This window comes from Myripristis murdjan, chromosome 17, assembly GCF_902150065.1.
Source record: "Myripristis murdjan chromosome 17, fMyrMur1.1, whole genome shotgun sequence".
Taxonomy (NCBI): Eukaryota; Metazoa; Chordata; class Actinopteri; order Holocentriformes; family Holocentridae; genus Myripristis; species Myripristis murdjan.
The window spans coordinates 11,946,469-12,018,557 of NC_043996.1; the positions used below are offsets into that span (position 1 = coordinate 11,946,469).

General features: G+C 41.4%; 3 protein-coding genes across 6 annotated transcripts; 1 reads left to right on the top strand and 2 right to left on the bottom strand.

The window, feature by feature from the left end:
- Positions 1–731: 731 nt before the first annotated feature.
- On the bottom strand, positions 732–7,453 carry LOC115374837 (homeobox protein Mohawk-like). The gene is made up of 6 exons (XM_030073981.1): positions 7,263–7,453; positions 6,413–6,572; positions 6,078–6,231; positions 5,524–5,862; positions 1,384–1,417; positions 732–1,074 (listed from the first exon to the last, which is right to left on the bottom strand). Exons 1-6 carry the CDS (start codon positions 7,451–7,453, stop codon positions 732–734), a joined length of 1,221 nt encoding a protein of 406 aa, XP_029929841.1.
- Positions 7,454–9,994: 2,541 nt separating this feature from the next.
- On the bottom strand, positions 9,995–33,164 carry LOC115375166 (MAGUK p55 subfamily member 7-like). The gene is made up of 19 exons (XM_030074532.1): positions 33,093–33,164; positions 32,233–32,264; positions 31,669–31,787; positions 30,631–30,708; positions 28,452–28,532; positions 26,301–26,435; positions 24,231–24,312; positions 23,963–24,048; positions 23,731–23,808; positions 22,828–23,024; positions 22,592–22,650; positions 22,377–22,385; positions 21,833–21,877; positions 18,670–18,843; positions 16,613–16,693; positions 16,398–16,491; positions 15,777–15,885; positions 15,066–15,209; positions 9,995–11,666 (listed from the first exon to the last, which is right to left on the bottom strand). Exons 2-19 carry the CDS (start codon positions 32,255–32,257, stop codon positions 11,445–11,447), a joined length of 1,818 nt encoding a protein of 605 aa, XP_029930392.1. The 5' UTR covers positions 32,258–32,264; positions 33,093–33,164; the 3' UTR covers positions 9,995–11,444.
- A 1,311-nt stretch (positions 33,165–34,475) lies between these two features.
- LOC115375170 (WW domain-containing adapter protein with coiled-coil-like) lies at positions 34,476–46,743 on the top strand. 4 transcript variants are annotated; one of them, XM_030074538.1, is made up of 13 exons: positions 34,476–34,800; positions 35,281–35,314; positions 35,706–35,892; positions 37,056–37,147; positions 39,079–39,194; positions 39,918–40,015; positions 40,379–40,654; positions 42,182–42,304; positions 43,044–43,201; positions 43,346–43,440; positions 44,395–44,512; positions 45,281–45,408; positions 45,499–46,743. In XM_030074538.1, exons 1-13 carry the CDS (start codon positions 34,760–34,762, stop codon positions 45,566–45,568), a joined length of 1,536 nt encoding a protein of 511 aa, XP_029930398.1. In that variant the 5' UTR covers positions 34,476–34,759; the 3' UTR covers positions 45,569–46,743. The 4 variants fall into 4 exon arrangements, with proteins under 4 accessions (XP_029930398.1, XP_029930399.1, XP_029930396.1 ...); XM_030074536.1 differs by having other exon boundaries at positions 34,477–34,800; positions 44,323–44,512; XM_030074537.1 differs by having other exon boundaries at positions 34,477–34,800; positions 44,326–44,512.
- Positions 46,744–72,089: the final 25,346 nt, after the last annotated feature.

Consider the following 72,089-nt stretch of genomic DNA (forward strand, 5'->3'; position numbering starts at 1 on the left):
TGCTTATTTAAAAAAAAAAAAAAAAAAAAATCAAAGCCTTTTTGATGCCCAAATAAGAGGTTAGGGGTCAGGTTTAGCCACAGAACAGCAGCCCTGGAGCTGGTAAAGTGTCTTGCTCAAGGATACCTCAGCAGGATGGACACTCACTGTTGAATCCCCATCATCCAACATAAAGGACAGTTTCTCCCTCCTGCCCATGTTATAGTCTCCTTACTTTTGAATGTAAATATCAAGATGTTAATGAACCTGCCAGACCTGAAACTGCATAGTGTTTTTTTTTTTTTTTTTTTTAATTTAAACCCACTGGGTACTGTAACATGGAGAGAGCATAAAAAACATGTACAGTTCAGCCACTGTAAAGCAAGAATAAAAAGAGACAGAATGCTCCTAGGGTTTCACATTTAGTTTATTCAAATTGCTGCTGAGATAGTTTAGCATTGGATGATGATCCAGTCTCATGGAAGTTAATATAACTTACTGCAACAAAGAGCAATGGAAAGAAGTAACTGACATATCAACAGCAGAAAATATTCAACTGAGGAAGTTTTTTTTTTTTCCATTTTACAAAATACAAAAATGACTGAAGACATCAACGTTACAAACATTATAAAATAGCTGTCACAGAGGCTTTACAGATATTACAAGGCACTGGTTATTTTAGCAGCTGGTAAATAGCTTACCATGCCTATGTGGAATGACATGCTGTGAGAGCAGAGGCTCACACTAAATGCCTACACACTGTTTGCCAGTGCGACTTTGACAGTTTGGATCTCAGAGATGTGAGAAGACTTCTGGATGATGCGGCTGGTGAGAGCGGGTCCTGTGGTGCAGCTCTGCCGTGCGGCCATAGTGGGCCCTGTGGCGCAGGTCTTGCCTATAATAGTGGTCCTGGTGGTGGTGATGGTGGGTCCTCTGGTGCAGCTCCGCCCTGTGGCAGTGATGGGCACTGGTGCGCTGCTCTGCTCTGTGCTACAGCTCTGCCCCTGAGCTAAGTTGGTCAGAGCCATGGCTGCATGGATCTCCCTCCAGCTTTGGTCACCTCGTCTCTGCTGGCGCCTGTCCTGCTGCTGGTCACTGTGAATCAGACCAAATATCACCCAAGACGTAAGAGACACAAGTGTATATATAACATGGCACTGAAAACCATTGCAAATTTTACTCAAATGAACCTGAATACAATCAGTCTAGTAGAGCCCGAGCAGAAACAGTCTATTTGCTTGCTTTATAAGCCACTGTAACTATGGATTAACTATGGATGGTGTTTCAAATTCAAGGATGACTGCCAAGAGAGATTATTACAGTATTACTTTTCAAATTTATGGGAGTTGAAAAGTGCAAACAGCTGATTTGATTGCAGATGGAGTGATAAATAATTGCACATACTTGTCACATTTAGTTGAGGCACAGTCCATTGTGTCTGCAAGAGAGAAGAAAAAAATCGGATTTACATTAACCATGCAGAGAATAATATATCTGTTGACTTTTTTGTGCAGAAATCAAATTTACAGGCATGACGGAGGGACTCCAACATCACACAGTTCTAGAGATAGGTAGTATTAATAGATAGTATTAATGTATGAATGTTTTTCTTTTCAATATGTGGCAATAGTATGTGTGAGTGCTTACATGTAGGTGCATGTGTGTGCTGTTGTTTATGAATGTGCTTGTAGGTGGGTCCAGGGGGAATGTAGGGCATGTGTGCATGCACTGGTGTGGAATTAAGTGTGTGTGTGTGTGTGTGTGTGTGTGTGTGTGTGTGTGTGTGTGTGTGTGTGCTCCCAAGTGTGTCAGTGCATGCAAGTGTGTGAGTATGTTAGTATGTTTGTTCATGCATGCGTATACAGTTTGCTTGAGTATGTGTGCATGTGCGTGTGTGTCTGTTTATGCATGTGCTGGTTGGTGGGTCTGTGTGTCTGGAAATGTGAGGGCACATGTGCATGCATTAGTGCGGTTATAAGTGTGTGTGTGTGTGTGTGTGTGTGTGTGTGTGTGTGTGTGTGTGTGTGTGCATGCGTGTGTGTGTGTGCCTGGATGTATGGCTCTCTGGGTGTGTTTACAGTGCCAGAGAGGCTTAACTCAGTGAAGTGCTTCAGTCTGGCTGCGCTTAGCTATGCTAGCCAAAACAAATGCAATTATGTTTCTCTTGTGCCTTTGAGATGGAAAATATGATATCTGTGTCGTGTCATAAACGCAGACGCTGTGTTTTCAGGTCTCCAGAGCTCTGCTAGCATCCATTAAGTTAGTTCACTGTTTGTCGTTCCTCCCTAAAGCTCCAGTCTACCTCACCATTTTGACTGAGTCCCCGAGAGCCCTGTGAATCATCGCGATGGACAGGGGGAGTGTCCTGTGGATGGACACTGTAGTTAGAGAATCCCACTGGACCCAATGGAAAGAGGAGTGGTTGTCACTGGTTATTGCTAAGCAGCTAATATTATCAGTCATCCCTCAAAATACTGAAATTAAATTAAACTAGCTCTGAAAAACAGAAGCTGAGGCTGATTAGACAGAGGTTGGAAGTTATACATGCCAATAGCCACAATACGTTGCTTGCAGTCTTTTGCTGTATGTGATCTTGTTATTGCTAATGCTGCAGTGTGCATTGTGTCCAGAGCACATTTTCCATTTTGATTTTGGTGTATTACCGTTTTTTCGGCCGTGCAGACTGAGGCTTGTAAGAAGCTATTTTTCTTCGGGGGGCAATAGAGAGGGAAAATTAGAGGCCAACTCTGGATCACACAAAATACTGCCTTTCAGTGCTAACAGCCTGAAACATCCCCGTCTCTGATTTCTTTGACGAGGCTTGGGCCAAGAGCAGCTACAAGCTGATAGTAAATCATTTGGCCCATTTTGCTTTTTTGCTACTGAACATCCCTAAAGCATTCTTCTCTTTAATCCATAGCATGTTTTGCCAAGAAAAGGACTTCCTCTGCTGTATTTATTACCAGGAAAATATCCATTTGTTTTACCTCTGGCAAGGGAATGGGGCAACTAGAACAAAATCTTGGAAGTCTTAATCGAGCAGCTCACTGCTTCATTGATGATGTGTTGTAGCTAGTGAACGATCTAGCTCTAATCTTACCTACTGACATATAGAGAAGAATCTTACGCTTTACTTTCACATATCTTACATATGCGAAAGCCACACTTGAACTGAGACTATGGAACTGAGACTATTTCCTGGAAATTAAGTGATTTCAGCTTCTATCGCTATCATAAGTCTTGCCTCATGTCACCCGTCCGACCATTAGAATAGAGCCTATATGAGTTGATTAAAGCCGTGTGTGTCCAATTTCCCTCGTATCCCAGCGGTGATGAATTTAAGTCAACCTCGCGAGGGCGTGTCAGTGAGATCCACACTGAAAAACTACTGTATAGTGAGAAAAAAAATATCGAGCCGCCTCATTTTCTCTATGTAGACAAGCCTTACACATCGAGGGCATTTGGAAGCCAGAGACTCTCCTCTCAGCATGTATGTTTTCATTTGAAACATATGGGTGGAAAAGTTAGCAAGGTATGTGTCAAGACAACTTTTTCTCACTCTGCGTCCAATAAAACACAATTCCAGTCCATTTATGGGTCTCCAGTCTTTTTAAAGGAATCCTGAACTCGATGTGAGAGGACCACATCTGATGGTCCGCGCATTCTTCATTGTCGTGTTCGCATTTCTGTCAGGCATGTACTAACATGCAGTACAAGCGTGTACTACTGCAATGGACTTTTATTGCCCGTGGGATTTAGACCGACATGTTTGAGGTGTCCTTATGAGACACGCCGTAGTGGCACCGCTTATTAGTCTGTCACTTCAGGTTTAGAGACTGTTTTAGCCCTCTCCCGGGCAGAGTATAAACGTGTTAATGGTGTTAGTGCTAGTCATGGCTCTGGCAGCTTGACTTTCCACTGCACCTCCACACAGGAACCATACTGGGTTACAAACATCTATGATGGGACCAATAGGATACATTAAAGTGTTGAGAAATATTTCATCAGTGCTCCCCGCATAGGTGTGTGTTGACACCAAGAAACACTAAACGACCCAAAAGAAATATTTGAGGCAAAAGAGTAAAAGTCATATTTCCCAAACAGTGGAGAGGCTTAAGAAAGACTTGATTGATGATCAAAAAACTGGCATTTAAATCATATCTTATAAGGTTAAAAATTTCATTGGATCAGAATTCCTTTAAGTGGGTCAGCCCGTTGCTGTTATCACGTATCACCATTTGTTCAGTATGAAACTACCAGACATCTTTTTCTTTTAACTGAGGCATCAATAAAGTTGCTTAAGACTTAGCTTCAAACATGCCTTTTTCAGTTTCAAGGTCCAACTTCTGAGGGGTGTTAGACACTAGACTCCGTAAATCTCACAGCTTGAGTAATCTAATAAAGAAGATGATTTATTTTTAATGGGAAAGTGACACGTGGGAGCAGGACAGCTCCAAAGCACACAACACTCAATGAAACACACCTGCACGCTCAAGTGTTGAGGAGGGGAGGAGAGAGGGGGGGCAAAATGGATACAATCTCACTCTTCCTTGTCACAGTGGATCTCCCCGTATGAGAGAGCTCTTCAAGGCTTTACTGACAGGCTACTCCATTTCTGCATTTGGCAGGGGTGTCCACTTCTCACCCTGGGAAGAATAAAGTCTCAGACATTCTGTAATTGTCCTTGAGACAGGCTGGACATTTCCACTACGGCAAGAGGCTGAAGCGGAACAAATGGCACATTCTAGTATATGGAAATCATATTTGCGGTGCACAGCAGCAGCCAGCTCCGGCCCTCTCCAATTTTAAAATGAGGGATTTCAGTGTCTGCATGAGTCCTATTAGTAATGTTTGTAAAGGCTTTGGCTCCTGGACCTTAGCGGATTTGAGGCTTGTCAACGTAACTCAAGATGCTGTGTTCCCTAAAGGTCTGAAAGGGCACCCAGGTGTCAAAACCCAATTCCAACTTCGCCGTAGCTTTATAATTGAATCTTGGTAAGCTTCTGACTTTCGGTCGCATGCCAGAGATTTATTAATGTCAGGAGCCATGTGGAAGTTGCTGTGCGTTCTGCTCTTGTTTTACTGTACACAGTGGTATTTTAATATTGAACAAAGGGGGATACTGGGCAGTTAAAGTGTCATTTTCCCTCACGTTAAACATAAATATTAGTTAACAAGGAAGATGTTTTTAATCATTTCTGCTAACAGGGACTCCGTCTTCTTTCATTTCCCCTTGGTCTGCAGTCTTATATTTCAAGGCTTGACATTTCACGATATTATGCTTGATGTTTGTTTGAATACTATGATGTTACACATAATGCAGTGTTTAAAAACAAGGTGTACATATTCCTATACATTGTTAATAATCACTGTATTATATAATGTTTTTCCAATTTCTCTGTCTACTTACTATTCACTTCAATTATTTGGTTTGAATGACTAAAATTATACAGCTTTTCATTTTTTACAAATTTGTCTTTTTTTTTGTTCATTTGTTTAGCAAGTAAAATAGCCACAAACAATGGCCACTGAGTCGTCCCTCACCCATGTGGTAGACGAAGCTGGTCTCTGGTTCAGAGGAGGCTGCCGGGGAAACGACATCTTCATCACATTCGTTGGAGCTGAACGATTCGGAGTGGCTCCTCCTCTTGTGGGGTGTGGTGATGCCATCAGACGTGGCTGCCATCATGTGCCGCAAGGTGTCGTTCAGGTAGCGGTTCAGTAAGCTGCTCTTGTACTTGGACGGTGGCGAGACACTGTCGTCGCTGTTGGCAGAGTCAGCCATGGCGAGGACGTTGCCCTGTTTCTGATGTGCACTCTTGTGGGACGATGACCTGCCGAAGTCTGATTGGCTGATTGGAGTTTGTAAGGCACACTCTTCCTCTACAACAAAATACAAGAACAAAAAAAAAAAGAAAATGCAATGACTAATGAGGAACAAACAGGACTAATTACATAATGTAAAGTTCAATAATCAATACACATCAAAGGTGAAGGTGATGGGTTTGAATTTTCTGTCACCCTCGGTACTGTCTAATAAACTAGAAAAGGAATGACATAACACAAAATCCCCCATCATGGGAAAATGTGGCTCTCACCATCTGAGCTGGTGTCGTCACTGCACACACTCAGCCTCTCGGCATTGCCCTGGATGTATTTATTGTAGAGTTTGATTCTCAGCGCCCAGCTCAGGTCTGGCTGCCTCACTGTGTTCTTCAGCCTCCGCCGGGCATTAGCAAACCAGTTGGAAACCTGAACGGACATCATTTTAACTTTAATTCACTCTCAGCTTCCATTAACAAGAATCAGCCACCAACAATTCATGCTTCCAGCCACTGAGCAGTTGTGTGGTTCAGTCAGCAAAACATTTACTCCCTCCATCCCTCTACTCCTTCTTCACATTCTCTAACACTCCTACATGAGCTCACCTCACCTGCACAAGCGTCATATGGGAGCCCAGGGCAAGCAGGACCTTCTCAGTCTTGGTGGGGTAAGGGTTGTCCCGGTGTTTGTAAAGCCAGTGTTTCAGTGGTCGGGCCATGTCCTGCAGCACCTGCCTCTTGTGGCGAACTTTGACCCCGCCCAAACGAGACCTGCAGGAGGCACAAGTTATCTACTTTTCCACCATAATTTGGCACAAATGGCACTGACAAAAGCCATATCAAACATTGTATACTCAATCATTAATGCCTGCACTGCTTTCTGTAATATCAATCTTTTGGCGACCACACATCTTATTAATAAGATAAAGGCACCTTGCAAATGATTTGTTGTGGTAAGTGTTTTTTTTTTTTTTTTTTTTTTTTTCTATTTAAAGTCTATTTACAGCAATAAATCCACATGATTTATTGCCAAAACAACAATTATTACTGATATCCTATTACTGTTTTAATTAAAGGGGAGGTGATTCTTCTGACCTTTTCTGCACAATGACCATATCTCTTTTTTAAATTCCCCTATAGAATTTTTTGGTGAAAGAAAATAAATAAATAAATAAATGAATGAATAAAATAAATAAAATAAAATAAAAATCCAGAATTGAAACTATTCTGCGGTATAGATTATGTAAATGCAGAGCAAAAATCTTGCAAAAGCATGTCATAATGTCAGTTTAGATCATGTTTGATATTACTTTTACTAGTATCTTTACTTTTTTTCTTTAGATATAACTATAAAATTACACAATAATTCAACACACGACAACATCTTTCATTGGCGATCATGCCTTCAAAACAATTGCCACATATTTCCAATATTTCCAACATCAGACTAAAGGGGCGTACCCATATCTTCTGTATTTGATAGGTGAGCTGTTTTCATTCATCTCCTGGCATTGCAGCAAGTTTGTCTTCTGCCCATCTGTTACGCCGCTTTGAGTTATCTCTATGTAGCTCAATCTGCTCTGCTCCTCTGGTCTTCTGTTGTCCTCCAAGTGAAGGAGATTATCAGACTTCATCACAGCGACTTTGTTCATTCTCAGACATTGAGTTTTCCCAATCAACAGGTGTATCAGTAGACTTCCATATGTGAACGGGTGCAGTAGGTTCCCATCCTTTCTACGCGATTAAAAAAGAATTAAAAGGATCTTGGGGGGGAAAAGAAAAAGTTGTCCTCGCTTTAGATTAGAGGTCCCAGACTGAGGAGAAGCTTCAGTAACTGATCAAAAGAGATGATGCCAGCCTCACAGTTCCCTATGAGAGAATTATGTGTGCAAAATAAGGGAATGTTGTCTGGCTTAGCTGTGCTGTGCGAGGAGAGTTCAAATAACCTGCTTGTCTGCTGCCTATTGGCTCTCTCACTGTCCAATCACTTCTCGGGAGAGCTCTGTGAGGAAAAGCTTGCTGAGCGGCAGTGCCAGTAGCACACCATGTTTTGTATCACATGTACGAATATCAGCAGATGTGGTCGTCAAATTTACTAGTGAGATTTTGTCTGGTGCATGTGTGTGTGGGGAGAGAGTAGCCTGTATTGAGCAATCTGACATGCCTTCATATTTTCTTCATGAGGCATACGAAGCTTGTGGATTTCGTGGTTTTACCAAAAGTCGTGTCAGCAAATAATAATATATGTTTTACCAGGGGACTCTGGAAATTTATGGGTGTAATTACATGGTCCTTAATAACCAGCAAAACCACAGAACTGCGCTTTGTGTTAGGCAGTGAATCCTGCCGAGTTCAAAAATGGATTTAAGTACAAATTGGCCCGTAATGAAGTCAACACAAACAATGGAAAAAATGAAATTGATCTTTGTCTAGTTCATCCTTGGCTGATATTGCACTATGAAAAAAATGCATCCAGCAAACTGAATTCATTTTTGAGTGCATCTGTACGTGTGTTTGTGTGTGTGTATCAGATTATTGTGTCGTCCACAATGCCTGAATGAGCGAGTGCGGGTAATCCAAAGATAATGCACATATTTGTCAGTGTTTGTCTCCAGTTAAGAGGAGCATTCACTTACGAGGACTATGAACCGTGATGAAAAGTGGCTCTGACAGAAGCTTTAGCGCTGACATTAGTGGGCTATGACAACATGCAGGCAGCGGGCCCGGGACGAGACTTGATCGCCCAACTTTAGCTGTCAACCACATACATTCATCCTGTTGACATGCAAACATCCTATCAAAACAAAAAAAGAAATAACTATAATGAGTGCTGTGAATGTCAGAAATTATATATTTATGTTATATTTAGTATAATGTACATCTTATGCCATGGAACTGGCACTATTTATATGATATAAAAAAAACTTTCAGTGTTCGTGCACAAAGCATCCTGTGTTCAGGGCAGCTATAAAGGCAGGTTTAAAGGGCATAGAAGCACTTGTTCAAAATAGACCGGTACATATATTAAAGCGCTCTACAACTCTTATCCCTGTTCGTAATTCACCCGTATCAGCAGGGAGGTTCAGTTTCAGTGCTTTCAAAGCTGAAAAACACATGGACCGGCAGCATCCCCGTTAGGTGCAGTAAATTCCACGCTCGCATTCCTCAGCAGCGGTCAGTGAATGCAACGTGCTATCACAGACCATTTACTCCTGTCCCTCTGTGATACACTCACCGGCTCAACTGTTGATATTAGGTGGGAATGCACCCACATTCAGCAGCCTGGAGACCTTAAGAAAAAACACTGAAGGGACATATATTTTGCCTTGTTTGGATAGCTTGGCGCTGATGTGTGTGTGTGTGTGTGTGTGTGTGTGTTTGACTGTCTGTGCGTCACTAACTGCAGGCCTATATCCAAAGGGCCAAACAACTAGCGAAAGCCTGCTCAGTCTCTGCAGTATTAAGTATCCTGGCCATGTGTCGTAGACAATGCTTTTAATATGCTCAAATGCCCTTAAATGGCGTTGAACTTCTGAAAGATTGTAATCTTATGTAAATTCTAATTTAATTTGTTGGATTAAGGGTATTCAAGAGCAGGGTGGTTTGCTAATTTCTTTCTTGTTTGTATAGGGCTTTCCCTGCAATCACATGCCTCACCTAACAGGCTAGGAATACCTCATAGCACTCTGTAACAGATTAAATGCATTTTTTTTTAAAAAAAGGTGGAGCTTCCCTCCTGTTCTCTCAACAAGGATAATTAACTGCCATATAGTTTAAGCATGTGTTATACTGTTTTGGTAGTTTCTAATTTATGAATATCGCATGCAGACACGAAGATATTGTTTAACATCAGACGTATTTATTTTCACGTTCTTCAAACAGACAGTTACATGATTGAGCCAAATTATCCGAGACCAATTGACATCATACCTCTGTGTAATGTTTGAAGTGGGAGCTGCAATGAACATAAAACGGGGGGGTTTTCATTGGATCACTCCGGTGTCTTTTATGGCATCGTTATGATCTCAGAGGGTGCCTGCAGATTCTCAGTGGTGTGATGAAATTATAATGCCATGCTTGGCTTAGGCTGGGCTTCAAACCTGGCAGAGGCAGCGGGCAGAATAAGTTTGACTGGTGCCCTGGTTAATACATGCGGTGACCAGGATATATGTGCACACGCAAAGAACCGCTAATCCATTCGCACCTCAAGACAAAGCAGCACGCCACCGCCTCCCGGTGATTTTTGATTAAGTCTGACATTATGCTATCCCTGCCAAGGTAAATAAATACTACATTCACCTCAAGCCTCTAACTCCACTGATTTGCTCATCATCCCTGCCTAACCCATGATGACGAGGCTGACCATGCCTTTACAGTAGGATTTTATGTTGAGTCGTAACTCTCTCTCGGTATGCCGGCAAAGGCCCAAATCCCCAGAAACCCATTACCTTCCCTCCACATCACGCTGCTCTCCCTTCCTCCCAAACATGACATGATGGACACATTAACACTCCTTCACACCCAATTGACCACAGAGTCCAAAAGAGGAAGGAAACCCCCTGGTTGTAGAGAAATGCAGCTATTAAATAAAATTAGCTCGGATAGCTCATGCGGAGGAGACTGCTGAATCTGTGCTTGGGTGTCTGACGGCTTCTAAAAGCAGGCCGGCGGCTCCTATAGTCAAATATGAATGTTTGCTAATGGGGCGTCACTAATGGCGAGCTGCTGCTAATTATTCTCGCCCTCTCCAAAAGTAATAATTCATATTAGAGTTGATTTATTCTCAGGCTGCGGAGTAAGCCCACAACATCTATGATACTTAAAAATGCATTAATTGAAACTTTTAAAGAATCATGAGTGTTTGGTTTGAAGAAAAAAATCCTACTTGGTGCACAGTTGTAAATCATTCGGAGCGTAAATGACACACAGTCTTTATCTGTGATTTTACACAACTCAATCATACAGCACTGAGGCTTGAAAGTATTTGCTTTTTGGCCCTCGACGGCAAAAACAGGTTTACATGTCCCCGCCTCCGATGGCTTCAACTTGACTGATGATCTTGTTGTTGAATGTCCCTCTGACTGCTGCTAATAATATTCCTCTGGTGTGCATTACAGTTAATTGAAGTGCAGCAGCTGTCAGAATAATTACATGCTGATGTTTGCGACTTGGCAGGGAAGGACTGCACTCGGCCACAAGTTCTGGAGAGTTTTCTCTTCTTTTTTTTTTTTTCTTCTCCATCCTGCAAGCTGACATTATTTCAGCCAAATGCCAACAGAAAAACTGGCTCTGGGACAGAGGGAGGGAGACAGCATGTATGGCTAATTAGCTACAGACTATATTCAAGGGGACACTGGAATACACAGGCCTAGTTTAGCAACATAAATTCAAGGTTCAATTTGAAAGGGTATAAAACTATACTGGATATACTATTTCGATACCTTAAATATGATCATTTGCTGTGTTTGTTTGGTTGATGTTTTCAGGACCCAAACCCAGTTCTGTGTTCCATAAGAAGCAAGTTCATACCCATGACCTGCGATGTTTTTATTTAACTCAAAACTGAACTAAATGCCTTCTTTGACCAGGGGACAGTTTGCTGTTGAATAGCTGGTACAGTGTAGTCGTTTAAGAGATCGGAGTTCAGATCCAGCCTGTAAAGTCACTGTGGGACCTCGTTGGTGAGGAGCAGATCCACTCTGCAGGAATCCAGTGGACTTCTGCTTTTTCCAGCTCGTCTAGGTCCGCCCGCAGCTCTCTGAACGCTGTGGCGATATCGCCGTTGACGATCACCTTGTCAAACAGGTGGCCGTACCGGCTCTCCATGGATTCAGCCAAGCCAATCATATCCTCAAAATCCTCCTCCTGTGAATGAAAAACACCCGAGTGAATCAGAGACGCTAATAGGACACTATACACTCGATCTGTGTTAGCTTTGTTCAGCCGAGCTTCAGCTGACTTCAGATGACATTATGATACCATCTCCGCTGATTAGCTATCTGGCAGCAGAAAAGAAGAATTTGAAAGCAACGAGCACATCTTGAATTGCATTTAGTTTCAGTTTAAGGTTCATAGATATAAATTTAAAGGAACAGTTCACCCACAAAAACAAAAAAAGATATTTTCCCACTTACTCAAGTGCGATCTATCCATCAAAACCACTTCTGTGTGATTTGGCAGGATTTCAGTCTGCCGTGATCTTCCCTGTCTCTCGGCACCTCAAGACAATGTGGCTGGATGGGTATTCTTTCATGGAGCTCAAACCGTCAAAAAATTCAAACGTGAAAAACTCAACAGCGACAGGTCCTTCCAAAAACAATGACACAGATAACAACCATAATCCACAGCTCCCAGGAGACAAGAGTTTCATGAGGAACTATTTCCTGCCAGAGAGCACCGGCAGACTGTATCAATCTCAGTGCGTTCCTACTCCTTTGGGGAGGATGGATACACAAATCATACAGAAACTGTTTGGATGGATAGAGTGCACGAGGGGTAAGGGGGATTTTTTTTTGTGGTATTTTGTGTATTTTGGGTGAACTGTCTCTTTAACACTTCTGACTGATGCTGTGCAAAACATGTTCCCAATGTAAAGAAACGTCTTATGTAGAACTGATGAAAGCTAAGCCTTCAGTTCAGACTTTGGTCAGGTCTGGTGATGTTTCCAGGTTCTTAAGGGAATAACTCAAACATTTTGGGCAAAATACTCCTTTTCTGACTTACCCAGACAGAGAAAAGATGTTTTATACCATTTTCACATCTGCGCATCTAGTGGTTCGGTTCTTGTGGGTGGAATTCCAAGACGTGTATTTCAAATACACATTATCCACTGTGTGAAGAAGACAGCCTCGGAGTTGCTGTGAGGTTTATTTTTTTCACTTTGACTGAGCTAGGCTAATGACTCTCATAGACTTCAAGTCTTTATGCTAAGCTGACACAAAATGTTATCCATGGGAACTGAACCACTGGACTACACTGGGTTTCAGTGAAACCCACTGCGAGTAAAAAGGTGCAGTTCCTGTGTATAAATGTACTACTTTTTCAGACCCAGCAGGCCACAGCATGGCTAAAACCTGATCATGAGTCAAACCATTTGACAACCTTTGGGAAGTCGTTGTAGAATAATTAGAGTATAACGTGAAAGGACATGAAACAGACCCCCATAAGCATTCCACTATACTAACCAAGGCGTAACACTCTGGCCATCGTTACATGCTGAGAGTAAAGGATAACAGGCCCTTTCACACCAGCTGTAGTACAATGTGAAAGCACGGCCCTGTAAGGTTTGCCTGAACTCTGTTAAAGCTCTGGAGCTTGGCAGCGGGCAACTTGCAGCCATGCTGCCACACAGCTGTATGACCCTGTGCTTTTAATAAGGGCAACTCGGGTCAAACACCGAAAGAGAAGACAGATGGGTGGTATGAAATTGACCTGGATTCACTTATGTATTCTAACATAAGAAATAAAATGAGGACAAATTTAGAACGTTCTTAAGAAGGCTCTTAAATGCAGTTTCTCAATATTTTTTTTTTCTTATTTCTTACAAATTTCTTAATTTCCATATTTACAAACCTCTCAAATAGGGCCTAAATTCCACTCTGGTTAGACTTTAAGCTTGCCACCTTTGAGGATATGATAACAAATTAAATTTTTCATTAATGAACATAAAGCATGGTTTGCCAATATTAAAGCAATCTATCAGGCGGTGGAATAATTGATATATTACGTTACAATTTTGGGGTAACGCCAAATCAGGGTAGCAGCAAATGTTAATCTTAATGTAACCAATAAGAAATCCATGAAGACTTTGAACTATAAACTAATAGGCTAAACTTTTCCATTGAAGGAATTTTAAAACAGGGATAAGTTAAACTAAAAAATAAACAGAGGACTTGTACTTCAATAAAAAGTTTTTGCGTGTGTTTGTGATTCCATCCCCTGGTATCTTTTCGTCCTTTACATATGTACCATCCTACAATCCGCATAATACAACACGCACACATATATGTGGATGAGCAAAACCAAATATGCAGTGTACCACCAGAGGAAACAGATACTCCTTCTCCTTTCCTTGTTCACTCTTTCAGTCATTCAGTCACTCACTCACACACACACACACACACACACACACACACACACACACACACAAGATGTAACCCTTCACTCTTTTGGGCAAGATGTGATCAGATATATGTTCCTCTGCAGTCCAGTTACGGAACAAGCAGCCGCCCACCTGGCAGCCCTCCTCCTCCTCCAGAGACCCCCTGTCTCTTAAATGTCTGTGTAAGCCACAGGGTCAGCCATGTGTAAGGCAAGGGGTGTGTGCATGACTTAGTGGATGCGCATGAGTTTAGGTGTGTTTGTGTGTGTGGGGTGTGTGGGTGGGTTGGTGGGTGTGTTAAAGTCAAGGTGTTTGACCTCACACTGCTCTACCATGTGCATGTTACAAGACGTGGAACAACTACCTGACTTTGCACACCATACACCATGATGGAACATGTTTAAGTGTGTTGGTGTGTGGTGGTGGTTTCAGAAGGACAGCATATGTCTCAGACTGTCAGCATGTAGTGAACTGGATTTCGGGCTCTGGTTAGGCGACCATGTTGATGAGCACTGGAATGCTGCGTTCATGTCATGGAAAACAAGGTGGAGGCAGGAAAGATTCCCAAAGTTATGACTTGTCAGTGTTCACGTCAGCTGGAAAGTTGAATGGGAAAGTAAAGTCAGCTAATATTAAAATTCTTCAAGTCTATATCAAAGAGACTGCTACCTTAACTGCTACTAAACTGTTAATTGCACAAAAAAGAAGAGGTGAAGACGGTGCTCACGGTAAATATCACACGGTGTGAGCACAGCATAATGGTTGTGATAATGATGGTTAATGGTAAAGTTAGATATCATTACCATAACCAGTTGGTACTTTGCCATTCGTCAGCATTTCCTGACATATCCACAACGATATTAATCTAGGCTTAAGAAAATCTGGAGCTCGCTACTGTTGGAAATCAATGAATACAAATAAAAATAAATAAATAATCTCATTGTAAACAAAATTTGGTGGTGTTACTGGTGAAGTGACATGTTCTGTGTCTGTTCAATAAAAGATCTTGTCAGTGTTTTTCGAGGTGCATCATATGAATTTTACAGGGAGTTTGCTTTCCAGTGACCTTGCATAAATCTGATACCGGGACACCCTTGAAATTTCTGACTCACGGGACAGTTCAGTACCTGCTGAACTAGGGTACGATTTATAGCCTGCCTTACTGAAAATATCCTGACTGGTTTCTTCTCCTCCTCATCACAGATGAACTTGGCTCTCCTCCTGGTGAGTCGCAGTTCCTCAATGCGCGGAGGCTTCACAAACACCACGTATGGTTTGAATTCGAATGTGTACACATGCTTTATTTTCTGTAGAGCCAAAGACACAGAAAAAGCAGGATAAGTAGAGGCAGAGGGAGCTGTTTATAGTCGAGCATATAGTCTAAACAATATACATTTGTCTCCTATGGGCCAAATTAAAGGAATACACCAAGTTTTTAGAAGATTGGCTCTTTGATCAGCTGATCCATTAAGCGATGAGGACATAGACACCAAGATCAGACATTGACATCTCGTTCCAGTACTCCATGCAGTAAGTAAACTTCAATGATATGCAGCCAAGTATGGCAGCTTTGTATAGGAGAATGGTAAATTTTACATTGATTATGATATAAAAATAAAGGACTGCTTTGAACAAGTGAGGACTATTTCCCCTATTTTCACATGCGGTGAATATGGTGGGAGAGGGAACACTGTCTAGAATCACTATGCAAAGGATAAATACATGATTGCTCGCCTGAAATATTTCCAAAAAACAAGCCCGAACATCTGTTGAATTAATAAAATTTCATTTTTATCACTTAGAAACATGACGTTTTCCTCCAGCGGTGCTACTGATGGATTGCGATTAGCCGCCTCTGATGGCGTTTCACTCACATTGGGGTGCACGTCCAGAAGGCACACCTTGCCCTCCGCCATCATCTTGAGAACAGAGTCCAGGTTTGTTCCATAGTAGTGCCCTCTGTACCTCCCATATTCTATGAATCTAGGAAACATACACAGACAAGGACAGATAATGAATAATATTAATGATAAGAGCAACTGTACTATCTAAGGCAAATTTCCACATCTGTGGACAATAAAGAGATTATCTATCTAGCTTAACTAAGTCATAATTCTGAATTAGCCTGTGGTTATGACAGTTGAGCCTACATGGTTCTCATCGTCGGCTTAACTCACTGATAAATTACGTGCTTGTTTCCCCTTTTCCACATTTTATGTCATTTGGGTCTAAGTGGTCTTTCAATCAACCCTCAGCTTTGCATAGTGCACCTTCAACAAATAAGTAAATCAAACCCAATTCCCTTAACATGAATCAAAGAAGGCAACACAAGATAAAAAGAAAACAATGTATCACAATGGTAGCAGAAGAAAAGACAGCATATTGAAGCAAGGGTGTAAAAATATGTTTTAGGACGTGCTTTAAAAAAAGAGACTAATTCTAAAAGAAATGAACAAACAGATATAATGTGGCTGAATGTAAAGCATATACCATACCTATGATTGAGAATGTCTTCTTCAAACACAGGAAATGAGACAAAATGATAATCCACCCCATCTTTCTCTTGCCTCCTCTTCTCACGCGTGGTGTCTGCAAGAGGACAGCAGAGGAGGGATGGGAGACTGAATACTATTACATGAAAGAGATTAGAAGCCATTTAGCACACAGGACGTAAAGGTGCCAGCCAGTACAACAAACACTTTAATCTTACGTGGTACAGTTACGCTGTAGCGTTCAGGGTCAGAGATGAGGAGCCTCCTCTTCAGTTCATTAACGCCAACACTGCTGGGCCCTTGAGACAGAGATCAAAACACTATGCTCTGTGTGTGGGATTTACTCAGAATAACACTGTGTACTAATGTTTTCATGATGACAAGCCCAACATCAAGAGGGCCTTTATTCTGGTGAGCTGATGATGCATCTGTCTTTATCATCAGCGAGGTAGAAGGATGGAGAGAGAGGTAGACAGACAGGGCTCTGATTTCATATTGATTTCAGTCTCTCTATGACTCTCCAGCCTTCTCCTCTCTCCTAGCTTTCCACATCTCTCTCTCTCTCTCTCTCTCTCTCTCTCTCTCTCTCTCTCTCTCTCTCTCTCTCTCTCTCTCTCTCTCTCAAAGTTTTAATACTTTTATATGTTCTGGAAAATCCATAGGATCACATCTAAATAGGCATCTGCAAAGCCACACAATATCAGTGTCACTTCAAGCGTAGGATGCACAGATGAAGCATACACACACACACACACACACACACACACACACACACACAGTTACACACAAGCAGACAGACACCGCCACAGCATCTGGGATTTTCTTCCAGCGCAGGCTTCATCAGCCCCAGATTGCATCAGACTCAAATGGAGTGTTGTCTGAAAGTAGGATTCCTGACATACCTGCCTTTTCCATCACGACGTTGCATGACCTCGATACATTACAAAATATCAAGTTTATAGACTCTCCACTCTTACATTGCTAATGCCTTTTACAGCTGCCCAGAAGCACCAGAGAGGAGCATCATCAAGCACTACGGATACTTTCTTCTATCCCTTTTTCAAAAGTTATGTGATCTTTTAGGCTTAAAGTGGCGGCCACTGATTTTCAATACGTTTCCTAAGGCATTACAGTCTATTGTTTCGCTGAAAGTTGCTATACAATGAAAACAAAATAGGATAAACTTCCAGCCTAGTCAAACCTGATCCAGCTGGTTCTGTTTTAGCTATCTAAGGTTTGGTTTTCCCGTCTATAACTCTCATTGCCAATAAGCTATATATTCCTATTGATGACCTCCGGTCAATGAAGAGCCTTCAGAGCAGACAGTAAAACATAATCCAGAGTCGAGGTAAGCTCCAACTCAATTAAAGAGGTCTAAATCTAAATCCAAGCTGTCTTTACTGTTCCAGCTTGATGATGGAGCATTTGGCTGACATTATGAGGGATTTTATTCACAATCCACTCATCCCATTTTCTCCATCCATTTATCATTTATTTGTTCTGTATCTCTCTCTCTTTTTTTTTTTTTTTTTTTTTTTTACACCTTTTGGGTTCATTGTTCTCTCTCCCTCCCACTTTTCAATTATTTCTTTGCCTATTCTTCCAGTTCTCTTTGCATTCCTCCACTTCTCGGTCACAGATGACCTGCAGTCATATAATAATATGACATTAAAAAGACCTTCAGCAAGACTCAATGTAAGATTCTCCTGGGAGAGATATAGCTCAAAAATACATAGAGCAGGCCTGCAGGATTGGCAGGCATCTGAATCTGGGGTGGGCTTCTAGGTAACTTTAGAGAACACAATATATTCTGACTTGGAGTTTTCTGACAGTGTTTACTTTACTCTGATGGGAAAAGATTGCTCTTATACTCACGACTGGAATTATAAATCTTCATCAGTGCATCACTGATTATTTTTGACCAACAACAGCTTCGGTATTACTGTCCTTTTGTTGAACAGTCTCATGCTATCTTGAATTTATTATGTGAACTAAAAAAAAAACACAAGTGTCTCCAGTGGGTCATAGGATAATATAGAACAGAACACATTTCACCACAATGTTTACACCATTTCCATTTTCCAGCTTACTGTATATAGTATGTGTCAGTACTATATACATATAAAGCATGTACAGTTGCTCACTGACCCATTCACAGCATGGGAGCCTGTTTAACGAGGCAGTCACACTGGGCTTTAAATGAATGTAAAGAACTTGACGCAGGATGTGAACTTGCCTGTTCCTTTACATTTAGGTGTGTTTCAGTCACTCTTACCAACCAGGACGACTAGACGGTGCGGGTCCAGGGGATTTCTGTGGTATGGCACTACCTCCACGTAGGTAGGGGTCCGGACCAAGCTGTCCATCCCAGCACTCCTCCTCCTGGCCTGGGCTGCCATTCTGGCCCGACTTCCCCTTCTGCCAAGTCGGAAACTCCTTCTCATGCCAGCTGGGATGGAGAGACATGCATGTTAGACTTTTTGAGTGAGTTTGAAGCTGTGTGTGAGTGAGTATGCCAACCCACCTGACAGGTGTGTTACTCAAAACCTAGCAGGAGGGATATCTTCGCTATGACAGCCCCTCAAAACAGATGTTGACACTGAGTCAATCAAAGCAAGATGGACTGACAGGGCACAAAGCAGGACTGAGCACAGGAGGCCAAATTTCCATCACAAGTCGTTCTGATCTAAGTTCATGCAGTTTAGTTATATTTTAACAAAATCATTTAAAGGAACAGTTCACCCAAAAGACAACAAAGCTATTTTCCCACTTAGCCCTAGAGCAATCTTTCCATCCAATAGTGCCTGTGTGATTCGGTGAGCTTTCCAGTTTGCCACTGCCTTCCCTGTCTGCCTTCACTCCAATACAAAGGGGCTAGATGGGTATTTATATTTGGAGTTTGAAACATCAAAAACTTACATGTCAAAAACTCAGCAGCGATAGCTCTTTCTCTCTTTCGCTCTCTCTCAAAAACAGATATCTGACATAATGTGCAGCCCTTGGGGGCTTATGCAAATTTTAGGGACTATTTCCTCTAGAGAACAGTGTATCTAACCATATCTATCTGCCCTGAATTCATACTCACTGGTGGCAGATCGATACACTTTGCAATTGTTCTTAAGCAACACATAATGTTTTGGGATGGCAGAAGACAAAGAAGACCATGGCAGATGAGAAACCTTACCAAATCATACAGACCCGATCTGAATGGATAGATTTTATATTTTGAGTGAACTGTGTCTTTAAGAAGCATTGCTAAGCAGACATATTAACAAAGTCCACCATCCTAAGTCTTAGAAGCTAATGCATATTTGTGACGCTTTTAAAACAATCAATGATCAACGATAATTTTTGGTCCATGATATACTATCACTATGAAAACATGTACTACAACAACACTAAAAGAGGGGTCTACAGTCACCCAGGTGGCAGAATACCATGGCACCCAAGTGTATAAAGTCAGAGCCACAACAAAGGCCCAGTCAGTCTTTGCTGAACCCAGTCATCCCTTGTTCAGTGAGTTCAGGTTGCTTCCATGTGGTCGCAGATATACTCTGCCAAGATGCAGGACTAGGTTTAACTCATTTGCCTCTGCTGCAACAGGCCTTTTGAATAACATTATGTAATTCTATGTTTTTTGTGATTATGATTGTATTTTACTTCTGGCTGCGCAACAAATTGTCCCTCGGGGATAATAAAAGATTACCTTGACCTTGATACCACATTGAAAGTCTGTTCAAGACACCATCTACTGTTGTCACGCACGATCCTGATCCAACACTTTGAGCAGCTAAACTCTCAGTGGAGCGAGAGTCCAGAGACGACAAGTTGGCAACTGAGCATGCGAGAATCATCTGTCACGCGTGGCTTGTAGTCCGTCTGACAGCAAGTGTCTGCCATGCGACTGTGGTTTGGCCTAGTTTGGCAGGCTCCCCCTCGTGAATGATGTTAACTGCTGCTAACTGACGGTGCCAAGGATGCTTTGACGTCAGCTGTAATTTCACAATGTAAGCATATCCGTCCATTTCCCCTCTTTGCTTCGTTTCGAAGAACATGGCACAGTTTTTCAGGGATTTAAATTTTTTTGTTGATAATCTCTCGATGAGTGATTCACCGATTATTGCACCCAGTCTGCTGGGGGGTGGGGTGGACTTTAGAAACTTTATAAAAACCAGTGTCATAAAACAAAAAAGGAGAGCTCTTATTTCCTTGAGGGAAATAAGATCTAAGCTCCAGAGGAAAACAGCATCCTAAAGTAATTCTCCATCTAAAGTAATTCTGGAAATGAAATTCTCATTCAAAATAGAGAGCAATCCTCGTCTTTCACTGAAAAACAGTGCACCTCTTTGTATTAAATAATCATTAACTGTCAGTGTCTTTCTGGGAATGTTATTATGACATTTGCACACCATACATTTAGAGGAAGGAAACTGCCTGCAACATAGACTAGAACCCATAATGTCAATATTATACAATATGAGCCTTAGCATGCATTGCAAAGAAGCAGGACACAAACTCCCAGTAAAAAGCATCATAGTCCATCATAGGTAAAGTCAGGCCATTGGGTACCCGCATGACACAGCTACCAGTCTCACCAAAATTATTCAGTTTAAATGTTTTACAGTCTGTCAGTGGTCTAGACAGCCATATATTCAAAAGAGAACATGGCAAACACTATGACAGACTAAGAAATGTTTCACTGGATGATTAAATGAAAATGACTGAATGATTCTGTGCCTTAACGATCTAACAAATCAGTGACTGTAGAACAACTTAGTATGACCTGTTTGCGTGTTGGAGTTTTTCCTCTCTTCGCATTGCCTTTAGCTGTGTATCTGCAACACAATACTAAGCACCTTCTTCTTCACTAACTCTCCCCTCTGAGCAGCGTGCGTGCAGTCAGCTGTGTGGCATCAATTAAATGATCAATAACAGTTTAAATCCCAGACTCAGAGGGAATGCAGAGTCTGAACCACATCCTCAGGGGGAACCTGGACTGCTCTGATGTGAGATGAAATGCACATTATTAAATGCACATGACTCTAACAATTGATATCAAGCAACATCTGTAATTCACCTTCCTTTGCGTAGACACAAGGGCCTTTTCACAATCAGCTATCGGCTCATGCACCCACATGAATGCACGGATTCACACCACAGAGAGACGCACACACACGCACACTCCACATGCAAACACATCGCATCCAATCCACAAGATCAAGACAAATGGGATAAATGGAGAGGCTAAAACCTCATTTGCTGTTCTAGTCCATTCTCCAACTCAGAACCACAAAATTGCATCATCTTATGACCTGATTTGTAAATAAAACCAGGGTTTAGTTTCCTAGCTGGTTTTCCTTCCCTGCTTGGATAATACTGGTAAAAAGTCCCTTTTCTAGTGTCAGCGGGCTTTGAGGGGAGAAAGTCAAACATCTCACCAATGTGAATTCCAGTTATAGCTCCATAGTCTGCATCCTCCATGACTGGAAAAAAAGAGGAAGAGAGAGAAGGAAAAGTGGGGAAACTGTGGAAGCAAACCGCAAAAGGATGACATATTTGCTGTTCCGAAATTACAAGTTCTGACCTAACTGTCCAAATGATTTGTGTTGTAAACACAGAAAACTTTTTGTAAGAGTTTTATTTAGAAATGATATCCACAATATGAAAATGACTGATAAATAATCTACTCTTACAAAATGATTGCTGGCAAGGAAGCAAAGCACATTGTGGCATACCATCAAAGTTATTAGCTATCCTAAGCCCTGGCCTTGCAACACAAAAACACAATTTGGAATCGGAGTCGTCTGCATTTTGGAAATACAGACTGAAGAACATTATGTGATCAAGTATTATAATTGGAAAATGAAATTCTTTAACTGTTTGAACACCCAACGTGCAAACCCAGAGCACACATCATATCCTGTTAGTTATGTTGGAAGGCAACAGGGCAAGTCTTCAAAAGGCAACACGGGCAGACAGTACCTTCCTCATCTGCGCAGCATGTGGAGAAAACAAGAGCAGTGACCACAAGGTTCAGCTCAACCATGACCTTCACCTTGGCCATGACCTTCAGGCACGGCCTCTCACCTCTGAGCTCTGACCTGAAGGATCTCTCATATGTTTATTGGAAAGTGTTAAACGCGCTTCTTTATTCTTTGCAGGTGTGGTGGTTTTATGGAGAAATGTTTGCTGATCACCTGTTGGCTTGACTGGCCGAGGTCTGAACAGAGCTTTGGGTCGCTGTAGGGCAACTCTCCTGTAAGAAGAAAGGAAGGAAGGAAGGAAGGAAGGAAGGGAGGGAGGAAGGGAGGGAACGACAAAGAAAACAAGACCGAATCAGAGGCAAATTCATCAACATGTCTCTGTGGTGTTCTGCTGTTTGAGTGAGCGAGTGAGAGTAGTTGCTGTTAAATCAACAGCAGAAGAAGAGGACCTCTCCTGGAGCTGTTGGGAGGGGATGAGCCCTGCCCAGGTGTTGCCGTTGCCATGGCGACAGGCCTGCCACCAAGTGTCTTCCTCCTTGCTGACAATCTGGATGACGTCGCCCCTCTTGAAGGCGAGTGCTGCCTCCTTGCAGGGGATGGTGGGATCATCTTTGGGATCGTAGTCAAAAAGAGTCCGCACAAACAACTGGGGGAGAAAGCAGATGTAATATTTTAAGATTTCATAAAGGCAAACTTATGAGAAAGGAAAAAAAGGGAAGGCCGATAGCACAGAAAGGGAATCCTACTTTAAGCTAAATATTACATGTCATACTTGTTCTTTCTTTACACTGAAACTGTCCTGTATTACTGAGCTGTTCTTGTATTTTGACAAAAAACACAACACCTTTGTCTTTTGCTTCATCACATATTTTGGTGTTTTTTTTTTTTATGAGAAATAAATGCATGACCACTGAAGTTCATTTGTCACAACCCAATAAAATGCTCACTCCCTTTCTAAGCTGGGGTTCCAGTCCATTTATAATGTGGTGATGATTATAAGAGATTCTGAATATGAGAAGAGGCTTGTGGGAGGGAAAATTTGTCCATAATGTGTGAAGAGCAGTATTAGTTTGAAATTTTGACAATAATAGAACATATTTTTTTTCTTTAATTTAGTAGATACTGCTCAGTAAAGAAACTTATTATCTGAAATGTTGTAAACCATGATGCAGTATGAAGGTGCCAAGGCAGAGACTGAAGAAATGTTCACTATCTGACTGATTTTATTGGTAGAACTGGAGAAAAAACATGGGTATCTTTTTGTGCAACCACCTGCCAAGCAAATGTAAACACTAAAACGGACACATCAAGGGAAAAAACCCTATACAAAAAGTATTCTATATCCACTGTACCTTCTTCTTATCTGATGACACCTCGGTCCTGGCGAAAGCAGGAATGACTGTGAATGTAATTTCGCCCTGAGACCGAGCCTGACAAAAGAGCAGTAAGGAACTTGAACACGACACTCATTTAAAATGATAGAGAAAAAAGAAGGACAGAGAGGGAGGAGAGAAAGAGAGAAACAGAAACAGGCAGTCAAATGACACTGAAACAAAAAATTTGACCAGGAGAGGCGCGACTAACCAGGAGTGGAAGGATTTCCTTTGGCTTCTTGTACTCCAGTGAGACTCCATTGACCTCCTTCAGTTCGTCTCCTTCATGAATCAGGCCTACAAAACATTACATAAGAGGAAATGGGTAGAAAGTTCTCCGCAGTGTAACACCCAGATTTCATTATGCAACACCATAATGCTATTCCAACTTAAGACTACTATGGAATAACAGCATAATGTTGAGTACAGCAAGTGCAGACTTGAGACGGCTGCAAAAAATAAACCTTTTTTACGCTTACCGCTCTTGTCTGCTGCACCTCCTCTCATGATCCTCGCCACAACAATAGCCCCAGTGGATTCATCTCTCTTAATTGTGGCCCCCTGGGTACATAAGTGAAGGGGCGGTGATGAATGGATGGATGATGGACCAGTAAAAAAGCGGATGGGTGATAAACAGGTGGACAGAGAGAAGAAAATGATGGGCACAGAGATGGAAAGTGATGGAGAGGCAAAGAAAGCAAGAGCGAGAGCGAGAGTAACATGTTGATTTTATTACAGCCCAGACAAGCTACTCAAATAAAGTCACTTCATTCCAAAGAGGGTTATTTGTATCAAGACGGGACCATTTAAGCGGCTGCATTCATGTAACACACAAAGCGCTGGAAAAGGTTATCCAAATCAGCATTATTTTCACCAGATGTTATTGATGCGGACCAAATCGCAATGGAAAGAGTATCGTACATAGTTGCCTACAATCAGCTCACACTGGGGTGTAACCCTGTTGTCTGGAAAATGGGAACATACTGGATCAGTCACAAAGGCTGTGTCATAAAAGGTCAGTCCACTTCCAATCTAGTTTTGGGATCAATACAAAAGTATGTTCTCTATTATTGGGTCTGAGTACCTTCACTTTCCAAAGCTGAGCCACTAAAACAGGAACATATACGATACACATAGCATGATATGGTGCAAAAAACCAAAACAAACTCAGATTGGTCCAGTACAATAGGAACTGCATTTTGTGGTATCATTAAAAAAATAATAATTTGAAGTTACCCAAATTATCATAAGACCACTTTTTAATGACTACTCTGATTGGTCAGCAGGATGCATAGTTAATGAGGTGCCCCATAGCTACTTGGCAGAAATCTATACCTTCATTATTTCAATTTGTTTATTTGTTCTCCAAACACAGAAATGGCTCGATAACAGGAAATGTTAGGCTCTCACCTCTATACACTTTGTACCATCTAACCACCAAAAACAAACAAAATATTGTTCCTTGTGTTAGATTTCAATATCAAACTTTTATTGACCTCATTAAAATTATTGCACTTGATCATTGATCTAATGCATTGCATTCATGGATTTTCTTGAAGCAAACGGTAACATTCAAGACAAGATTCGACAAAGGTCTTAAAATGATTGGCATTGGAGACGGCAAAATTATCTCATGCCAAAGGCAAATCTTTTCATCGGATTTTAAGGCTCTTGGATACTTGGATAAAAGAATATGTACAGAGAGGGGATATTTTTTGCCGTGCATGGATAGACACGCACATGCTTAAATACACAGACACGCAAGCAAACACACACACACGCACACAAATACTCTGCTGTGTGTCACATCAGATATATGGCAGCAGGGATGTGGAAGAACTGAGTCTTTAAAATCACCGTTGAAGGAAGCAAGCTGCAGCCCAGAGACAAAGGTGATCCAGGCTGCAGCAGAAACCTCTTTCCTTATGTTTCCTCTCATTCCGAAAGGCTTTAGTCCTGGCTACACCTTTGCTTACGTGGCTGCAGTGGTCTCGCTATTTGACAACATGACATAAATCCAGTCCCTGTAGAAAACTTCGTCGCTCGGATTCTTTTATTGCTCCGAACCGCCTCTGTACGTCAGATATTGTTGCTGGACAAATTACAAATTTTCAAGCCCAGTTGCCCTGTTACATGGTTGTCTTAACTTTAATATCTGCATTTCTACATCGTGGACACAGCCTTATTTGTTTTGCATGCAATTACAAGGCCAGGTTGACCAAATTAGAAACAGGCTGACATACAGAGAGCCTGTGACAGTCAAGTTATAGTTTTGCTTGGCTTTTCTGAACTTTTTATAGGATTTTCTTGGATGGGAGCAAAAGAGTATTCAGCCATGTGGAGTTATGTTAAGAGTGAGGAGAATCTAGAGGCTTTTCTGGGCCATATGAGAAAACAGGGGGCAGAGAGGTAATACAGATTTTATCAGAGTTCACAGTGCAGTCTTGAATTTTTCCACTATCTACAGCTGGTGAGCCAAGCAAAAGTTCTTTTCAAGTTTTTTTCAAGTTAAAAAAAAAAAAAAAAAAGACATGGAGATTTTTACTGACCAGGGGCTCTTTGGTTTTGATCAGACTGACAATTTTGACCGAGTTGTCATCCTCCTCCAGCACATCGTCAGGTATCGGCGGCAGAGTGGGCTCAAAGTCTCTCTGGGCCACCGCGTCATGGACAGACAGGAGACTCTGTGGTGGAGACAGAAATACATTTAAGATGCACATCTGCATTCGGGGGCGTCACTTTGAAATCTACACCCCTGAAAACACGGGATATTGCCCTCCGCTCTCATCCCATTGTACGTGATTCATAATAGAAGGAGCTCAGCTGTCTGAAGAGCAGCTTTCCTAGGAGTGTGAAGCTGTTCAACTCGCTTTGCAGCTCACGAGTTGTCAGTTCAATTTAAGAATGATTTCTCTTTTCTGTAACAATTCAATATGATCCAAGTTTGCAAACCACATTTTGAGTCAGTGATTCAGTTCAGTACTTTTCAAACAAAATATTATGTTATTAATAAGCACGTGCAATAATGTAAGAATATTCTTTTTCCCATGAAATGTGTTACATAAAAAAAGTTTGTTGTTGACAGAAAGTTGCAATTTATAGTACTCTGTTAGATCCACAGAACATTGAGTTTTTCTTTTCTTTTCTTTTCTTTTTTTTTTTAGGAATCTGGAATGAATTGATTCAAAGTATTTCATGTTGATTTGTGTCGAAGTCAGGGTTATTTATTCTATTTAATTATTATTTTTTTTTATAGCAGGTTGATGCATTTGCATATGCACAATTTTTAACTGATGCATTGATGCAATGAATGAATCACTACACCTCGAATCTTTACCCCTCGGGAACATTATTGAAAGTATTTTCCTCTGACTAGCAGTGTTCCTGCCTGTATTGCATGTTAAAACAGCTCCACATTTCTCTGGACTAATATATGAAACTGCATCAGAGCCAGGAGAGTTCATTTAAGATCTTTTTTTTTTTTTTTTTTGGCTGGAAAAATGAGTTTGTTTGCAGAAAATAATATTATGGATACACCTTAATCTTTCATTATGAGGCTTGTAAAAAAAATAAAAAATTCCTACAAAGGAATGCACCATAATTAGAAAGAATGAAGATCGAGGAAACATCTGCTCATCAACTTAATTTGAACAATCAGCCAATCCATCTGTCAGTTAGTCCACTTGTTATCCCCGTGTCCATCAACAGTTACTCTGCGCATGAGCTGCCAACGCATGAGCAATGTGTCTCTGCTCACTTTCAGAGACAGGCTTTTAAAAACAAACATTCATTTACAGAATATTATAGCCAGTGTCTCTCGCAAGTATGTGTGAGCTCCCGAGTTCGGGCCAAGAACAAACAGGTCATTAGTGCTGTTTAAACAAACCTGTTGGTTCTCGGCTGGCTTCAGCTCCTCATTAAGAACAGCCTCGACTGCTGCAGCTCAATGGAAAACCATACACTCCGTGTGTGTGTGTGTGTGTGTGTGTGTGTGTGTGTGTGTGTGTGTGTGCGTGTGTGTGTGTGTGTGTGTGTGTGTGCCTGAAATATGATTGTCAGCGGTTCTGAAATGGGGAAACATGCACTTGAACATTCTGGTCTCCTACATGAGTGAGCACTAATAAACATAAGTCAGGAGTAGTTTAGCTTCAATGCCAGTGTGATTAATAGATGTCAACACCTTGCAATGGAGAAAACAGTGAGGTGAAGTGAATAAAAAAATACATTTTACAGTTGGGTTCACGTCTCCGTTTTTATGTCCTATATGAAAGGTAATTATAGGATGCACTGCTGCAGCACAAAACAACAAAACACTGTGTGTGTATACATAAGCACCACTGCCAGTATGGAGAGGTGTGTTTAGTTTAGTTAACTCAGATTGCAGTTTCCATGTTAGATACGTGTAGGAACTTGAGTGAATATGTGGAAACATCACTCATACTGTAAGTGGGTTACTTTCATTGTTTATGAGCCTTTCAGATTGGAGAGCTGAGGGGAAAAGCAGCAAAACAACATTTTACTACTGGATTCATTTCATGTTTCATAAATGACTCATGTGGGTCACAAATAAAGTTTATGCATCAGATACACACTAAATGAAGAAGTCAGTTAAATGTGCTCCCCCCAGAAAAGTGTTAAATTGTCACCTCTGTCTAGAAAAACATTATCTAACACTCAAGAAGGGAATACTCTCTCCTCACCTTAAAGTGGGGTTTGGACAAGAGGGCGACCAGTTCGTTGGCCTCAGCTCCCCTCCCTCCATGTGTCAGTTCCTCCACCAACTAGAGGAAACAAGAAAATTGATTTTAAAAACATCTCTATTTCAAATAATTCACCTTGTGAATTAAAAATCAATAAGTTCTTGACTCAAAGACAATATTAAAAACAAGATACATACACCATTTGTAATCCACACACATCTTGATTACAAAATTCTCACTCAAAAACCCTGCTAAAATATAACTCACCATCTGCTACAGAACAAATTACATCATCAGCGTTGGATGAAAACATCCAAACTCTGCCCTGCTTTGTAAAACCTAAAGTCAACTCAGACTCTGGTCCTCACCAGTGACATAAACAAAGGGATTAGATCCTGTCCTGCTCTTCCTTCTGATGACACATATGGACAATGTTGCTTCTTTTAGTTTGAAATTTAGCAACATGATGCAAATATAAAGTTTTTTTTTCTTACCACATTTCACCAAGCACCTAAATAAATTCTCTTTGACATCAAACAGGACTAACATCAAATAGGATAAAATAATGACCATTGTTCCTACTATCCCACAAAAACTATTTTTAGATGCCAAAGGGATGAATCACAGATATAAAAGCATGTATAGCAATAGCAATATGTAAAAGTCTCCACTGAGGGAAAGAGAGAAAGAGAGAGAAAGAAACAGAAAACATAATTAGGCATATACGATTACAGGATGGCCCATGTGAAGTTTGTTTTAGTTCCTCAGGTTAAGCATCCTCCCGCTCATCCTGAGACGTATATCGGATTCAGACTACAAAAACACATCATCTGTCCTGGGTACATCATCATTATTTACATAAGTTCTAACATATGGTCTGGTTCTTTGCTTTTCTTTGCCTAATTGTAACTATTTCTCTCTATTCCTGCTTTGGTTTTGCGTCCTGAGCCACTGTCAGGAAAAGCTTATGAATCTCCAAGGCTCCACGACAGCTGCGGTGACGGCTAAAACGGAGCAGCCTTGACCACCGGTTACAAGCGGAGAGGCAGAGAGTGACTGTGTGCAGTCGCTGTCTTGTCAAGCGTATTACTGTAATGACTTCGACTGCTTCAAGATGTCGAGGCACACTCCAGAAACACAATGTATGAAGGTCATTAGTTTCCACTGTGAGCAAACAGAAGCCTCTCTGAGGGGAAACAGATCCATGGTTTGGCCCCACCAGTAGGCCATGATGATTTAAGCCAGGCGGAGAGTGGCTGTCGAACCGAATCTGAGGCACAGGGAGTGAAAGGAAGGAGATGGAGCGGTGTGGGAGAGAGGATAGAGGAGGATAGAGAGTATGGAATCATGGCGGAAACTATGTAGGTATACTGAGAAGATAAAAGAAAGCAAATGCAGAGGAGGGAGAAAGGATAGAGGAGGACAGGAGGGATAGAGATAATGGAAGGAGCGCGGGATTTGGAAATAGAGTGGCAGAGAAAAAAATGACAAGTGGATGGAAGGACAGAGTAAGGGAAAAGGGTAAAACCGAAGGCCTTAAAGCAGCAATTTGTCCAGGTTACAGACTGGAACAAGAGGGAGAAACTGGGAAATGAAGGACAGAGATTATCCAAATGGCACAATGGAGGTAGTGAGATGAGTTGGAAAAAAAAACACAGAAAAATGAGTGGTAACAGAAATGAGGAAGACTGGTAAATGAAATACGATGCGCAGTGGAAGAGAATAGAGAGGCAGTTGTGCAGCTTTGGATCACAGCACCAGTGGGAGTGCTCTGTGTCACTTCATCTTAAACCTGAAATTAATTGTGCTCCTCCAACCCGAAACATTAGCCTACACACACAATGATTTCAGCAGCCTAATGCTCTGCACTGTCCTTGGTGACCTGACTTCATGGAATGCAGCTATAAAACGATATGCGCTTTAAAACACATCCTTTACGCGCAGAAACAACAGGGATTAGCGCCTGTCCCATCCAAGGGTTTGGAGATTCCGTTGCGAGGCTCAGCGCGTCAATGTGAACGTGCATTCCCCGCATGCTTCAGTGTGAAGGGGGGGGGGGCATCCGCACAACACAGGAAACAATTCAAACTGTGAAATATCAGCTTTCCCTCTCGTCAAAATGCATTTCATCTTTGGCAGCGTGTCTGTCTGCAAAAGACGTTTGGAGGGAGACACTTACATCCAAGGCCAGGCGCGCCGCATGCTCCTGGACGGGGATGGGGCCGCGCATCTCGAAACGCTTCAGCCTCTCGTGGATCTGTCAAGTGTGGAGAGACTTGAAATCACTATATTTGTGTGAATGTGTGTGCTTTTGGTGTGTTTTAGTCTGTCCAGCCATCTGATTGCATCTGTTGCTCTTTTCACTATTTCTCCTAATCCTAATAAGTTCAAGTTCCAGTTTATTACTACTCCTTCTGCTGTCACTACTACTGCTATTACTATTAGTATTACTGCAAAATAAAGGCCTACTACCTCTGTTGCTATTATTTCGACTACTTTTGTGACTACTACTACTACTACTACTGCTGCTGCTAAGATCACTACTATTACATCCACTGTTATTGCTAAACTGCTGCTACTTCTGCTACTACTACTACTACTACTGGGATTGCGACTACTACTACCCCACTACCACTATTTCAAGCACTAAAAGTAATATGAAGACGGTGATGATGAATAGAGGAATTCCTTGCATGTGCTTTTATGTCATGACTGTATAACTTTGATGTATTTATGTGGTGTATCAGTGTAAAATATGATATATAAGAGGTAGATGCATGTTACTGTAGCTCCTTTTCCTGCTTGTGATTTTATTGCAATATCCTGATGAAGGTTAGTACTGTATGCACTTTTGTTTATTGAGTTTTCAATTTATCAAATATAATAAATCAAAATCAATCAATCAAGAAGAGAAAGAAGATGAAGAAGAAGGTGATGATGAAGAGAGGAACACCTTGGATGTGCTTTTTGTAAGAAAAAAAAAAAAAACCCAGCAGGAACACAAAATTGTCTACTTCAGTCTGTCTCTAATCTCAACAGACCTTGTTTAAGGATTTCAGGCTCTCCTCTGGGTCTGAAACCCAACTGTCATATAATTAGAAATTCCAACATTTACAGGATCTGTTAGCTGCAGACTTACAAGTGACAGCTAAAAGCTAAATGCTGTGAGTTTCAATGACAGGTGAGTGTGTGATTATCTGCACTTATCCTTGCTCACCTTGAAGAGCAGGTGAAGCTTCCTCTCCATCAACATGCTGTGGAGGAACCTGTAATCCTCCTCTCTGTCTGTATGAGCCTCTGTGCCAGACATCACTGATGACAGAAGCTTGCATACACCTTGAGGAGTTGGGGCATGGCCCAAACACACACACACACACACACACACACACACACACACACACACACACACACACACACACACACACACACACACACACACGCCCCACACACATGGATGCACATCCCATGTCAATGACCACTACACCTGCATCTTCGCTGGATTTATGAGAGCGTCATTTTGAAGGTTATGAGGTGAGGTCATGACAGAGAGGTTAAAGGTTAAACAGAGGGAATGATGAAAAACCGTCCATAGGGAAAGCCCTATAAGACCGTGTGTATACAGCAAAACACCAAACCATTATAGTGATCAATGGTTTATTTTCCAGTTATACAGAAGTTTTATCCACGAGGACACCATGTGGGAAGTAAAAACAAAGGGAAAAATATATCCAGCTCACACTGCCTACCCAAACACCCACAGCCTGCTGCACATTGCACATACCTCTGTGTTCTGTTCGGCTCAGCATCCTCACACTGAGAAAGACAAAAAAAATGTTTTTCCGGCTTTTTCATATATGTGTGTCCTGTGCGTGTGTGTGTGTGTGTGTGTGTGTGTGTGTACATATACCACTGACCAGAGATAGGTAACTACTAGGAAGAGCAACTTAGATTTTCATATCATATGGAAAATATTCCTCCTCTGTGATATTACTGCCCCCTAATGCTGGTAGGAGCTATTTCAACCTCAGTGCCACTGTTGCACTTTTCTATGAGGCCAAATCAATAAACTGCGGTATTTGTTATTTAACCAATCGATGGTTTGTTGGTTATCTAATTTACTCTACCAATCACATGAACATCTGGATTCTATATCGATCGGTATGACTTACCACAACATCACAGTGTTAACAGACAAAAACACAACTCTTAATACTGAATACTATGGATGCTAGTAGAAAATGTGCATAGATTTTCTAGTCAAAATCTATTCAAATTTTGTCTAGAAAAAAAAATCTTTTTGTTTTCTTAATCTATCAGTTTTTGATCCTTGAGCCCTCTTCTGTAGACATGCAGTGAATATCCTACTGGAGAAGCACCTCAGGGTGTAAGTCATAAATGAGAACGAGTGTAAATAATACACTAGTGTGATGAAAATAATAGGATCTAACGCCACATCTCTGGGACAGAATGGATATGTTTCCTGTTAGCATAGCTGCAAGACAATTTACTGTCTGATCAAGCACACTCAGACAGCCTTGATGACAATTTAATAAGGAGACTATAGAAGACCTGGGGATAAACTTGGATTAAATACATTTATAATGAGATACAAACAAAATTCAAAACTGAGCTCTCACTCACCTGAGACTGTCTGTGTGTTTAGGCCCAGATCAGACATTATCCCTCAGTAAGAGTAGCTGAGTTGCATTTGAACATCCACTTGCAAAGACATGATGCACAGAGCTGAACTAGTCGGGCTGCAGCGAGGACTGTTTATGGTTCAGGCAGTATGTGTGTGGACTGACCTAGATTGAGTCAACAGCTAATCAATAAGGCAATCATAGGTTATGGGACATTGCTAGTGTTAATGAGTGCAGATCAACAGCCATATAGATATCACTGAATCTCAGCTGAATCCTGAGTAACAAATGCACCTCATTGCTCTTTTTTCTCTGCTTTCTAAGCTGTTCCTTCTTTTTTTCCTTCTTTCTTTACTTTTACAGGGTTTGGGACAGAGAGGGCAGTGCATGTGGAGCAGAGACAGTAAGAGGGGCTGCAGGGTGTAGGACATAATTTATAACCATGGTTCACACTACAGAATCTGGGTTCAAGCTACCCTGTCAAGAAGCATCCTCCCTGATGGAGTGTCCTTGTGCAAGGCACTTAAGTCCTGAAGTTATTTTTCTCCTGCCCTCCAGTGGATGAGGGCAGGAAAAATAACTCCCACTCCGAGATGAATAAAGTATCAGATTGTCACTTTATATGTGTTCTAGAATAAACTGAGACACAAAAGTGCCCTCCTCGGATGTTTCTACTCTGCAGACTGATCAGAGAATATAAAGAGTGGTTGTGTTTTGTCTGATTCTCCACGCCAGATACCACAGAGTCCAAAATGAGACCTGCATGGATGGGTAAAGTGTCCACAGATGCAGACAAGCTGAAACCGGCAGATCGTGGGTGTATCCCGGAAACTGGCCAGCCAACGAGATGTGAATTTGGAGGCGGAGTCCCCAGCACCATTTGCAGCTGCGTCGTTTCCAGCTGCGTCAAGACAGCCAGAGTCAGGCAGGGCGGCACCGGAAACAGTAATTGACTTCAAAATAAGAGTACAAACATCGCGACTCGATATCAGACAAATAAGCAAACAAATAAATAATGCAGCAAACACCCAGCAGAAAACAAATCCCTACGGAGACAAACTCTGGCTGTCAACCATTTGACATGTTAGTCTACATGAAATTTGCCGATGACAGAGTTTTTACTTAACACTCTCGTATAGAAAAAAAATATTTTAGTGAGTTTGGGAAGTGGTCCAACTATTCGGAATCTTTCTTTGAATTATGTTCTATGAAAAATACCACCAAAACAGACTTTCGTTTAAAATCTATATTTTACAATGTCATCATCGTTTGCCTTTACTATAAACACTTTCTTGAACGCTTTCGTTTATATGGGTTTTATTATGAAAGCTACAACCGGAAGCTTCGTTCTGTTTATTTCGCTAACTTTACGATGCTGCCGTTTTCTTGATTTCCTCCGGTCCGTGGTGCTTTTTGCTTAGCTTCCTCGGCCAAGCCAAGCACAGACCGTAACTACAAGCCAGACGATGCACTGAGGGTGGTTTTCAGTTCAGACCACCCGCTGTGCAATGCTTGTGCTTGATGCACGACTCGTAAGCATCCATTTGGTCGGATAGGCTGAGTCCAGATATCAGGTAGCCCAAGCAGAGAGAAGATCAAGATCTGAGAGCAGACAGACAGGAGGCCACAGTTCCCCCTCACACGCATACACACATCATCACGGCCTTGATGGTGATGCATGCAAGGAAACCAACAAGAGTCAGCGATGGGTAAATCAAGTGTAAACCCTTAACATGTTTAGCATATGTCCAGGGTATAGCCTATATTTAATTTTGTAGTTTGTTTATCCGTCACGATGGTTCTCTGGTTGTCGTTACCAATGCTAACCGCCTGCTAGCAAAGTTAGCTAGGGCTCGGGATATTACCCGTAACAAAATCATTCCAAACCCCAGCTAATGTTAAGCTAACTGTTTAAGTTAGCGGCACATCTAGCCGGACATATCTTTTTAAAAGTGCTAACTTTAGTTAACTCCTTACCAGACGTAAGATAAATAAGTTCTTACATATTGCGACACTTACGAATTTTGTTAGCTAAACTTAGCTAGCTAGCTAACTAGCAGCTAGCTAAGTGACGTTAACTAAGATAAGTTGCTGTTAGCAAGACACGTTAAATCAACAAGGAAAGAAAATTGGCCCATTTAGCCATTGTACAAAAATATTAATTGTTTGCCATTTGTTATTCTCCGTAGGTGCAACGACCGAAGGGATTCACAATCCTATCAGGTATGTTGTCTTCATTTTATGAACTACTACGTTACCTGTCACAGGTTACCACCAACAGTGACGATACCAATGAGGCTCTCAAGTCTGTTTCCTCCTAAGATTAATATTCCGGTGTTAAATTGCTACGCAGAAGTGGAGACCTACTGACAGTTGGGTTTGAAACACTATGGGAACTGGTGGAAACTAGGAGCTAGAAATACAGATCCTTAGAGGTCCAGTGATATTTGGACCATCCTTGTAATTATGTTTGAGCAAGGAAAACTTGTAATGAGAGATGCAAGATGGGGTGTTTCAACTTCACAAATTCCTGCATATAGAATTATGCAAGTTTGGCACTTGCTGAAAAATGTCTTCCATGTTGTATTGATCTGATGCGCATCATCCTTTCCAGACCCATAAATCTCAACCAAAGAGCCAATCCAGCAGCCTTCACCGTTATGACAAGGTGCGTGATGGCTCATCAGACCCCACGCCCCCTTACAAGATGCTGCGACGCTCAGACGACAGTCCTGTCAGCAGACATGCAGACAGTATGGGACACAAGGCAAAAACCTCCCAGACACTCAGAGGAAAAAATGGTAAGACTGACAGGCCAGTCAAAAGACAAAGACAGCGCCTTGGTCCTACCTCACAGCAAACCTTGTGCACTTGTCTGATTTATTTTAATTTTTTAAATGCTGTCCCTTGCTTTTTAGGTTATGGTTGCAAGTAACAGTTGCTCACATGTTTGTAGACTTAGATTGGTAAACCCCTAACCTCCAGGCTGTCTCAGTCAATGTAAAAATATTGCTCTTGTATGAACTATGAGATGTTAAAAGCCCATTATCTCGTAATCGACTGACCACAGGATCTGAAGGCCTACATGCACTTATTTGCCAACTTATAGATGTGTAATGCAGTGATGCAAAAGTTCAACACCCCCCTTCATCAGGCAAGCAATTGAGGAAAAGTTTTCTGATTGAATTGTAAATTTAATGCCTTAACCCAAGTAAACTGTAGTGGGCAATATGCCATATGGGGACAGAGAGTGTGAGCAACCAGTTGCAGTTTCAGGAACGTTGCTATTTTGTCGCCATTTTGACATTTTTAGTGTGATGGGGTTGTTTTCCAGGTGTTGGAGAGTGTGCTGCTTGTGGAAACGTTGGATTACACTGAGCACCTGGCACTGTCCACTTTTTCCACCAGCACACTGCACGACTGGGAGGCCCTCTTTATTGGTTTCAGTCGGCATTGTTTGCTTTGTAAATTACTCTGTTGTCAGAAATGACAGCTCTGTTTGTTTTGCCGGGCAAGCTGACCAAAGAAACCTCACACCAAACTCACTGTAACCTTGATCAAACAATTGCTCAGTTGTTAGAATTCATCACAGGTCCAAAACACAGATCAACACAGACCAGTTTATCTCTTTTTGGGGGGTCTTTGTCCTGTCCTTTGTTTTATTGCCCTTCAGACACACGCATGCATTTCTTCAGAGCCATCAGAGCACCTTTGGTGGTGCCCACCGAGAAGATAGGGATTCAGTGTTTTGATCAAAGGCTTGTCAACAGAAATACTGTCACAAATAAAAGAAAAAAAAAACCTTAACCTTTGTGTCATGCTGTGGGTTACCATGCTTTTAACTGCTGCTTGCACTCAAAACTAAAAAATAAAAAATGCAGTCTGAATCTTTCACTGAGCTTTCAAGGCTTTTCTCTTCTGCAGAGCCCTGTGTACTGTTCTTTAACTAAAGCTTCTCTTACAGGGACCAGCGGTTCTCCTCAAGAGAACTCACACAACAACAGCTCGTACCATGGCTCCGACTCACACGCAGCTCAGAGCAAGCCTGCAGACAGGGTAAGATGTTCTCATGTTATCTCATGATCTGCCCTCAGCATTTCCTGTGGTGTTTTCATGGCCTGCCAGTCTGCTACCATGGTGCTTGGTATGTGGCACTATATGTTGTTTGGGTGGCATCTGTGAATACAAGAAGATGTCTCCTTGTAGCACAGGGGAATAGATGATCTGATTTGATTTTTGGAGCAGTCTGCTGCATGCATTTACATATCGATAAGGAAAAATGGCAGGACATTGGGCAGCTCAAGTGCTTCTTGTTTGTACATGTTTGAGTTGGTTGCAATTTAGTTCTGAGACCCAGATTCTGTCCATGTCACTTCCTGTAGAGGTCACAGTTGAATGGCCCTTGGTTTTTAATCAAGCAACAAGGCCAGATGATGACTTATCACTATATTTACATTTTTCCCTCTTGTAAGGGGCACCATAGCTAAATGTAAATAATACACTGACCCTGGTTTATCAACATACAGTAGATACACACCAGCCATCCATGTATTTTCATGGTATAATAAACTGGTTAGTATTGCTATGAGTTTCTTCACTATGCCCTTTAGCTTTGTAAAATTAGTTGTCATTTTATTCTGAGTTAATTAGGGCTAATAGCCAATTCACTGGAGCTACAGTATTTTGATAAAGGGTAAAATGTGTCACAAAGCACTGTTGTAAATAAAACATTTTAGTGCTACAGAGACACCCTGGCCAACAAATTGTATTTTCCAGATGCAAGAAAGCATGTTTCTTTGGTACAGACCCTAGCAAAAATCACAGTATTGACATTTTAATAGATTTTTCTGTGAAAATTAAATTTGTGATATAAATCAATAATTCCTACTAAAATTGTGAATCATATCTCTGTCGCAGTACATCGCAATAGGATATTTTTGTTTGCCCTATCATTCAGCCCTAGTGTTAATTGTTTAGAAAGGATGCTAAAGTCAATATGGCCATCATCATGACAAGCTAACAATACTAAAAATGATGAAAAGGAAGAAGAAAAATAAGTGTTGCACAGCATGCCAGCGGAGTGGTTATGGCAATTGCAAGAAAAACATCACAGGAGTCAAAATGAACCAAAAAGCATTCTTTTGCAGTAAGTTTAATGTCCTACGTTTGGAGTGTGCAGCTAAAAACTAAATTGAAGGGGTGTCCTGATGGCTCAGTAGTCTTGGGTGCGAGCCATGTGAGTGCAGTGTCCTGGGATAGAATCCAGCCCAGGACCCCACTCTCTCTCCAGTCAAATTGCATGGTGTGGTTGGAAATCTTTGAGTAAGTGATAAATATGTAACCCACAGGCATGTTCTCCTGGCTTTGCCATGCTTTTCTTGTGAACACGGAGAGCACAGGAGGAGATATAGGGACTGTTTGGGGTTGAGAGAAGTAAAAGCAGAGATGATGTTTCGCTGAAAAGCTGTCAGACTAATGCCTATCCATTCTGCGCTGTCCTTCAGAGGTTCAGGAGCCCAGAAGAGTTTATTCGATCGCCCATTAGCTGCTGCAAAAGCAGCCATCTGTCTTCTGTGGGCATGGAGTTGTCAAACTGTTGGCTGTTGTGTTTCTTAAAATTATAGTGGTGTGTTTTTTTTTTTTTCCATTGTTCATCACAGTTGTCAGTCAAGATTTTGTTTATTGACTCAAAGACTTTTTAGATGTAAGAAGCTGCCTGACAGATGCCACAGTTTAGAGAAAAGCCCCTACCACCCACATCTGTGTCATGCAGGGTATAAAGACTCAGAGCAGCTGGTCAATATTTAATGTCTGAGAACTCTTCAGACTATTGGAAAAATTGATATCGTGCAATTTGGTTCCGCAATCTTGTCATTAGCCTATGCATTCAAATAATGCTCTGATATTGAAGGATGCCACAGCTTACATCTTCCTTTTTCCCCCTGCATTAACTGTTAACGCCTCTCAACTTGCCTTGTCCATGTCAGCGCCAAGACCCAGCAGACGACTGGACGGAGCACATCAGCTCCTCCGGGAAGAAGTACTACTACAACTGCAGAACTGAGGTCTCCCAGTGGGAGAAGCCCAAGGACCTGCTGGAGAGGTAAGGCTCATTTGTGCCTCTGGGTCAGAATGTTTCTCCAGCTATGTTGTAGCTTTAATGATGGTGAAAGCATTTGTGATTCTACATTGATGAGTGTGCATATAGTACAGAGACACTAGATGGAACATTTTTTGTGCTAATAAAGCACAGGCATAAACTGATGCAATTCTGTTTACTTTCTCTGAAACAGAGTCCGGTGTCATACACATTGGTGTTGAACCGATGTGTAACCAATTGAAACTGATGTTTTGAGATATTTCCTCCCATTGGTTTAGTGAGATAGAGCAGTCTTAAAAATTTAGGGATGAGGAGTAGCACAATTGAGCATTTGACAACTTTCTGAACAGCCAAGCAAACCAGTCACAGTTCCTGATGTCTTGTGGTGCCCTACTAGCAGTTACATTTTTGGAGAAATGTACACGAGCTATGGCAGCAGCCTTTGCAAGCTATGCAGGAACCACAGACACAGTGTACTTACAGTGGCACTTGGATGTAGACATAAAAAATTTCTTGAACATTTCCAACCCGTTTTACTGTAACTACGCCAGTGCAACTACCAGTGACTACCAACTACCACTGACAAAAGCAATTATGATGGTGTTCATTATATAAAGAGTGCCTCCAGTGCACGAGTCTCAGCAGGATCGTGTATGGAATCTCATTGCAGTTAGATGTACATATTATCATTGACTCTAATGTACCATATATTTAATCCTGCTCCAGAGAACAAAGACAGAAAGACTCAGCCAAGATGGCAGCGAACAGTTTCCCCAGGGACATGGACTACAGACAAGAGGCCTTGCAGGACAAAGCCACAGCAAGTGAGTTTTGTGTCGCTATAAATGAGTATTTAGCAATGTGTTTTTTCCATAGCCATCCTCTGGTGAAAGTTAGCATAAGCATTATGTGACCAACATTGTTTATTTCTTGTTCATCATTTTCTGGCTAAACATCCTATACAAACATTGTATGTGGCAGTGTTTGGCTACAATTGTTTAGTGCAAAGACGCAAAATTAGGCAGCAGATTTCAAGAACACTGCTTTGGATTAGTGTCATGTTCTCTGTTGACAAGCTTTGTACTGATAAGTATCATTTATTGATGTGCTCTTGATTTAAAATAAATAAATAAATAAATAATAACAATAAATAAATAAAAATAATTGCTTTTTGTTTCTCTCCACAGAGATCACATCTGACCAGTCCAGCGCATCCAACTCCGGCCATTCCTCCTCCTCTTCTTCCTCTTCCTCTCAGAGTTTGAACTCTGTTCCTGGTGCTTTAGGTCCCACACCCTCTGCAACTTCTTCTTCATCCTCTACAGTGCCAGCGCCCTCAGCTGTCCAGTCTCAGTCCCCTGCGCTGCTGCAGGACCCCGCCCTCCTGCATCAGCTCATCCCAGCCCTGCAGGCCACTCTACAGATGAATAATGGCAGCATGGACATGGCCAAGATCAACGAGGGTGAGGGGACACGAGACACTTGGTGCACGCTTATCCCACTCCCTAACCCCATTCTCATCTCAGATTGAGTTTGAAGCAAGACATCTCCCAAGAAAAATGTGTTTGGGCTTATTCAAGCGCGTATAAAGTTGGTTATTGTTGACTTGGGTAATCATAAGCTGTAAGACAGTAGTGGCCAGGGAACACAAGGCAGTTGCCTGACTAGAATGAACGCTTTAAAGTCCTATTTATGTGTCATTCTGTTAGTAAGATGCGTCAAACAGTGAAAATGGTGCTTCTCCAAATTTTTAAGTAATGAAAATATTCGACTATGTTTTTTTGCTAGAGCATGGTTATTGTGCACAAATTGTGCACACATGGCAAACAGTGCTTTCTTTGATGATATGAGAGGTAGGGCTATGGCATTAATAGCACAACCTTGAATGTGTTACACCATAGTTTGTTTTTTTATCAGCTGGTGGAAAAAGAGTTTGGGAAGAAAAATAGTGCCTTCATGATAGCTTCCTTCCTCTCCCTTTGTAGAGAATCCAGATCCTCATCAAACTAACAGCAGTCTAAGCTGCTGTTAGTTTGATGGGCAGTCAGACTCACGCCTTCAGCATGTATAAGCTGCTATAGGTCGATGAGTCAACATTACTCTGCATCAGGTCAGTTACAGGTGTCGAAGGGAAACGAGGACTGATACATATACAGGAGTGCAGTCAGGCTCCCAGTTCTGGTGACTTTGGTATAATCTAAAGCACACTGGATAATGGTCTCCACCAGCTGGCTTATTTTGGCACAGCTTTTTGATATAACCTTTGTCACACAGAAATATTCTTTTCCTTGCGTGTGTGTTTGTGTATGGATTCCGCCGCAAATAATATAAGAATACTTTATTGTTTACGTTTACTGGAATGGAAATTTATCTTTGGCATCCTGGCAAAAAAATTGCAGTCCTAGCAGCAATAGGGTTCATGGCCTGGGGGCTGGCGCTATTTTATTGTTTTTGCTGAGAATGGCCAGGGGGGTGGCAGCAATGATCTTTTTGTTTGCATTTTCCTTTGAGGGGGTGCTTGTGTGATACCGTTTCTCAGCTGTGTGTGCACCTCCGTTTTCTTACATCAAGGATTTCTGTGTGAACCTGTCTTCATGTTTTTGCGCTTGTCGTTTATTTTATGAACATGTGTTTGCTTACCGCACCAACGTGGGAAATAACCACCACCCAAAATGTTGTTAAATGTTGGCTGTGGCTGGCAGGTTAGTGTACTCAACTGTTTGCTCACCTGCCACTTTGGCCATGATTTGGTTCTCCGTTTTAAGTTTGCTGGTTTAATAAAGTGTCTGGTGAATTTGAATTAACTCGCGACTGTAGCCGGTGAAAAGAGAATTTAATTTCTTGCTCTGTCCTTTATCTGTGTTTTCTCACTTCACTGGTTGGACCCCCATGTGTCTTCACCTGTATGTGGTTGTGCGCTCACCTACTGTATGCGTCTGTGCTCACCTACCTGTGTGTGTGTGTGCATTTTTCCTCTTTCCTCCCTCCAGTCCTGGCAGCTGCTGTCACCCAAGCTTCCTTGCGGTCTATGCTTCATAAGCTCCTCACTGCTGGACCGTCTGCTTTCAACATCACTGCTCTGCTCTCCCAAGTCGCTCAGCACTCCAGTCAAGGTACGGCCTTCTCGCTGTCTCTCTCTCCGCCTGCTCTGTCTCCAACTGTCCACCTCCACTAAATTACCCCGCTGTCCCCAACTCCCTCAGAATTAGGGCTGTGCACCTGCACCCATCTCAGAATTTACAGTCAGACCATAATTTGGGGAATCAGTGTAATAGTCTTGAATCTTTGTTGTTATGTTATCATTTTTTCTTAAATTCAGTCTTTCTGGCAATCAGAAAGTCCCTCGACAGTTTGAATGTTGGAAGACAAGATCAGAGCAAATTATATTCAAATGCAGCAGGGCCAATTTTAACATATTTTGGCATTTACTGTAAAACCAATAAAATACAGTGTAAGAGTAAAATATAAATAAAAAAAATTGAAATCAGATTAATATGTGGCAAAAAAAGATAAATTGCATTATTTATCCTAAGCAATAATGGCTGTTTGCATAATGCACAGTTCATTGGTGGATATGACTTACTCTATGGACTTTGCCTTCCCAGCTAGTTGTCGCAGTGCTTGCCACCAGGTAATTGAATGTTGCTTGAGGTGTTGTTTTCGCTTGTTATTGATCTGTGTGATGTTTTCCACTCTTAACAAGGACATCACTGCAGGTTTATGGTCTCTTCAGGACCAATACTGCCAGTATTGATAATTTTCTTGCCTTCCAGCTTCCCTTGCCCGTTTCCGTGGAAATAAAAATAATTCTCTCTCTCTTGCTCTCTTTCATGATGCTCTGTCCCCCATCAGCCCAGCAGTCCAGTCAGTCACCAGTGTCTCTCACGTCGGACGCATCGTCACCTCGGCCATACGTCTCACCGCGGAACGGCACGCCACAGAGCAACCTGATGGGCCAGAAATCTTTGCTGGGCATGCCCCCTGGTGTCATCACCTCCTCCCAAATCAGGGTATGCACCAAAGTAACAAATTTGAAAAGTGCAACGTTTTCTTTTGCTCAAACATACTCTTTAGACCCTTACCTGTCACCCATTGATGTGCCTTTGTTTTTCATTCCTTCTTTTTCTCTGTCGCTGGCACCTCTTGCTCCCCAGGGCAACATTTCTTCAGTTAAATCAGGACAGCCGCCCCTGTCTCAGACCTCGATAGAGAAACGTCCAGAGGATCCCAGGACTCTCCAGCAGCGAAGGTAGTTTCCCATTAGAGGTCAAAACTTGAAATTGCATCTGCACACTGTAATGCTCTTGGTGACTGTCGAGGAGTAAAAAGAAAACAAGGGGCATTTGCCTTTACTTTGCTTTAAAAACACTTAGGCCACTATGTGTTATAAAATAGTAATGAACAAAGCTGTTGTGCTAATACAGGCCACACCTGCCGTATAAACTGAATATATATATTGTCACTAAAAGTCTTTTGCATGTGTGCAGAATGCTGTTTATCCAAATCCCAGAAGGTTATGTTAATCAAATGGATCTAGCAACCAGAATTAAAAGTTAAGCACGGACAGGTCTTTTAGTATCTGGTATCGTAAACTCACTGACCTGCAGTATCCACTGTAAACATAAAAGCCAAATGTCTTTTCAGTTATCTGCCCTACACTTGGATGCTTTTTCTTTTTTTATATTGGTACTAGTACAGGTGACCTTAAACTCTTAAGAGAACTTGCTATTGCAATGTAGGAATCCAGTACATTGGAGCTTGTTACATACAGATTCTTTAAAAAGGTTACCTGACAAAACAAGGCAACAAACAAGGACCCCGTTAATGATGCAGTTTCCCTCTGGGCCAGTCAGTTTCAAATACTTTTTCTTGTTTTATATGTAATTGTAATCATCGCAGTTTACAAAATGCAGTAATGCAGTGGTGAGATTCATTCTTTCCCTAATTTTCATCAAAGTCCAATCAGCAGTGTCTTGATATTGTGTGATGATGTGGTGGCCCAACAAAGGAAGACCAATCCATACTTGCCCTGATTTTGTCATGCAGGACAAAATCGATAACGGATAATAAGAAACGTAAGTTGTTTTTCAATAATGCCATCATCAAGCAGTTATCCTTTCTCTTGTTCCAGCAGCCAGGAAATTCTGTCCACGGGACAAAACCACTTATGTGGGACTGGTTTGCCTCATGTCCCCTCCTGCAGCACCAGTCAAGCCCAGGCTGGCACCCCTGTCTCCTTCACTCCCACTCTGGCTACCCACTTTGATGAGAACCTCATCAGACACGTCCAAGGATGGCCAGCAGAACACACTGAGAAGCAGGTAGAGTCATCCAGAGAGGGAACATCAAGCAGAAACACTTGCACTTCATGCAGCAAAACAGGAAGAGGTTTGGTCGCTAGAATGTGCTTCACTGAGAATGGACTGAAGAATTTCTTGTAATTAAACTTTAGGCTCATTGTGGATTCACAGGAACCATAAAATGACAGTAGTGAAATTAGTCATTTTGTTTGTAAAAGCGCTGCAGCCCGGGTGTACAGAGCAGCTTCTCTCTCGATATTTGTTAACCAAAGATGAAAAACAGCTTTGGCTTTGCATATGGATCTATCCAATTTGTGAGGTCAAATCAGCCAAAACTCACCTGGGACTGAACTACTTTTACATGATACAACTGCTTGAACACAGGAACTGATGGTAACACATTTAAATTGAACCCTGATGAAGACAGTTTGACTTTTTTTTTTTTTTTTTTTTAACTATTGTGTATTAGTAAAAACATGCCTTTGCACTGGAGCTACAAGTGTGCAGCCTTATTACCTTTCTCAAAACATCAAAATTTATTTGCTCAAGCTGTCACGTGTTAAGTTTGATTGTATTTTAGGGCTTTGGATTAAAGAGCCCTCAAAATTGGGCTTCCTCAGAAGGATTGCAATCTAATAAGCTTTTTTTTTTTTTTTTTTTTAAGTAAATCCAAATGGATAAGACCAGCAAGATTGTCTTTACCCTTGTATTCAGAGAAGGTTTGTGAATAACATACCTGAATTCTTTGTAACTGCCATGATCATAAAAGCCGTCATCCCTTTCTGTCAGGCGGCAAGGTTGCGTGAGGATATCCACAACATGGGCAGCTTGTACATGTCTGAGATCTGCACAGAGCTGAAAAACCTTCGCTCCCTGGTCAGAGTGTGTGAAATTCAGGCCACACTTAGGGAACAGAGGTGAGAGCAAAAACCACTCTTGCACAGAAATGCACACAGACAGTTGGAGAGACACATCTTCATTCACCTCTTTGTTGTTTTTTTTCCCAGGATCTTGTTTCTGAGGCAGCAGAGCAAAGAGCTGGACAAGCTAAAGAACCAGAACTCATACATGGTCTGAGAGCCAGGCTGGAGAGGAAAGGATTTTGAGGTCTGGAATGAAAAAGTGAAAAGAGGTTGAGAGATGAACGGCCCGCTCTGTGAGGCTGCAGGAGCAACCTGCTGTATTCTCTGAAAGAGCCGAAGCGGAAGGCCTGAGGGAACAAAGCCGAACCTGACAGAAGACAACTCAGACGGTGGCTCTCAAGGTTAAGCCCCATCATCCTGAACATGCCGATTTTTATTTTCCTCTGTTGTCCACCATGTGTATTGTCCTCGTTCACCAGGACAAGATGAAAGTGATTGTTCCCCAAGGTGGACACACTAATCAGTGGACACAGAGGACCATAGGACTGGGGCCTTAGCTTTTCTTGACCTGGGACTCTTCAAATGGCACCTTGTTGGACCATGAACCTTTGGATTGTGTTTATTGTACTGGCTTAACTTGTTTTCTCATGTGTTTTGATGTGTAGTGGTGAGGAAAAGAATGAACTTCATCCCTGGAAAAAATAAGAACCATCTCATATCGAGAACTAGTGAACTCATTCCCTCCAAACATTTGAAATGGACTTGTTCAGTAATGGTGAATCATACATTGAATTGGGTGGATTCAATGGTAGTGCTGTTAATAATTTTCCTTTTGCTCACTATTGTACTTTTCAATAGTTTTCCCATCCCAGTCTTTCTGGGTGCTGATTGGTTTTACATGCCATGCCATGAGATTAGCCAAGACCATCGGTCAGGTGTATTTGAAATACTTGATGTGCGCTTGATATATCTTGTCCAAAGTTGTGGGAACCAGTTTTAAGGTTCCAGTGGTGCAAACTCAGTGAGGAATGGCTAGCTATTTCAAACACACTCCAAATGTTTCAGAGTCACTTTCAAAAACTTGATATTATTGGACCTAGGTTGGCTCTTAAAACATATGACGTCACATTCATTTGGGGCCCTACTCACTGGTTTAATTTATCCCTCAGCTATTTGTCCTTTTTTGTATAGTTGTCAACATTTTGTTTCTGTCCCTAGTTGGCAAATATTTCATTCCTTTGTGCAGCTTAGCAAGAAATTGTGAAAAAGAATAGGATAACAGTATAAAGGTCTGGATTTTACAGTTATGTAAACGTAAATTAATGTTGCACATGATTGATTATGTTCTTGTAGTGATGAAAATGGAAAGACATTTTATTTTTTCAAAAAGCTCATCTTCTTGTCTTGGTTCAGTCATTGCCGCGGCTTAAGTTGCAACTGTCAAGCCAAATGTGGCAAGTCATTTTTTTATAGAGTTCATTCATCAAGAGATGATGTACTTTTTATATGAATGAGAGGTCACTGCAGTCTACAACAGTTCTACACCCATGTAGCTATAAGTCCTGTCTCTGTAGGCTATTCTTTATCCTGTCCATGAGAATAGTTTCCACCAACCAGTTTACTTAAGTTTGCAGATCTGGTCTGATGTGCACCCTTGTTTCGGGGGGTGGGGAGGGTGGGGTTTGTATAATATTCCATAAAATATATGAGAATAAAATATTCTACCACAGCTTTTGATTGTTGACTTTTATTTACCTTTGAGTTGATATCTTGTAGCCTTTGGGTTTTGTGTTCTGTATATGTTGCATGTGTTGAGTAAATTTACTCATGAATCATGTGAATTGCTGTAATGAACGTCGGACATGCCCTCAGGAAAGAGGAGGGTTTGTGTGATGAAACAAATAGGAGAGAAACAAAATCAGACCATGTATTAATTACTGTATCCCTTGTCCATTGCTCAAGGATTTATTTCCTAGAGAAGCAAAAATATCTGGAGGTGAAGTTTCCTCTCTGGACACAAGATGGTGACATTGGGCAGGCAATTAAGTTGAATTTCATCTAATCTTCCACATATTTGCTTAGATGTGCTGTATCCTCTGTTCAGTCAGGGGGTGACCTGTCTTATGAACCTTGGCGATCTCAGATTTTTTCCATGACTGAAAAGGAGGTCATACATTCATAAATTTGATTGTAGTAATCATCATAAACTGTTTGGCAGGAGCATGGTATAAAATCATTTGATGGTGAGTGGGAAATTGCCAAATATTTTAACACTATGTCTAGAATGACACTGAACATGGCCTTTCAGGTTAACATCTCAGAAGCTGTTCTTGCTGTATACTTATATACAGTGTGCATCTAGTGTCTTGTTTTTAACCCTTAGACACCAACAAACACAAGCTGCTGGTGACAAATTCCTTTTCAGGTCATTGCTAAAAAAGAGTCTACACTCATAACTGATGCCGAGGGCACCAGGAGTGCTTTTTTCAGGCTTTGGAAGAGGTAATCTTTCTCTAGAGATTCAAATAAATGCTGCATATGCTGCTACTGTTGCTGAAGATGAGCAATACCCTTAATTCAGTGTTTTTGCTGACAAACTGTAATGTTAGACACCTTGCAATTCAACTTTGTGTCATCTTACGCAGGCTTTTAGACATTACCGTCTGGAGCATGGGAGCATGATCCCCAAGTCTGTGTTACTTAATATCCTTGCTTTTACTGAATGGGACATAGTTTGTTTTCATCTAATATAACCACAGTGTCTATAGCAAAACTAAATAAATAGAGGAAAAAAATCGCAAATAAAACTGATGAAGATTTTAAGCTTTAATAGGTTTCTATAAATCTCATGTGCAAAGAATTTGAGTAAATTTGGAAGTTCTGTGTTTAACAAAGGTACTGCAGAAACAGGTCAGTCCCTATAAATTGGAAGCAGATTTTTAATACCTCCCAAAACTTATTACATTTCGAATGAACATTTCATCATAACAAAAGAGACCACAGCAGAGACTCAGTGAGACTTTGAGTAATTGACACATCAGCAACTGTGCCTGGAGATCACTGATTGGCTCTGGAGTTGAGCAAGATGTTCAGTTGCAGAGGTCACTGAGCATCCAGAGATAGCAATGTACTGCTCACACTGCAAACCAGTCTGTAACAATGGCAATCTGTCTTTCTGTTTCAGCTCCATCACTGGCATCGCAACATAAACACTGTGGATAAATCGCTCAGTTAAGGTGTATAAATTCATTGGCACCGCTGGCAATCTGTGGTTGAGATTGGGCCACTGGGAGTACTTATACTGTTTTAGGATTGCATGACGGACTTAAAATTATGAAGTTGTAACTCTGTGTATGACTGCCAAGCAGTTCCAACCTGAAATACACCCCAGACTTGGACAGTGTTGTTTGGCTTTGCAATTGCTAGCGCTGCCATAAAACTGCAATGTGCTGACATCGTACCTCATACTGGCAGGGCTTCCTCAAAGTATAGACTCAGCTGTGATAAATTGTATTTTCTTTCAGTGTTGTGGATGAAGATACCTTTGAGCATCTATTGCAAAGACAGCTGATCATGTATTTATTGGATCCCATTGCTCTGAAAGTATATTTTCACAGGGAGCAGCTATCCAGAGTACTATTCTCCAACTGTGACACATTGAAACCTACCCACTCCATTTCAGTATCGTGAGCAAGAACTGAGCCAAATGAGGTCTTCAGTTACAAATTACTGGATGCAAATACTTCACTTCTAATCCCATGTGCTGCATTTTGGTTATTGACAGACTGGTCCATCCACAAATTGAATTGCAATGGGTGCCAGGAAGCCATTCTGAGTCATCTTAGATTGCCACAGCTTTGCAAGATACTGCTACTCAACCCTAAGATAATTAGAAAAAGTGTTTAGGACAGGAGGCTAAAACTTGGGTCCTGTTTAAAAACACACCCTAGCACCTTCCCATGCACTTTTCCTCAAGGTGTATGGCAGATAAAGAAAGAAAAATGGGTCTCATGTGGACCTTTCTCACTCTATGCTTTGAGTGATGCAGTTCAAAAGCTCTGGAGTCCAGGCTGCTTGTTTGAACCAGTACCTTGAGCACCAAAGCTTGAGAAACTGTATTTGCAAATTAAACAGTAAAAATAGATTTTGTCATGTTTATGGACACAGTTTTAGAAATGGTAACACAATTGATCCACTCCATACAATATAAGGGTCTATATTCTAACATGATAATTGTTAGATAGGTGCAAATATAGGACAAAGCCCACCTTAGTGTCACAGAAAACTTGGCCTGTATGTCTCTCTTCCCATGGAGTGACACCTCCTCCCATCCTCTGCCGACTGTGTCTCCACTATCACCCCCATATCAGGGTACAAGAGGAAGTCAGAGAGGGTGGAATCACTAATGTTGTCACCATCCACTCCTGGACGCTCCTCCCGTTCAGACATCTGCAGTCAGACCTTGTCCCCAGACTCCAGACTATGAATCACTGACCTCGAGCCATAGTCCAAGTTACCTCAGTGGTACTGGTCACAGCTAATTTCCACAGCCTTGTCATTCTTAAACAGAGTGAGGTAGGCATCCTTGGGGTAGATGTAATGTCGTAAGTGAATTTGACTCTGCAGACGGAGCAGCAAAATTTGCTGGTAGCACCATCGTAGTGGTGATCCTCAATTTGCAGTGGTGCTTTTTGATACAGATCTGTCGGGCCCATACTAAAAGAAGTTCAAGAGGGCAGTCTCACCTCTTGAACCTTTAAAACTGTGGTGTCCTCAACAACCATGAGGTCCCAGTTGTCATCAAACCTTAGACCTTATTCCCCTTTTCCTCCTGACAAAGTACCAAAATTCCTACAGATAAATAATATGACTACAATCAGGCCATTTCATTTCAACCACCCCTAAAATATTATGATTTTTATTGTTTCCTTTACGGAAGACATAAACAAGCAGTACAGTTAGACCTCAAGTTTGAATGATCAATAGGTTCAATGAGGTACACTAATATATTCGAACAATATATTATGTATTATATATTTTAGCTGTAGGAAGAGCAACCTTTTGGCACTGGGTCTTCTTACTTCCTATTCCTTCTTTTTAAATAGTTCAGAGGATAAAACGGGTAAAGTCAACATTAGTACCCAGGCTGTCAAAAATCTTTTTCATGACCCTCTGCCAGTACATAGTTAAGTTAGACAACTGAAAAACATATGGATACTATCACCTGATCTGACTGACATTGCCAGCAATTGTTTGAATGACTAAGTCCTGCCCTGCTCATCCTCCAAGTCTGCTGAATATTTCAAACTGAATAAGTTTAGACCTGTCATTTCTCATTGGATGAAGCATATCCCCCACTAATTTATTCCACTCATCATATGCGAATGTTACCCCAAGTCCCTCTCCCACACAGTTTTAAGTCCTGTGGTGGTACTACCGACTCCATCAGAGAGATATCTGTAGATTAGGCTTGTCAAGCGAGGAAGGAACCATGAAAGGATTCTAATTTGGAGCCTACAGAAAATTGGGTAGGGACCCTAATACCCGTTGGACTTAGACAGTCTCTGAGCTGAACGAATCTCCACAAGTCTTTACTCTGCAAATTGTAAAAATCTTTCAGTTCACCAAAGCCAATACCAAAAGGTATTGTGATGATATAGGCACCCAGCATTACTGACTTCCCCAGCATGCCAGTCTCTCCAAAAGAACAGCTTCCTTCCTATTTTCACTTTTGGATTATTCCATATCGAAGCTAATTCTGTCAGGGAAGGGGATCATTTTTCCTTTGTATGTATAAGAGCCATATATTCCTAGTGAGAGATTATTGGGTTCTGGAGGACATTTGTTAAAAATTGCCTATTTTAGCCTGTAATTTGCTTGCTTTAATGTATTTCTGATCCCAGCCCACATGCTTCTAAAACATTTCAAAAATATCAAATTTATAAAATACCAAATTCATACCCATGTATAGAAATGTACTTTTTTTTTTATGTATACCTGCAACCTCTTGGGTGAAAATACACTTGACTATTGGCCTTGAAGTTTCTCTCCTAATGAATGGGGACAGAAACCTAAACTAAAACAGTAAATCAAGATGTTTTCTGAAGTGTTGCTCTTGACATTTGCCTGCACTGCTTGCATGGCAGCTTTTGCCCAAAGCAGAGGTTGCTTTGACACTATAATCCCATCACATGTCATCGCATACATGTTAACTCCCACCCAGTTGAGAGTCTTGTGTTACTCATGTCTCCATTCTCTCCTGGAGGAACGTCATGTCCATCTCCCTCTGCGTGCCCTCTGTGTCCTTGTGCCTGTGGAAACCCATCCATCCACATAGCATATCTTTAGGTGGGCTCAGCTGTTGGTTATGACAGGTAAGATAATTACCTTTTTAAGGACAAAAACAGCCCTAAGTTATGGCATGATTATGCCTATGTTTGAGCGAAGACTTTCACAAGGCATTTTTGAAACTAAAATACACAGTTTTCAGGTTTTTGGAGTGACACAGACTTTGTTAAATGCAATATACAGACATAGCAGTAGTTAATGTTTTTTTTATGATGGCATGAGGTACTATAAAGTGTCTTGTGTTGCAGTTGAAGTGGGAACTATAATTCACTCCCAGGGGCTTTCTGGTTCTGGCATTTCATCTTCTTCCGCTGGGGCCTCCTCTACAGTTGGAGCATTTTAAGTAGGCTTTTCAGCTGCTTGTCCCATCACTGTCTCCCGCTCCTGGGCTCCACTGGTACTCCAACAGCACTGGACCCCACAGTTTCCTCACCACGGTGCTTTAGAAACCCTTGTGAGCGATCATAAGCTTCACGTGTGAATCAAATTATTGTGGTTGCCTGTTTATGCGCATGCATGCATTCACCGATTGCTGAGATACTCAGAGGCAAGATTGTTCAATGTTCAATGTTGTTCAATGAGATGTTAACCTGAAAGGCCATGTTCAGTGTTCAATGTTTCTGCATGTGCTTGTGCACATAGCACAAGCACATAGCAACCTGGTTTCTACAGGTTGCTTCTCCCTTTACATCCACTACTTTTGTCTTGTGCATTGTGTCATTATTTTTCATTTGTCTTGGCAGACACTCTTTCACTTACAATTGACTAACTATCACGTTGGAATCACGTTGGAATACACAGGCATGGCCCGACATCATTATAAATCAATAGTTCAAATACATTCATCATGTCTTCCATTTAACTAAAAAACGTTTTTGGTCCTTTTAATCATACATGGGATGTTTATTTACCTTGACAGTTTCGGAGGTCAATTGTCACTCTTCTCTGACAATGTCACACTAACCTCGCGACAACTGCCACCTACAGTACATGCAGTAGGTTACTGTAGCGGGTGGCAGAGGTCAGACTGGGAATGGGCGGCTCGCCCCGGGGTACTATTATTGTTTTTAATAAATGCAGGTTAAATACGGGAAATTTACGGGAAAATACTAATACGGGAGGGGGCCGGGAAAGGAGGGTAAAATACGGAAAAATCCCGGCCAAAACGGGATACTTGACAGGTATGCTTTTTATCTTCACTTTTGTTAAACTGAAGAATGACAATTACAGAAATGTTTAATCAGTCTGTATCAAGTGGATCATTTTCCGAACATCAACAAGACTCTAAAACACTGTCAAAGGTGGCAGAAGCTACTGGGCAAGATATTGCTCTGTTTGCCCATGGGACAAAACACCACACTCTATATTATTCCCTTAACCCCAATAGGCTTGATCACTGTCACCTTATATAACAACCACTATTTCTCCACACTAGGTGATTGATAGACCCTATCTCCACTGCCCTAAATCCTGAAGTCTTGCTTCATACAGTAGGTCAAGGGTCATCTTCATCTTCTCTTACCTTTGCTATGTTGGGTTTGCTCTTCTCGTGAGATTTGGTGGCATCTTCTCATGCAGTGGACCTCAATCAGCCCCTCACCATCTGTCAGTGTGGATGTGAGACACAGGGCAATCCCAATGTTCTGTGGGCCCTTTTGCCAGCAGCGTCCTTGGGGAACATTGGGAACTGTGCTGATTACCTGTCATACTGTATTTATTGCTGTCACACTTTTATTTATAGGTCCCACTGCAAGTGAGCTAGGTTGTGGACTTTGGACCATTAGCCCCCCTTTTTCTATTCACTGTGCCTCCCCTTCTCTCTTGTATTAGCCTTGCTCCCTTTCCACTCTCCATATACTCTCTCCTTATCTTACCCCCTTTGCTTTTCTCTTCACCTCGTCCATCTCTCCCTTTTTTATCTCAGTCATGTCTCCTCTCTGTCTTCCTCACCTACATCACCCTTCCACGAACCATTAACGTCCCCTACAGCGTAGGCCCGCTCCTGCTTCAGTCCCACTGTCACAGCCAGAGGGGTTAGATTAAAGTGACCGATCTCTTCTCAAACTGAACTTAACATTGGGGGTTCTTTGCTTCTGTTAACCTTGAGAAACTTTTGATAAATGAGAGGGCTAATGGCCAGTGCTCACATCATTTAGACTGTCTGCGACATGCTGTGGCGGGAGGAAGGGTGTCCTGCAACACATTGTCCATTTTGATATTTTAATAGCATTTCTAGTGTGGTAAAAACAGAGGCTTGTGTGTTGAGATATGGCAGTTGTTGCAGATATGGGGATGAGCTGCACATCATATCACATCCAGGGCCACCAAAAAGCTAAAAAAAAAAAAAAAAAAAAAAAAAGGCAACCGTGGCTGTGCGAGCTTAAGTTGCAGAGGCATTTTGCAGTGGCCAATTTTATGGTAAGAAAATGTCTTGTGAAAATGTTTATTTATGTGTTCGCACAAGTCCCTTGATGCCATTGATCACTGTTGATGTATAATGTAAAATCTACTGTGAAGAAGGCTCCAGTGCTGGAGTTCAGGATGATTTAGTGTGTGGACAGACAGATAACAACTGCATGTGAAAGTGGTATATGAGCCTACACTCCACAACAAATGCTTAACTTGAGTCTATTCATATTGGCAAAATTGGTTTCAATGCATTAAGTGATTGTCTCTGCAGTATCATGAGATTTGTCACTTACCAATACCAAACATTGTCTCATACACTATTCATATCACAACTCCACCTCTCTGTGGCAACGAGGCACCTAAAATTACAATGAATATACTCACAATTGGAATTGCCTGGCTGCAAGTGCCTGTCTGCATCTTTTATTTGTTTTCATTTATTTCCCAGACTAATCTAGGTGTTGCAGCCTGGGGACTACTGAAATCTGTCTATCCAAACATTGATGGCTCATCTTTTAAATGACTCGTGATTAAGTAGCAAACTCTCACTCGTTTTTCCCAGCTGCCTGCACAGAAAACAGTGGGTGAATACATAAGTGCATCCAATTATTTCGAGAGATGATGACTTTTTGCCCAAAGCCAAAATTGCACAGAATGATTCCATTGCATAAACAAGCACATATACTTTCAAAAACAATTTGTGTTACAGGGGCAAGATATATGAGCAAAGACATTTCAAGATAATGCCTCAGATACGTTACAAAGGAGAGGCAGCATCCAATTCAAACCAACAGTCTGACCTAATATAAAATTGCTTATATGCAGTATTTACCTGTCTTAGTAATGTACAAGTTTCAGTATATATAAACACATTTTACAAGTACATATGGACATATAGAGTTAGGTAAAGGTTAAAGGAATTAAGTGTAGAAATGGCAGTTGGCAGGATATCTTTACCATCAGTCTCACGTCTTTTGGAAACTGTGACTACACAGAGTCACCACAGGGGAGAGCTCTTAGTCAGTGGTCTGTGACTCACTACTGAGGTTGCATAACAAATGAGCCCTTTCTGGAATGCTTTGATCCAGGTTTCAGTCCAATACATGACCATGAGAAAATTACTGACTGGCTTGCTTCCAGAGAGGGAATTGATGCTTACAGCACGTATTATACTTTTAATGAACATGGAACTATTTGGACAACTATTTGGACACGAGTGCCTTCATGTTGTTTGGCCTGAGGGGAGACTGAGAATGCTAAATGTCTTAAAAAGAGCTAAAACACACCTTGGAGATGAGAAATCTTGCTTATATTCTGATATTTCAAAGCAGTTAACAGCCTCCTTGGCCTCTTGTATCAGAGAGCATTAACTGGAGGATTCAAGAGGTGAATTCAAGACATCAGACTTGATGTCTTAAGTTTTCAGCTGTGAGGTTGGCAAGTCAGAGTATGCTCTCTGGAATTTGCAGTGAATAAGTAATCACATGCACTACCAGTTTACTGACCATTATGTATTAATGGCCAAGGTTTATGTCGGCTCAATAAAGCTAATGAATTAAGACTACTAGATAGCTTTTGAAACTGCTCAGAGTTGCCAGTGGCTCTGACCAAAAAGAACAGCATACAAGCTTGGATCCGAAGTGTGGTAACCCTCTGGACTAAAATAGGAGTGTGTATATCATATTGTGACATACAGTGTAGCTGTGTAGTGTAGCATGGCTAATGGGAGTTATCCTGTGGACAGGAGTAGTTTTGGGACACCAGAATTTGCTGTTGAGATGTAGCATAACCAGTCACAACATTCAGTGACACATGTTAAATGACAGGACTTTCACCAAATTTTCCTCCCTCTTTTGCCTTTTCAGCTAACATGCAGTGTGACCATGCAAGTAGTCACCCTGAATGGCATAAAAAATAGTTACATCAGAAACTGTGTTTAAGTAAATATAAGCAACCCGTCATCATTCATTCAGAAGCTGTAAAGATTTTCATTTCATTTTCACAGAAATGTATAGGCATCAAATTTATGGAGAAACCAGGTTGCTATGTTCTTCTCCCTTTACATCCACTACTTTTGTCTTGTGCATTGTGTCATTATTTTTCATTTGTCTTGGCAGACACTCTTTCACTTACAATTGACTAACTATCATGGCAATGCATAAATCTAATGGGGGAAGGAAGGAGTGTGGAAGTCATAAATTTGTATGGTCACCTCATGCCAACACATAGCAGCCATCACATTTCCACAGTCCCAGTGGAAAAAAAAAAAAAAACAACAAAAAAACATTTGCATATTTTTTAATCAGCAAAAAGGCCAGGATTAAAACATGAAGCTGATTGGAGCTACAGAAGACTGTACCCTGTCTGTATTAAATTATGTACATAGGTGTTGCTAAGTTTATATGGAAGAGCTATTTAAAAAAATCAAGATAGAAGTAATAATATGGTAACGCTATAAGAACAGTTGGAGCCTTCTACACTGGGCCCCCTTCCTGTTCAGGGGGTCTAGATTGGAAAAGTGAGAGGGCCATGGTGACTAACCTGTAGTTGGTCAGGACTCGGGGTTCATTCATCAGGGTCCACCCACTTTGCCCACAGAGTCCAGTAGACGGCGCAGATTTTGTGAGACAGAACAAAGGTTACAGCATTGTAACCCTGAAGACGGTTATGGACGCTGGTAGCTTGGTATGTGGTCTTACATACTGTCCAGACAATTTCTGTAATATTAAGTGACTTAGTCCATGCATGTGAGCTTTCCTATAGAGTATTACCTGTAGAGTCCAGTAGAGGGCAGAGCCTGTGTGAGATGGAGCAGGCATTTATTGGCTCAAGGAGTAGGGCAAATTTCTGTGTGGTCCTCCTAATGAAGGTCACTACTGAGCTCTCAACTGCAATATGTGCTGGTGTGATAAATTGTAGTTGAAACATGCTGCATTTCCTAACCTTTCACTGATTACCTTACCTTCAAGCAGTGAGAAGGGACTAATCAGTGAAATCACCTGGTGGAGTTTTTGGTTGCCTCTTGGCCTTCAATGGCACATGGCTCAACACCACTTAGTTTTAAGGTCATATAGCTCAGTTAGAATGAAAGGTAATTTACTGACAAGAACCAAAACATATTTGAACCATTAAGAGTTCACAGTGTGTTTTGTTTTTCATGATCCAGTATACCTGTCCCTCTCCTCCCCTCCCAGCTGATTTGGTTCCTGCACAGGATGCGATGGCAGGTGACCAGTGTATCCTGGTAGAAATGCCCGTCTCTCCATTTCCTTTGTTGTATTTTCGCATGTCATCCTTACCTCCTTTCTTGGTTATTAGAAAAGGCTCCAGTGTGCCTCTTCAAGTAAATTCCACATTACTCTGTTGTTTTAAGGGGTGGGGTGGGGGGGTGGGGGTGATCCTTTCATTATCAAATGCATAGCTAATTTGAACCCCCAGCTAAGTAATGGGATTAAAGTAGCAGACATGATATATCATCTGTTTTCACTAAACACTCGTATAAGACTGAGGACAAATTACTTCATCCTGCCCTGAGGCAAGAATCTGTGTTAAAGTCATTTTAAAAAGCCCTGCGCAGACAACATTCAACAGAGGTGCATTAATGGAACTGAAAATGCCATGACATTGCACCCCACAGTTAAGACTGTAAATGTTAATGGATAATAACAATAAATAGCAGCCAAATCCTCAGACAACTCACAGCACCAATATACTGGACCAAATTAGCCTTCTGAGAACAATACCCAATCAGCTGGGAGAGAGCTGCATGGCAAAACTTTTGTTCTGAACAGTTTCAGTTCTTCTAAGCTCATAAGGGTCTAAATTGCTTGCTGTGACTAAGGAAGGTCACTTTGGAGAAGTGTAATAATAGTGCTTCTAACACCATGGAGTATGCTGCTGCACCACAGGGTGTATGCTGCTGCACCTTCAGCTATATCAGCCCAGTGTTAATACCTTTATTAAAGACTCTAACTTTGTGAATCACTGGCACAAGGTGCAGCAAAAAGTGCACACCACGCACACAAAGGGCATGATGACTGAGGTGCGCAGTGCAACTGAGGCATAGTTGAAAACATGTTGCTCTGACAATCTGATGATAGAGATGAGAGTCCGGAGCGGATAAAAGCTTCTCCCAAGAGGAAACAGATGTGCTTGTGTGGGAGATACAGAATTACTATGAGCATAATAAGGCACCTTAAATAAGTCACTGCAGAGGGCAGATGGTGTTGAATTAGCTTGGGAGGAGATAACACATTTGGTTCACATGTCTTGTTCTGGTCCAAGGAAAACTGTTGCCCAATGTAGGAAATGCTTCAGTAATTTTAGGTGAGGAGCCAAACAGACGTTGGCGGCAGACAGGGAGCAGTTTGGATACAGGAAAGGGAAGGGATGGTGGGCATCGACAGGATGTGCCCATCTCCATGATCCTTACCCCATATGTTTTTGGCGTATGTAGACAGTTCTATGCTGGATGACAATCATTCACCTGCCACATGTGTATATAATTAGAATAAATGGAAAATGTTTCTCTATATTTTCTGTTTTCTTGCTAGAGGGATTTATATCAAAATCCAGTCAGCCAACAAAGTTTTTAAATAACATCTGTCAAGATCTTTGCCTGAAACATGACTGTGTAGTTTTGATGTGGTCTCAGCGTACAGGTAACGGAAGTGCACAGATCACCAGACTATATTTTGGTGACCGGTTTTGGTATACTAAGCAGATGCATGTTAGAAAAAGTGCTTTGTGTATCCACTAAACATGTCAGCTATGCTGAGGAGAGACCATGCAACATTTAAAATTGTAAGACTTTGTAAAAGGACTGGGCAAATTACACAAACTGACAGATTTTTATGGATTTTTTTTTATGATGATTTGAAAATTGGTGGTCAGATAGTGCTCCACTTGTCATTTGAACTAAGCTGAATACACCAAGCTCAAATGAAACCACACGCTCTCTCAGTAAGTTACAAGAGCTGTGAGGTTGATTCAAGGCTTCAGCAGTTGCAGCACAGCTTTTTTTTTTTTTTTTTTAGGATTTATTTTACACGGGTATTCATATTCCTGACATAATTCTTCTTCTATTTGTCTTCTATTTCTCCAGTATACCTGTAAACTGCTCCCTTCTGTATTGAGCATTTTTCTCTCCCTGTTTCCTGTATTCATTTATTTTTCTTCCCTGCTATCAGTTTTCATTGACAGGATCCATTTATACCTGTGAAAATTACAAATACACATGACTCAATTATATCCAGATTCCTCTGGTAAATTTCAGACATGTTTGGAATAATGATAGTGGCTAAAGGGAGATTAGATTGGAAAGGAAGAGATTAGAGTCTGAACCTTTTCTACACTTTTTGATTTTCTTTACAGCCCATTGACTAAACTGTCAACTATCCAAAAACCCCAGGCTAGAGACAGGTGGGATATATTCTTCTCTTGAGTAGCTGAGCAACTGCAACTGACCAAATCTCCCCTTGGGGATCAGTATAGTATTTCTGATTCTTATTCCTCACCATTATTGCTATTGATGTATTGTCTTAGTTCCTATGGCAAGTCCTGAGATCTGGCTGATCTGAATCACAGTGCCTATAAAATGTTAGCTGACTCTTCGCTGAAAAAGCCCATATGGCTTATATATATATTTTTTTTTTTTTGTGGCATTTGACAGTCACAGTGGAGAGAGACAGGGAAGCCAGGGGAGTGAGTGGAGAGAGATCGCCTGGACTTGGATTTGAACCCAGGCTGCTGCAGTAAGGACTCAGCCTTGACACATGGTACACATTGTACCAGGGGAGCTACCAGGGCATCTTGATGTGGGCAGGCTCCGGTGCATAGTAATAATGCTGCATTCTGCAAAACCCATAGTAGTTCCAAAATGTACTGTTGGGCTGACTGGGGAAGACACTGAGGTTTAAAAGATTATATTGTATGCTGTTGTAGATGGATTTGCACGTTTTCTTGTGGCTTAAAATGTTTTTTTTTTTTTTTTTTTTAATTCGCTGACTCTTTGTGTTCCTATTCACTTCTGTTCTAAGGGCCACTGTCTAGCAGCCAGATGTCAGATCAACAGGAATCGCAGCAGGACTTGCAGAGGGACTCGCCGCAGGACGTAAGGACTATGCATCAATAACACTACTTGGGGGGGACTCATACCACCTTGTGTCACAAAATTCAAACTATCCCTTTAAGCTGTGTAAAGTCCCACTGTTCATCATGCACCATCATGAAAATGAAACCAGTGAATTCACCAAGAATGGATTGTGACACAGCACACTTAAATTGCAACTACAACCGACGCTGTCTGAACATCTAATTCAATCAACAAAGCGCACAAATGAAGTAATCATGCAGACATGCCCACACAATCAGCGCAGATTGCAATGAACGATGAGACAAATGTATAAATAACATCTTTGGAAATGCACCTTAACAACAGTCTGCAAAACATCTAGCGCTGCCCTGCTGATAGATGGCTGTGATTCCCTGGAAGCAAAGGCAACAGGTGTCAGGAAAGACATATTCTTCAAAATAACACTTCTGGGAGGTTGGCAATGCCTTCCCCTGGCTGCAATCAGAGCTTCTGTAGTAATTAGGAAATGTGCACATCACGGGCCCTATCTTGCGCCAGACTCCCTAAACCCGCTATTTGCGGATTTAGGATTTAGGAAGAGGCGTTCCCCCGTAAAATTGCTATCTTGTGCACCTCCCGCTATCCGCAAAACACCTCCGCTACCCGCTATATTATGTATAGGCGTGTTTTGGGCGTTACGCCAGTTAAACCAATCAGTGTGCCAGGTGCCATTGCCTTTAAGGGCAGGATGCGCTATCCTAAATCCTAAATCCTAAACCCGCGATGGAGAGAGGGAGGTAGATTTTCTCAGGGCTTCTACTGAGGCTAAAGCAAGGTGGCTTTATATACATATTATATATTATATTATAGGCGAGTTAATTCGGGAGATGGAGCCACATGTGTCCAAGTGGACGTGTCACAAGGTTGTACTGATTGAGTAAAATCCCTGGGTCACACACCACACACAAGAGGCAGAGGGGGAACTATGTGTAAACTAATTTATTGACAAGGTAGATTGGGCAAATAAAATATTAAAATAATAATAAAAATATAGCACAGCTGCTGGCTTATGATAAAACAATAAAACGTGCTGGCGTAAGTGTCCAATTAAAACAGTCTTTCCTCTAAACAGTCTATATGAGTAATATACTCAGTCCATTCCGGCGGCGTCCCGGTATCAGTCCGACCGTGTGCGTGGTGAGGCTCCGTCGGGGCGCGCATTGAAGCCGCCTGGGCGCGCTCTCCTAACAGCCCAAACTTTAGGGATAGCGGATAGCGGGTGGTCAGGACCACCCGCTATCCGCTATCCCTAAAGTGTGTGCGCAAGATAGCAACTTTAGGGATAGCGCATGAAACACGCCCACGACGCACCTCCAGGCGCAAATGATGCAGTCGGCATAACGGATAGCGGGTAGCGGGTGGCGCAAGATACCGTTTAGGGATAGCGGAAGCTCCTAAATCCGCAATTTGCGGGTAGCGGGTAGTGGCAGCGGATAGCGGGTGGCACAAGATAGGGCCCCACATCTCTCTCAAAATTCAGTTACTGCCAGCTTTTGGATGATCTTCACATTTTCACCTCAGTTGCCAAGTAGCACGTAGCAACAATCTTTGTGAATTGGACACACCCTGTAATGAGTCTCATTTATATGGGAAGGAGTTGTTTTCGAGCTGAAATGTTGTGGATACCTCTAGCACTGGGCAGAGAAAGGAAAGAGAAAAATTGTCAGATAATGTAGAGTGGAACTAAACTGACTCAACATTATCGATTTAGTACCTAAAACATCAAAAATTTCCACATCTGCACATATATATGGAAGTAAGATCTTACTGTTAACTATCTCAGAGAACACTTTCATATCAGTTAACACCTCAACAAACATTTCCCAGTGTTTCCAATAGAGTGCCTGTATGTATGAATTATGTTTTCTCCTGATAATCTGATTTAACAGGACATCAAAAGGACATTTGACAGTTAAGTTTTTATTTCATCACATAGACAGTAATCACTGAGATTTGCAATGTGCTGTCTGTCCAGAAGATGTATATGTAAGGAATACTACACCTAATAATAGACTTTGCTGAAGTGTATTATTAGATATTGTGCATCCATGTTGTGTCTTAAAACCGTTTAATGCACACCTACGAGCCGATTATCCCGCTTATTCCATGGTCATTTGCCAACAATGTATAGGATAGTGAGGGAAACAATATAAAAAAATCTACTGGTGTGTTTTCCTTCCTGGTTATTGTTTCAAGTCGGTAATATATGGTTTTAAACAAACATGCCAGCCAATCAGAAAAGAGTATTCATCCAGACCATGATATAAGCTCCTATATCCCAGTGTATGGCAGCTGGATGGCCAACAAAACCTGGGATGATTGAAGCATCATGACCAGCCCTAAGTGGCTGAAGCTTTCACTGCAGCTCTGATATAAGGTATAATAAAAGCTGCATGATATAAGGAATCTTAGAAACAAAACGAGTGTTAAACATTGCTGATTTGTTCGAAGACTCACCTGCTAGAGCGTGTGCCATGTATCAAGGCTCAGTCCTTCCTGCAGCTGCACAGGATCAATTCTAGATGATGTCCTTTGCTGCATGTCATCCCCTCTGTCTCCACCGCCTTTCCTGACCCTCTTCTGTCACCATCGACTAAAATCTTTGTTTGATTTGTTGTAGGAGCTAATCGAAAGATCATTTGTTCAGGGCTCAGTCAAAAGTCTTAGCACCCTTCCTTCATGGTTCTTAACTTACACTTACTGACTCACACTTTTTCTACCTCCCCTACCTCCCTTCATTGTTACCTCTCAACAAAGTTTGGCTGATCTTTGAAAAAATAGCTCACCTTTCTGCTCTCCTTTTTCTTAACAATCTATATGTTTACATATATATATAGGAAGCCAGGAGGTCTAATCAAGTCACTTTATTTCTACAGCACAGTTTAAAAACAAGCAGTGGCCGACTAAAGTGCTACACACTGTAACAAAAGAACAGAAAAACAAAACACGGGGTATATTGTATACTGTGCAGGGTATATTGATGATACTCTGTACTGGCATTGCTGCAAACATGTCACTTCTGATTTGGATTACACTGCAATTTGTACCTGAATAAAGGCCAGGTGCTTTTTTTCATGCAGTTTCATTATTTTGGGGGGGAAAACAATGTAAAATGCTGATTCATTGTGATGTGTCTATGAGGTGCTACCGCCTTAAAACTTTTTTCTTTTTTTCCCAGAGTGAATTAGCATCTAAAAAGACATAAAATTACAGGCTTGCACCACTAAGGTTTGGTGAAACCCACTTTATTGCAAGAAATGCTTAGCAAAACAAATAACACTTATCACAGTGTGAAACGTATTCATGAGCATTTGTAGGACTTTTGACAGTCCGGCTCAAGGTGACCTGAAAAAAATGAAGCTTTGAGATTCCAAGTGAGCAGGAGGCGGGGTAAATGCAACACTAAATAGGAGGCTGAGGAGGTCTATTGTTTGAGAGCATCTGTGACTGAGTGTGTCATTAGCTTGCCAGCAGGTGAAGAGATGTTTTGCTCCTTCACCTGCTACTCTTGTCTTTGTAAGGAAGTTTTAATGATAAACTTTGAGTAACCTCCTGGTTTGATGCAATTTTGCATTGCAGAGCACAAGGCTTACTGAAAATCTATCATGCATGTGCAATACATACCCTCGAGAAGGAGTGCTTCTGACCCAAGATTACTTTTACTTTCAGATGGGATTGTTATATTGGCCTGGATTTATTGTCTTTACTTGCATGTCTGGTTCTACAACAATGTCAGGTTTTTCACACAGGTTGGTGGGGGATCACGAATGCTCTAAGCTATTGTGCTACTGTTCTTGCCACAAAATTACAACTGCTGGACACTTGCTGGTGTGTTGCATCATCTCCTTCCTCTGAAACATCTGACCACAGCCAGATATTTTGAGCAAAAAATTCTCTCTTGTTATTAGGTGCAAACAGAGAGACAAAAATAACCCAGAAATGGAGAAAGTAAGAAAGAAGGAACCACGAAAACTTCAAAAGGGTTACTGTGGCCTGCAATGTGTCCGGTGAAACCAGGATGAAGGGAGTTCCACCGTCACCGTAACGCACAGGTAAACAAATGAAATTTGTGCTCAAAAAGATGGCTAAATTAAGTATTGATCTCCTCCAAGTGAGACGGAGAATAAATGTTCACATGGGAGAATAAGGAAAGAGGAAAAGAATGAGAGAAGAGGGGTGAGCTCTCCCTAGTGTTTTGGTTCACGTTTCTCTTCCATTTCCCCACGGTCATCATCCGATACCTCTCTCTCTTGTCCACTTCATCACCTCGCCCCCGATGCAAGCTACACTTCAGCTATGGAGGTCATCTCTCTGGAAATAGCTGAATAGGAGTTTCCTTTCCAGTGTAATTTTCTTCTATAATCCATTTTGATGACACGAACGAAACATCAATGTTCCTCTCATCTCTTGAAAGGCAGTTAGTGTAAATAACATTGTAAATCTGGCCCTGAAACCACAGGCAGCCAGGTTTAATTTAGTATTCATCTTAAGTGAAAAAAAAGGATTGTGAGGTCAAGGTAAATCTACTGTATGAGCTCAGGGTATACACACAACATATAAGAATAATCTGTGTGCTCAGCAGCAGTACTTACTCAAGATCCCATCATCTCCTGACTGCAGATGTTGGGTCCTTTGACCTTCTGCTTTCACTCGACGGAAATACCAAGAACGACAAATGGGAACCATAGACCAAAATAGATGTATTGTGGATGCAGGCAGCAGTGTGTGAAAAAAAAGTATTGCTAATTACACTATTCGCTCACAATCTTCTCCTTCAGTGTGTGTAATACAGTGCCCACTACACTGAATAAAAAGAAGCGCAAGGATTTGTGCAACAGTGAGAAGAGCACATTCCTATCCCCTTCAGCAAAGTTCACTTCTTACCTGAAAAAGTTGAATTTACAGCTGAGAAGCCTGAATACAAATACACTATATCTCTCCATCTACACCACTGTCGAGCTGAATTAATAAAAGAGGAATCAAAGCAAGGAAGGAATTACTTTGTCCACAATTCTAACTTCCCCCTGTAGGCTCTCATTAAAGCTAATCCTGTCAGGGCCAGGCTGGAAGACAATTCCACTTGTGCTTACCTTAATTGCACCGGAGCCACTTCTTTGTCTTCCTGTCAAATATTCATTAGTATCTCTGAAAAAACAAAAAAAAAACAAAAACGCAGGTCCACGTCGAAGAGGCTTTTACTTGAGGGCAACACGGCGGCACATCGATTAGATCTCTAGAACACTTGTGTTTCCAAGAGGAGCCTTTCAGAACATGAAAACGTAGGAAGGCTCTCTTTGAAACTCCTCTTTCTTTCTCTCTGTGTCCCGCTCTCTTAGCCTCATTCTCAGCATAGAAAGCCTTTAAGAATCTCCCAGATTATTCAGGATAAAGGTGGGAAGCCAGCAGCACCTGCACACCGTCCTCTCAGTGGACTCTTGGGCTTCCACCTGAATGTGAACAGAAAAATACAGCTTTGTCACGGTCCTGCTGATTTTTACAAGTCTCTTAAACTGCTTTATTGAAGTTAAAGGCCAAAAATTCTCCCCTTCAGTAAAGCTGGACATCTAATGAAATAAGAGCGCTTCTCTTTTTCTCTCTCATCTTACTTGACAGCAGTTGCACTGCTGGCACATTGGGATATTGCCATGTTACGTATGTCTGTTTCAAACAGTAGCTGCCATTGTAGAGCAGGAGGCTTAGCATGACACTGGAGTGGTATGGAAGCTCCTTTGCCAAATGGCTGTGTAATGGTATAGTGAGTCTTCTGTTGGCAAGTGCTCTCTTTTCTTTTCCTCTCTTTTCCAGTCAGACCAGCTGATTCTGAACAGCTTGGCCTTCTTGCTTCTTACTACTATTAAAAAAAAAAAAAAAAAAAAAAAAAAAAAAAAAAAAACACTTGAATATAATTCTGTTATTATTGTAAAAAAAAAAATATCTCTTTTTCTTTGAAGGCTACCAGTAGTCCTTTTAAAAACACAATACAATTATGGTATTTTAGGATTGTTTGCGATATGATTTGCTCCAAAAGAAGAAATCTTTTGGGTGAATGAACTGAAATGAATCACTTCTTGGAACAACAAATCTTTCTAATGAACTGACTGTAATGATTCAGTACTGTGGAGAACTGCTTTGTGCATCACAAGTTTAGGAGGTAGTTGTGAGTTTGACAGTTTGAGAGTCTGCTGCATCACTGGCCCAATTTCTTCCTTACTTTTTGTTCTTTTAGGCTGAGACTAGAGTGCAGATCGGGCTGCATATTTTTGCTCAAACCCAGCAGGAGTTTTTGTGTCCAAACCCGACTCAAAGCCCAGACAACCCAACCCCGGGTCTCCATGGGCCCATCATGCTCAGGTCCCCATGGGTCCAACACGCTGTGCACACTCTAGCTAGGACCTCCAACTCTGTTCTTTTTGGCTTCAAATTTTGCTAATTTTGTAAATACATTATTTATTGTTGGATAATATTACAGTGGTGTCATCCTTTCTTGTTACAGCCTCAGGTCAGCCGCAGGTTATGTCCTCAGTTGTGGGATTGATTTAAACTGGCCAACCCAAGCACACACACTCTGTTGGACAATTATAATCACTGTGATCTGACTTTATTACTCACCAAAAGTTGTTGCACACACACACACACACACACACACACACACACACACACACACACACACACACACACACTCTGACATTTCTTGAAAAAGTTTTTCCACTAATAATGCGTTTTATCTGTCCTGAGACACACACACACACACACACACACACACACACACACACACACACACATATACACTCCTGATCAAAATCTTAAGACCAGTTGAGAAAGAATTTACATTTTGCACTGTTGGATCTTAAGAAGGTTCTAAGTAGAGCTTCAAAATGCAAAAAGAAGCAATGGGAGTGAGACAAAAAAAAAAATAAATAAATAAATTGAGAAAGCAGTTTATTGAAAACAACCATTAAACTGAAATAGGCTGTTCATCAGCTGATCAAAAGTTTAAGACCACTGCCTTTAAAAGCCCAAATTTTGGCAAAAATGTGGATTCAGTGTCATTTTCTGTCAGGTATCCACACTGTCATGACCTCCTGATGGCAAAGGCAAAAAAAGCTTTCTTGGTAATCGCCTCAAAAATTCGTTTCGGCATGCTTGATGCCAGTGTTTCCAGGAGGCTAGTGGGAATGTTGCTCCAAGTGGTGAAGATGGCTTCACGGAAGGTATCCATTGTCTGGAACTGGTGTCCATTTTTGTAAACTTCCCTTGCCATCCAGGAGTGTATATACATACACTCCTGATGCATACACTGGCTTTTTTTTTTTTTCCACAGAAATTGGCTGGATGATTTCCTACATGTACATGTTGCCTCCAGAAAACTGCATATATTTCAGCATACAACTTTGTATAGCAACACATAACTCAGATTATGGGATTTTTTCTGCTTTCCTGCTGTTCTGGTTTTCATAGCAGCACTGCTTTAATGTACATTCACCAGCTGTGTTTTTCATATCAGCTTGTGTGAAGATGTGACTATTCACACTCACAAAGTCACAAATGATATAGTGAGGGCCATCAAAATCCCATGTATCCCGCAGCATAAAAATGCTGCAGGATACATGGGATTTGCCTGGAATTCTTCCAGCTCAGCACTTATCAGTGTCAAAGGTATTCTAACCCAGCATAATTTTCTTGGGTTGGTTTTAATCAGCACAGTTACAGTTGGCAGAACTCATGTTTCCTATAACAGCGAAGGGCAGACAGGAAGATCCCGACACACCATCTCACACTCTGCCAATGAGTGCACACAAGCACCTTTTTCCAGCCAATTTACTGGAGATAATTTATTATGGGGGAGAGACAAGAAAAAAAGAATGGATAAAGAGCGAAAAAGAGGTGAATGAGGTTTTTTTCCCCCCCAACTTCCCGCTTCTAGGCAATTCTCGGATCAGTGCACCCAGAGCCAAGAAGAAAAAAAGTGCAGCTTCCACCTCATTTAATGATTGGTGTAATTACAAAAGGTAACCTTTGACCCCTCTTTATTCAAAGTGACTGTGAAAATGGAGTGTGCCACACATTTTTCTTGATATATTACCTCAAACAACAAACACTAATAAAAGCCATATATCTTCATTCTTCTACGCCTGCTTTCTCATGTTGACAGCAAAATAGATAGAAAAGCTCACTGGAAGCAAGATCTCATTTGCTTAGCTGGCCGAATGAGCTTACAAGCCAAAAAAACTCTTTGTGGCAAATAAACAAAGAAGGGGGGGATTGATTAATTGGCTCTGATTAAATCTAACCTGCTTTGTAACTAATTATGTCGGATTTTTAATTACGCATGAATATGGACACTCACTCAATAAACAATTGTTTCACCCTTGCATGAAGTTCTCGAAAGTAGTTTGATCACTGGTGTGGCTCCATTGTTTGAGAACAGCTTATTTCTTGATGAAGGCTTATGTACGCTATCCGTCGTCACAGGGTTGACCCTCCATGAGAGAAAGCGCCTCCTTTTGTTTACAGGCCTTGTGCCTCAAGTATAGCAATATGGCTTCTACTGTATACTGCGTACGCAGTTCTTAGCGTCGACTATTGGTGTGGAAGGACAAATGCTTCCAAACTAATGGCTTGTGACCTGCAGCCTGACAGTGATGAATGGTGTTGTAGGCGCTCACTGTGGTTTTAGGATTATCACAGTGTAGTTGTAGAAGAGGACATAGGAGGGCTGCACTGAGCCGAGGTCTACTCAAACATGTACTCACACACTGAGCTCTGTGCAGCCCTTAAGGTCCCGCTCAGCCCCGGTGCGCAGTGTGTGATGTGTTGGGTAAACACAACACATGGCAACCGGCCAGCTTGGCTTCACATGACTCAAGGCGAAATTGCTGCGATAGGGCAGAGTCTGTGTCTGTTGAGGGCACTTTCATATCATCAGGGCTAATGGCACGGGTAATGCCAGGTGTTGCTGAACCAAGACCTGTATTTTCCGAACATGGAGGTAACTGAGTGTGGTGAGACAAGAACACAATTTTACAGTTTAACACATTTACCCTGTCCTTGCCTGTCTTGGTAAACTTGGAAATGGCTGTAGAACAATGCATCACGACACGAGAGGGAAGAGCGTAGAGAGCAGTCGAGGTTAAAAGGTGATGTGTATCCGTGCCAAGATCATTTCCTGCCCGTGGCACAAGGCTTTTGTCCGCTGCCAAAGAGCCAAGATGTAAGTAACCTTGCTCTGTCTCTTCTTTATATTCGGGCTCATTATCCTGACCTGTCCATCACAGGATTTGTGACCTTAAGCAGCCCAATTAGAAACACAAAACTGTACTCTCATCAACTTCTATTCTGAGCACCTTCTTGTACCTTGCCCCTGAGCAAGGTAGAGGCAAGGTTTCAACGTAGGTGCTCTAGGTGCTCCAAATAACACAAATGACTTTTACAACTGGTGAAACACTACAGTCGCTATCTTTTGTAGTTTAATTTGGTTTCTTTTTACATACTGCAAATGACGTGTCCTTTTTGCTGTCAGCTTGAATTCTGAATATACTGGCGAGTGAGTGATATGCCATAACAAATGAACTGAAGTTTGGTGTCTTTGGTGGCTCTTAAGATTAGATATAGAAATAAATCATCAAAGGGGGCTCCACGGGAGAACTGGCTGTACACAAATAATGTCTAAATATACAACCACCAAAAAGAGAACAAGAAAGATGTCCAAAAATGTAAGATAGATTGACAGACAGACAGACTTCAGGTTTTGCCCCACCAAGAGGTAAGAACATTATAACATAATTTTGTTTTGCTCTGCTCCACCCACTCATGTTCCCCCACAGAGCAGGTAGGATGCAACACCATTTCTGGCACTGCTGCACCCAGCTGCTAAATTCTGATTTGAAACAAAAATATCTTCATCTGCATGAGGCTGACATCAGTTCAAACAAACTGTATCTGGCTGTGAATTAAAAAAAAAAAAAATTGAGTCTTTTTTACTCCAGGCTGTATCTGGCAAGAAAAGCAATTCTCCAACCAAGTCTGTGTGATGGACAGACCTACTGTACTGCTCCATATTTGCACAAGTCATTGCACAATATCAATGACAGGAACATGGTCAAAGTCACTGATGTAAAATAAAACATTATGCATTTATCAATACACTCTAGTGTTTAAGTCAACCATAAACTAAAGTTAATCAAATCCTCTCTTGAAGCTATGTGCTGATCATGTCAACACTGGCAACATTATAGTTCTTCATAATAAAGTATTGATTTGAAGTAAATCATTCATAAATATACATTTGAGGTGTTTGGGGCAAGGTAATAACCTTTCATGACATTCTTCTATTGCAGTGAATTCATAGGTAGCTAAATTCAATAGACTGCGCAATTGCTCTCTTAATTGATTTGTTTGTTGTGTAATTGTCAAGTCAAGTGATTGTTTTCTGTCCGTTTTTTCTGATTTTCCAATGACTAATGCCGGGCCAGTGAACCACAAAGTTGCCTTACACTGTACACAAAAATGATTTATAACCAGGTAAAGAGTGAGATTAAGTTGTGGACAAGGCTTCATTCTAATGGCATTTATCAGGACAGTGGTGTTACATCACCAGGGAGGACAAAACTGCATAAGCATTGCCTTATCTATGACAAATAACCAGACAAGAAATGATGTGGCTCACCAATTCTCATTTACCTGTACCTGTGCAAGCGGAATGAAACATCAGACTGATGGCTGATCATAACACTGAGAAAAAAATGAGGTCAGATATGTCAGGGTAAAATTGGAGAAAGAAAGATGAGGCAGATTCTAGAGGCCTGATATGAAGATGAAGACATAATGCTTCCTCTTTTCTCCTCCACCTTTGGTCCACCGCTGAAAGGTACCGACAGCATAGCGCTACACACAGCAGGACCTCAAACCAGTCAACACTGTTCATGAAACAACGGAAAACTTTCTCTTTTTTCTGGCTTGTTGTCCAGCTGTCTGATGGTGGCGATCCGGTTCAGCAACCCAAACTGAAGCAAGTCAGCCATTGTGCTGAGAACCCCAGGGTTCCCCTGACATGTTGTGTAAGTAGCCAAGCCTTTGATGGATGACTCTTATTTTCTTGTCAAGCTCAGACTACTTTAATGTTTATCTTGATATCTCCTTGATGGGCTTTCATTTATCCAGTACAGACTAGACAGGAACAAAGAGAGAGAGAGAGAGAGAGAGAGAGAGAGAGGAGCAGAGGGAGAACCATGTTGAAAGGGAATCAGAAAGACAAGATGGATGGACTAAACGTGTTTCCATCAACCCTTTTTTTCATGTGCATTTTGCTGCACTGAATAAAAAAAAAAGCTTGATACAAACACCAGATGTCAAATAAAATCCCAAAAACTGGACCAAAAGTTTTTGCAATCTTCCATTTTCACCTCTGCTTGGCTCTTATGGGTAGCATGTTGTGCTCGCTTAGCATAAAGACTTGAAGTCTATGGGGGAGTCATTAGCCCAGCTCCGTCGACATGAAAAATAAACCTTAAAGCAACTCTGAAGCTGTCTAAAGCAAAGTGTATAATGCATTTGAAATACATGTCTTGGTATAAAAATAAAACAACAACAACAACAACAACAACAACAACAAAAAACAACAACAAAACAAATGAGAGTTGTTTTAGGAGAAGTTAGATGGTGGAACTGTAACCACTGACTACATTTATCCTGCCTTTCACACTGATCCACACACCACTGAAGGTAGACGTAGATTCAGTACAAATTAAGTTCTTAAAAATCAACCCTTATCTTTTTTTTTTTTTTTTTTTTATTTCATTTTGAATTTTTTATTTCCAAGACATGTTGTATTGCAGGATAAGAGAAG

Excerpts from the sequence above, each read along its gene's own strand:
- LOC115375166 (XM_030074532.1), bottom strand. The coding sequence starts at position 32,257 with ATGCTGAGCCGAACAGAACACAGAG. Across the intron at positions 15,886-16,397 it reads GAAGACATTCTCAATCATAG|ATTCATAGAATATGGGAGGT; the intron begins GTATGGTATATG and ends TATGTTTCCTAG. Across the intron at positions 11,667-15,065 it reads AACCAGTCAGGATATTTTCA|GAGGAGGATTTTGAGGATAT; the intron begins GTAAGGCAGGCT and ends TTTCATTCACAG.
- LOC115375170 (XM_030074536.1), top strand. The coding sequence starts at position 34,760 with ATGGTGATGCATGCAAGGAAACCAACAAGAGTCAGCGATGG. Across the intron at positions 37,148-39,078 it reads AGAGCAAGCCTGCAGACAGG|CGCCAAGACCCAGCAGACGA; the intron begins GTAAGATGTTCT and ends TGTCCATGTCAG. Across the intron at positions 44,513-45,280 it reads CAGAACACACTGAGAAGCAG|GCGGCAAGGTTGCGTGAGGA; the intron begins GTAGAGTCATCC and ends CCTTTCTGTCAG.
- LOC115374837 (XM_030073981.1), bottom strand. The coding sequence starts at position 7,453 with ATGAACAAAGTCGCTGTGATGAAGTCTGATAATCTCCTTCACTTGGAG. Across the intron at positions 6,573-7,262 it reads ATCAAATACAGAAGATATGG|GTCTCGTTTGGGCGGGGTCA; the intron begins GTACGCCCCTTT and ends TGCCTCCTGCAG. Across the intron at positions 1,418-5,523 it reads CAGCTTCGTCTACCACATGG|ACACAATGGACTGTGCCTCA; the intron begins GTGAGGGACGAC and ends TCTCTCTTGCAG.